At 56.0% G+C, this 62,867-nt stretch overlaps 2 protein-coding genes across 3 annotated transcripts; one reads left to right on the forward strand and one right to left on the reverse strand.

The window, feature by feature from the left end:
- Window positions 1-21,685: 21,685 nt before the first annotated feature.
- Window positions 21,686-35,948, reverse strand: Emc8 (ER membrane protein complex subunit 8). Its single transcript, XM_076837472.2, has 5 exons — window positions 35,571-35,948; window positions 28,505-28,581; window positions 23,078-23,147; window positions 22,478-22,572; window positions 21,686-22,188 (listed from the first exon to the last, which is right to left on the reverse strand). The coding sequence occupies exons 1-5, from the start codon at window positions 35,799-35,801 to the stop codon at window positions 22,029-22,031; spliced, it is 633 nt and encodes a 210-aa protein (XP_076693587.1). The 5' UTR covers window positions 35,802-35,948; the 3' UTR covers window positions 21,686-22,028.
- Window positions 35,949-36,081: 133 nt separating this feature from the next.
- On the forward strand, window positions 36,082-41,226 carry Cox4i1 (cytochrome c oxidase subunit 4I1). 2 transcript variants are annotated; one of them, XM_076837473.2, is made up of 5 exons: window positions 36,082-36,189; window positions 37,448-37,521; window positions 39,620-39,787; window positions 40,273-40,404; window positions 40,985-41,226. In XM_076837473.2, the coding sequence occupies exons 2-5, from the start codon at window positions 37,449-37,451 to the stop codon at window positions 41,119-41,121; spliced, it is 510 nt and encodes a 169-aa protein (XP_076693588.1). In that variant the 5' UTR covers window positions 36,082-36,189; window position 37,448; the 3' UTR covers window positions 41,122-41,226. The 2 variants fall into 2 exon arrangements, with proteins under 2 accessions (XP_076693588.1, XP_076693589.1); XM_076837474.2 differs by lacking the exon at window positions 36,082-36,189 and adding an exon at window positions 36,690-36,713.
- The last annotated feature ends 21,641 nt before the right edge of the window (window positions 41,227-62,867 follow it).

The raw sequence follows: 62,867 nt of genomic DNA on the forward strand, positions 1-62,867 counted from the left end.
GGGAGTGCACCACAGTTTCCTATCAAACAGGCTTTTCCTTGCACGGAGGGATAGTAATCTCCCCCACACCAAATGGCCACAGGACTGTCCAGTGATAGTGGGCAATATACAAACTAACTTCCCCCTGCAGGGGTCCACCCCTGACAGTGGCACTGCCAGGGAAGGGCGCTCTCCCAAGCTGTGGCCACCTTGTCCCAGCAGCCTTGGAGGAAGGAGCCACAGCTACCAGCCCACAGTGGTGGCCGTGCCAGCTTGCCTGCCAGGTTTTCAGCTCAGACAGAAAAGTAAAACAAGGAGTTTACCAAGTCCCTAAGATGTGGCGGTGAGGTGAAGGCACAGAGCCGTCTGCGGGTGGAGTGGCCCTGCTGTTAGAATCCCGGCCTCGCTCAGTACTTTAGTGGGTCCTGCAGGTTCAGCTCCAGTGGCTGAGATAAGCTCTCCTGGAATGAATGGGACACACCCAGGGCTGGAGTGGCTGGGGTGCCAGGGCAAGTGGAGCATGCCCATTTGGGGCACATGCACCCTAAGAATCATGCACTATTGATCTGCACTTAAATTTGGCTGAGTGTCCTGGTTTCCCTTTGCTGAACGTGGCCACCCTAGCAGAGGTGGGTTCTGACGTCTGGGTGGCCCAAAGAAGAAACTGGATGCTCAGGAGGGAAAGTGACAGATGGCAGTCAGACTGGAGCTCCACCTGGCTTGGTCTCTGCAGAGCCACCTCCCAGATGAAATCAGAACAGGCCTACAGAGGTCGTGAGTCACCTAGCCCCACCTCCTTAACAAAGACCTTCTTCAAGGACCAGAGGGTGGGGGAAGAGTCAGGGCTGAGGAATGTGTCAAAGTCTAGGTGGGTGGACTTGGTAGGCAGAGAGGGTTCCATGCCAGCTGGGGAAGGCTGGCCAGGACCCCATCTGTGGACTCCTGTCCTTGCCACAGACACAGAGAAAGGTGCGGACCACACCTCTGCATCTCGGTTTTCTTTGGAAAAGGCACTTCCTCCTTGCAACGGGATTAGAATCTCTGCAATTCCAGGCCAAGGGCTGTGCTAGGGACAGATGCTGGCACCAGATGCCACCTCCAGGTCCACAGAGGGCATACCCGATTCTCAGCAGGAGGACCTGCAGGAGGCCACGGGCCTCGGGGAGGCTGGCAGCTGCCTGGCCACAGCCTGTCTCCAACAGGAGGAGGGGGCAAGGTGCCCACTGAAACCCTACTGGGGCCTGGGTCTCGGCCTCCCACTGCACACACCCCCTCTGGGCCACTGTGATGGCTCCACGCTTGGGCTGCGCACACCTTTCTGCATGTTGCAGGCCAATGAAAACATAGGTCAGCCAAGGAAGCACATGGACGCAAGAAAAAAGTGTCCTTTGTGCTTTCTGTCTGTGGACTGTGGAGCCACAGTGGACAGGGCACGGGGGAGGAGAGCACTTTTGGAAGTCCGGTTACTGCTGATGGGGAAGGCGGCACGGCTGGGAGGAGCATGGGGCCACATGTTCTGCCTCTTGGTCTGGGGGACACATGTGTTGGGTGTGAATTACTGTGTGTTGTCCCCCACTGATCTGTGTGAGGTCAGTGAGGTCAGGACACGGAGCCGTCTGCTGGTGGAGTGACCCTGCTGTTAGAATCCCGGCCTCGCTCAGTACTTTAGTGGGTCCTGCAGGTTCAGCTCCAGTGGCTGAGATAAGCTCTCCTGGAATGAATGGGACACACCCAGGGCTGGAGGTGGCTGGGGTGCTGGGGCAAATGGAGCATGCCCATTCTGGACACATGCACCCTAAGAATCATGCACTGTTGATCTGCACTCTGTGTGTGTGTGTGTGTGGTGCTGGGGAAGGAACCCAGGGCCTTGCACATTCTTAATCTTTCTAGGGTTGGGGCTATAGCTCTGAGGTAGAGCACTTGCCTAGCATGTGCAAGGCCCTGGGCTTGATGCCCATCTGTGAAAAAAATAAAATAAAATTTTTAAAATAGTGCATGTGTGTGTACCTAAAGTCATTCCCCTGGGGCTTACACTCACAGGTCCACAGGCCTGGCTGGGCCTCTACCACAGACAAGGGCCCTTCCCTGCAGGGCTCCAGGAGAGCAAGGCCTCATGGTGTGGGTCAGTCACTATACCTGTGCAGGCCTCTGTTTCCCACCTTTAAAGCAGGGATAGGAACAGCATTTGGTCAGGGGTCTGGTGTGAGGGTGAGAGCAGAAACCAGGGTGGCACAGGAAAGTGCCAGGTAAGCACCAAACAGCCCTGATCCAGCCTTCAGCCGGAAGCTCCCTTTCACACTGAGGAGGGACCTGGCCTCTGCTGGGGGGACCCTCCTCCTGCCTGAGCCCCCCACTGGCCCTCCAGCACCGAGGGCTTCCAGGCAGAGATTAGGCGGGAGCTCTGGCCTCCTTGGGCTGGTGAAGGGATTAGGTCTTTCCATAAATACTCAGCCTCCCTCCCAAGCAGAGGACCAGTACCCAGGGGTGGGGACGCACAACATGAGGTGGGTGGGGCCTGGACAGGTAAGGGGTTGCTTTCTGTGGTTAGTATAGCCCGGGACAGGGCCTCCTGGAAGTGGGGGGACGGGTACTGGAGACACCAGAGCCTGCTACTCAGGGTGCGTCTCTCTGAACCTCAGTTTCCTCATCCATCAAATGGCTGTCCTTCCACCAAGCCTGCACAATCTCAGAAGTGCCTGGGCAGGGCTGCCTTTCCAGCCCTCTTGGCGGTGCCTCCCGGCTGCTCAGCCTGCACGGACTGCTGCCTTGATTTCCATCACTGTCTGACAGCCAGAGTTCCCACCGGCCTTTGGACCCCGCCCACCACAGTCCCTGGGGAGCTGCGGGTACCCTTTTAATGAGCGCCTCCCCCCAGTTCCGCCAGAGCTCAGCCAGCCAGGAGAGGTGCGCCTGCGTTCACACTGGTCGCCCTCTGCGGTTGCAAACCTGCTTTGATGCCCTGGGAGCGCAGGGGGCCCCTAAGTGAGGCGGTTCATAAATAATACATTGTGAAATACTCGATAGAGGGGAAATGGTTCCTCCCGAGGCCGCCGGCCCCCGCCCCGCGCCGGCTCTTTGCCATCTTTCAGGAAAGGCGGTCTGGTCCTTTCCCAAGGAACTCGTGACAGCGCGGGCTGTCAGGTGGAGAGAGGGGCCAGAGGCAGCCACGCGCAGGGACACACCCCCGCCGCTGGTATAAGTGGCAGCGCGGCCAGAGGGGGCCCAACTTTCCCGAAGCCCAGGTCTCCGCAGCGAAGTCTGCGGGAAGTCGGGGGCGTCCCCACCCTGCCCGGGCCGCGCCCCTCCCACCGCGCGCTCTGGCGGGGCGCGGACCCGGGTCCCAGCGAAGGGACGGGGTGCGCGGGGCAGCGTGGCGCGCGACGCGGAGCACTCACCGCTTCCTGGAGGGCTCACGGCCGAGCCGCGCAGGGCCCGGCACGCTGGTGGCGGCCAGGTTCGGGGGGCGGCGGCAACAAGCCTGCAAGAGAGAGCGGCGGGGGTCATGGCCCGGCCCGCGCTCCCCGGCCGCCGCCTCCGTGAGCACGCCTCCCCGCCCCGCGGCACCTGGAGGGCGGCGCTGACTGCAGCCCGCCCCGCCCCGGCCCGCCGCTGCCCTGGGCGCCGTGATTGCAGCGGCCCGTGGGGCGGAGCGGCCGCCACCGCCTCCCTGGGGAGCCGCCAGGACCCGCCTGCCCGGCGGCCCGCTCCCCTGCCCGCTTCTCCCCGGGGAAAGTTTGGGCCACAGCCTGGCGGCTCCCCACCGTGCGCCCTTCCCCGACTCGCGCAAGCTTCCTGCCGCGCAGCTCCCCAGCCTGCCAGGGTTCCTCGCCTGGACTGCGGAAAGGGGAGGGATGCGGAGGGGACCCTAGGGTCCATCATCCCCCAGCCCCTGAGGACAATCTGTGGCTCATGACCCTTGTGATCATCCCAGGTTGGGGCTGACACTCTGCTCTCCACACAGGCCTCTTCACCCGCCTCTGGGAGTGAACCTGGGTCCAGTGGCTGCAGACGAGCGTGGGGTCATCTGCAGGCCCCTGATGACCCACTGGCACTAGCTGCCCGGGTCCCCCCAGTGTGTGCAGAGGCCCTTCATCCGAGGGTTTCTCAGGAGCTACCCCTTCCCTGGAGGCCTCTGTAGACACTGCCTAGCTCAAAAAGAGGGAGAAGAAGGACCCCTAACATGTTTCTCATGTCACTGTCACAGCCTGTTGTGCCATCCCCACCTACAAACCTAAGCTCTCCACATCCTGTGCTCTGTGTGCATATGGAGCTTAGAAGGGGAAACAGAGTCCCAGAGCAGGAAAATGACATTCCTTTGGAGAATGCGGGGAGGGATTGCAGGAAGTGGAGTCAGCATTTCCTAGCCCTGTGTTCTTGCTTTAAGTCACTCCAACAAATAGAAGGGGACAGGGTTAGACAGAATGCTCCTTCCCAGTGTCCCCACCCTCCCGGAAGGGATGGGAACTGCTGGTGCATGCCTGTGATCCAGCGACTTGGGAGGCTGAGGCAGGAGGATTGTGAGTTCAAAGCCCCCCTCAGCAATTTACTGAGGCCCTAAGCAATTTAGCAAGACCCCCGGTTCCAAAATAAATAATAAGAAGGGCTACAGATGTGGCTCAGTGGTTAGGCGGCCCTGGCAATCCCCAGCACCAAAATCAATAAATAAATAAAGGAGGGGATGGGGTCTGCAGTTGGCCTGTGCCATTGGCCCCCATGTGTCCCCAGGGGAGACCTGTGCAGAGGAGCTCAGAGACCTGGGGGTGGGGGGATCCTGATGAGCTGAATGTGAGCATTTCAGGGCAAGCATTATGCCCCTGCTGTGTGCTAAGGGCTTCACTGGGCATGGGCTGCTTGGGCTGAGGCCTGGAAGCACAGTAGCTTAGCTTCCTCCTTTGCTGGCATCTACCCATAGTCAGACTTCTTACCTTCTTACCTCGTGCTGCCATCTGTAGCCTCCCAGCCCTGCTGTCCCCGGGGCTCCTGCATAGGATTCATATGGGTCTCCCCCTGCACTGCTGGTTCTTGACTTTCTCCCGGGGGCTCCTGGTGCCAGAGTCCCCAAGAGTTCCTGGGCCCCTGGAAGTGCACCACCGCTCACAGGTCCTGGGTGGCCAAGGGTCCTGTATCCAATTCTTCCTCAGAAGAACTATGGGCAGGGTTGCTCTGAACTGTGTCCTCTGGTGGTGGCAAGGGAGATATGAGGAAGCCCCTGGGGACCAGGCACAGTCCCTGCGCTGTTCTTGTTCCAGAAGGGCAGGAAAGGATGAGGAGGACATTTCTGCAGCAGAAAAGCCCTGAGCAGGCTGAATGCTCAGAGCGCAGAGCTTTGCCCTCGGGGGGAGGGTGTCCAGTTCCTCAAAGGAGAGGAGGGGTCCACTCATTCCCACCAGCAAGGACGGAGATCCGGCTCTGTGAGGGTCCCCAGGGCGTATTGTTTTCCCAGGTGGCGCGTGGCCTGTTGGGCTCTGCCTGGCTCTAGTCCTGGGCTCTCCTAACAGCCCCCAGTCCTGCTGGAGAAGGGGGTGCACTTCAGAGGAGCAGGAGTGTGTGTTGTCACCTGCATGGTGTTGAGCCAGGAAGGGAAAGATTGAGACTCATCTGCCCCCTCTGCTTCTGGAGGCGTAGGGTTTGTGTCATAGCACCGGGCTCCAGGTGGGCCCTACCACTCTGGGTCCCATCCTTACCTGAGCACTGAGGGACACTGAGCTTCTCTGGCCCCTACCCACCAGGTACTGGTAGCTCCATCCCCCAAAGTTGTAACAATCAAGAACATCTCCAGGCATTGCCAGTATTTTTCAGGGGTTCCCAGTCCTGGCTGGATACCAGAATCCCCTGGGGAGATTAAAACCAATAAATGAAAATGAATCAGATCGCTCAGGTCCTGGTCTTGCTCCAGGGCTGGACTTAATTGTTCCAGGCAGGTCCCAGGCCCAGGTTTGCAACACCTTCCAGGTGAGCCAGGTATGGTAGTACACACCTGTAATCTCAGCACTCAGAAGCCCAAGGCAGGAGGATCACAAGTTCCAGGTCGGCCTGGGCAACTTAGAAAGACCCTGTCTCAAATAGAAAATGAAAGAGAAAGCGCTGGGGTGCTGCTGGGGGGTGCAGCACTAGCCTGGCCTGGGCCCAGCTCTGGATTCCTTCCCCAGCACCTCGAAAGGAAAAAAATGAAATCCCGGGTAATGCTGACAGTCTGCTGTGCCCGAGATCAGAGGGTCCGACCTCACGAGCCGACCTGGACTTCGCTCCCGGCAGCATCCTGCGGCTGTGGCTGGGAATCATGTTGGAGTAAGTGTGGGTGTGTGTGTGTAGCCGTCCATCGGGAAGGCCACAGGAGCGCCCACCGTGGGGAACATGGTCTGCTCTTGAGGTGGGGTGGTGGCGCTGCTGCTTGTAGGGCCCATGAGCTCTGGGAGGAGGATGGCCTCACTTGCCCACCCCTGGAACAGCCACAGGGAGGCCGGGCCTCTGAGCATGCCCTCTGTCCTCAGCCCTGAAGCTCCCCCTCAACTAGCGCAGGGCTAAAGAGGAAGCAGAAGAGGGCCCACTGGGCAGCAGCTGCCCTCCCCTCGGGGATCAGGGGCTCAGGCAGTGACCTCCTACGGTGACCCCTCAAGTTCCAAATTCACTGAGCAGGGACCCTGCACCAGGCAGACCAGGAAAGGACGGAAGTCCTAGGTCAGGACACAGCCCAGGGGCAGAAAGGAACCCTCCCACTCCCTGAAATGACCTTCCTGCTGCTTCCCTTCACCCAGGTGGTCCCTGTCACCTTCGTAGCTGCGGTGTCCTCTGCCAGTTTGGAGCCACATCCTGTAGGTAGCCAGTCCCTTGGGCCAGGGGCCCTGTCTCCTGAGAGCAGGCAACCCTCAAGTCCTTGTGCTCGGCCGCCATTGAGCACTTAGCGTCTGGGACGGAGCCTGCACCAGGTGTGCATCAACAGATGTCACAGACACACAGAGGTGTGCGTGAGAGAAAGCAGGACCGCAAGTCCTCGGGTCCCCGGGGGCCAGGAAAGCAGATGCAGCCCAAGTAGAGAAGCAGATGCCAGGGCCCGTTCCCAGAGGAGACCATCTGCCAAGTGCCAAGCAGCGGCTGCCCGGGAAGCCGCAGGAAGCGGCTCTGTGTGGCCTTTGTGCCCAGGAAGGGCAGGCTGGTCCCATCTGTGTGGTCCCACTCTGTGCCCCCGTAGTTTCCAGGGCCATAAGTAGCAGGGTGGATGCTGAAGCGGGGGCTTCCCATGTGGGGAGGGGGACTGCACAGAAGAGGGACCATGCTGAGGGAAGAGGAGGGACAGGTGTGCAGGTCATGGACACTTCAGGACAGGCCCTGGCCCAGCCTATCCTAGCTCAGAACAGCCTCTATCTCCAGTGTCAGCTATGGGTGGACAGCAGGGGCCCCGAGGGAGTGAGAAGCTCTGGCCCTCCCGGGCCACCCACCCGGGTTCAACCTCCCATGTCCAGGAGTGCCACGGACTCACACCGACTTTGGAGGGATTTGGACACAGAGGGGTCCTCATCATTTCTGGGAGGGTTCACAGAGGATGGAGCTGGGGGAGACCATCTGTCCATTCACAGCCCCAGTAGTTTCCACAGCATGTCCACTGAGTGTGGTGGCAGGTTAAAGAGGGCTGACCGTCCTCCATTCCTCTCCCCATCCAGAGGCCAGGCTGATTCCCTGCTGCGGAATGTGGGCTGGCCCCAGGATGAGTAGCAATGGAACGGCACAGAAATGGCACTTTGTAGTTCCAGAACTGAGCCTTCGGGATCCTGGGGGCTTCTGCATCCTGTTCTTGAATGCTTGCTCTTGTGTGCCCCAAGTTCATGTTGACAGCCCATCCCCCTGTGCAGTGTGTGACGGGGAGCGCTTCAGTGAGGAGCCCTGCCTTTGCGCAGTTAGCGCCTGTGAAGGAGGCTCCAGGGAGCTCCTTCCTCCTTCTGCTGTGGGAAGACCCGGGAAGGTGCCATCTTGGAAGCAGAGTAAACCCTCATCAGACTCTGAATCTGCTGGTCCCTGGATCTTGGACTTCCGGCGTTTTTGTTGTTTATAAAGTACCCAGTGTAATTATTTTGTTACCGCAGCCCGAACAGAGTGAGAGAAGAGGCTCCTTCTTGGGACCCAGCTGCCGTGCTGAGGGGTGCCTAAGCCGCTGGGAACACTCCTCCCGAGCTCCCAGCTGACGACAGTCATCGAGTCTACCATGCGGGTGTGCCAGCTGCCACTCCAGCCCAAGAGGGCATCCCGTGACAGCAGGTCCTGCCAGTGCGAGGAGCTGCCTAAGAACCACTGGCCAAGACTGGGCAGCCGCAGTACTGGGAGGAAATGGCTGTCGTTCCAAGCTACAAAGTCTTGGGACATTTGCTACACAGCAAAAGACAGTTGAGACAGCTCCTTCTGGGTGCCAGGCAAAGATGCGTTCCAAGTTAACAACGTTTCTTTAAACGTTGGTAAATCCAAACAAGTTAGGGTTACGAAGTGGTTTTAACGGCAGCTAGATTCTTCCTGCACTGGGGGTGAGCCCAGGGCCTCACACATGCTGGGCAAGGCTCAGCACTGAGCTATATCTCCAGCCCTTTTTATTTTTATCTTGCGACAGGGTCTCACTGGGTTCCCCAGGCTGGCCTTGAACTTTCAGTTCTCCTGCCTCAGCCTCTCGAGTATCTGGGATGGCACAAGGAAACGCACCCTTCATGTTTATCACCCAACTGGAGTGAACCAAGAATCTGCTCTATGTCCTTGGGGTCTTTCCCTTAGAGATGTGGTGTCCGGGTGGGGCCAGGAGAATCTGAAACAGCGTCTGCTGGACTCATCAGGTCGGCGAAGCCGGCCTCCCTTAGCCACCCCGGGAGCAGCCGTGGGGAGAGAAGCAGCAGGGTCTGGGGTCCACTGACCTGGGCCCAGGATGGCGAGCCCCTCGTGGGAGGTGTGGCCTGGAGAAAGTCACTGTCTCTCAGGGTCGTGGTGTCCACCTGAGATGAGGGAGGTGCACTGGTCCCGAGGATGGGGTGAGGCTGCAGAGTGAGCGAGAGCCCAGACCCCGCAGGGGCACCCGCGTCCAGCTCCTCGAGCCCCAGCCACTGATGGACTCGGAGGCAGCGCTGCTCGACCCTGCAGAGCAGGGCCTCACTCTGCTGTTCTGAGGCACAGGTCGTGGGCCTGGGTTCCTGCCCAGCACCTGGCTGGAACACTCACCCAGATGCCCCTCGGTGTGCGCTGTCCATGAGGGCTGTGCCCTGCAAAATCAGGTGTAAAGCGACACCAGAAAACAGCCCCAGGAGCGCCCAGGCCATTGCACCCCACAGAAAAAAAAACAGCACTCTGCAATAACGGAAGTCACAGGAACTGATGGCCACTCCCTCAAAATAGAGCTAGTCAGACGGCGCCACGAGAAAAGCCCAGCTTGGAGTTACTGGAGTCAGCGCCCACACATCACAGGTCGGAGGAAGGACTTCTGGGGCCCTGAGGCGAGCTGCCGGGAGGGGAGGTGGTGCTGCGCGGTGGGAGGGGAGAGAAAGGCCACAGGCCTGCGTGGCAGTCACCCCCTCCCCACAGAGGGGCAAGGCTGGGGAGGGAGGGCCAGCTGGCCACGTCCCCTGTGAGTCCCGCACATCTGGAGCTCCAGCCACGCTGGACACATCTGCTCCTCCTCAGCACCTGCATCCTGCCCATCTCCTGCCAGTGTGGCAGTCTGGAGGGGACAGGAGCCCTCTGCCATCAGAGTTTGCAGGCCAGCAGAAAGGGGGAGTGGTGGCAAGATCAGCCTGCAGAAGCCAGGCAGGTGATGGAGTGTAGGCAGCACCTGGCAGGCAGGTCAGCAGTGGCGGGGCAGCCAGCAGGCTCAGGCATGTGGACGCTGCAGCCAGGGTGCGGAGGTGGAGCCCGGAGGTACCTGGAAAGCCACTCTGTTCTGGGAGAGTGCGGGTGGGGGTGGGGCAGGGAAATCAGTCTGGGCTGGGGTTGTGGGGGAGAGGACAGCACCTGGGCCAGGCTCTTCAGGAGCCCATCAACCTGCCCCAGAGCTGCCGGGAAAGCAAACCACAAGAACCCCGAGAGGGCCCTGCAGCCAGGAGAGGGAATGAGGAGAGGTCGGTGCGCTCTGGAAGGCAGGCGAACTGCACTCCCCTGTGCACAGAGCATCCCTGGAAGGTTCCAGCTGTGAGAAAGGCGGAGGCCCCAGGGGTCCTGGCCGCACTGCCCTGCCCTTTCCTTCTGAAACAAGGATCACGGGAACTGTCACCTGGGGAAAAGTTAGATAAGCAACGTCAAGGCAGAAGCGAGAACAGTGTGTTTGAAGACTGGGAAACTTGTGCTTCACCAAATTTGGTCCTGGTGACAGTATTTCAGGACGTTTGAAAGCACATGCAAGCTTAGCTGGTGAGTGAGCGTTCCTGAGAGTACACCGTGTCCTGCCTCAGCCGACCGCCATAGATAGCTAAGTCACGGTTCGATGAACACTGCCATTTCAAACCGAAGACCGACGACATTGTTTTTCAAATGTTCAGAACAAAACCATTCAATGATGGGTTTAGGTGGGATTCTTCCAAGCTCACTGGCCCCGGGGTGGGACCACCCAAGCAAAGCATTTGGAGGCCCCAGCCTGGCTGGGGTGAGGCCATGGTGTGGGAGGTTGAAGTGGGGGGTGCGTCTCAGACGGGCATGTGGGACGGGATTGGTGGCCACTGGATGTGGCAGGGGTGGGAGGAATTGAGGATGGCTGCAAGATTTCAGCCCACGGAGGTTTGGTTTGTTGAATTAATTTTCATATCACCCAAATCGGGAAATAGTGGGTCTGGGAACCACGTTGACAAAGATGGGTGGCCCAAGGATGGGTGCCCCGTGAGCTGAGGAGCCAGGGGCTTGTGAGCAACAGGCAGGAGAATGATGTTGCCGTCACACACTGAGGTGTCCTCCAGGGACAGTGATGTCATCTATTCAAGGGCACATCCTCACCTGTCCACACCTTGACAGAAGCCAGGAGGCAGAGCCAGGCAGAGGGGCATAGATGGCCAAAGCCAAGGTCAGAGGCCGCCCACATCCGGGCATGAGCTGACCCCTCCCCTTGGCCTACCTTTCAGGTACCGTGGGTGCAGGCCCAGCATGGCGGTGGAACCGTCTGGTGGGGATGGAGGCAGCTGCGGGTGAGTGGGCTCAGGGGAGGAGCCGAGGCCACAGCCAGAGCTGAGGAGGAGTCCAGCACCACAAGAGGACAGAGAGCTTGGAAAGGAGACTCAGGACCCACAGGTGTGGCTTCTGGGGACAGCAGAGGACGGACTGATGGTCCTGCATGCCCAGTAGCTGGAGGATGTCTCTGTGCACCTGTGCAGGCTGGCACAGGTTGGTCACCGCTTGTCATGAAGAAGGGACTCATGCCACCCTGAGGCATCATGTCCTAAGGCTATGAGGGTGTGCAGAAGACCACGCTCAGCTCTGTCTGGCAAACCAGGGGGCAGACTTGCAGCAGTCCAGTTCTCTGTGAAAGCTCAGCTCAGTGCAGAGGACAGCTTCAAAGCCACCCTTCCTCAGGCACCAAAGTAGGCACTGCAGGGAGCAGGCCCTGCCCGAGCCTGCCCAGGCAATGTGCCCAGGGCCCAAGCACAGCCCTGGCATTCTGTCCTGGGAACTCTGGGGCAGGCAGGCGGATGGCTCAACCTTCTGCAGAGGGGTCCTGGCCCTGGTGGGCTTTGGGTGAGCTTCAGGGTCAGCAACAGAAGGAAGGGGCGTCACATGGAGGGCCAGGGTGCTTGCCTCCAGTCCCTAGGGGTCTGAGCTGTCCCATAGCATGTTACCTCCCTGTGGGACGAGGGGCACTCTGCCAGGCCTGTGCAGGGAGGCTGCCGGGAGTGCTCAGCCCACTTCCTGCAGCAGGGGAAGAGGAAGGAGGGGTGTCAGGAGTGCTCCTCAGGCACCCGCCTCTGCGTCGGGGCCGGGGATGGGCCGAGGGCTCCAGGGCTTCATGGTTCTTCTGTCATGTCTGGTCACTCACACATGCACTCATCTGTCCACCATCCCTGTGTCCAGGAAGCTTTCCTGAGTGCCGATCCTAAGGCACCAGGCCAACTAAGCCCCAGACCAATAGAAAGCTAGTTCGAGTCACAGGTGCCATTTAGGATTTCCTAGTAGCCACATTAAAAAAGGGAAAAAAGTAAAACTTCTCTGTAATAAGATCTTCGTTTAACCCAACTTACCCAAATATAACCATTTCAATGTGTCATCAGTATTGAATTATTAATAGGATAGTTGACATTCTTTTGTCCTAAGACTTCAAAAACTGGCATGTATTTTACATGTTCATCTCCCAGCTATTGAGAGGCTGAGGCAGAGGTTCATGAGTTGGAGGTCAGCCTGGCAACTTAATGAGACCCTGTTTCAAAATAAAAAAAGATCTGGGGATCCCAGTGGTAAGTGTCCCTGGGTACTATGCCCAGAAACACACACACACACACACACACACACATACACACACCGAATACATCTCTGGGTGGGTGGCTGGTGGCTGCCAACCTGCAGAACTAGGGATCCAGGCCATGGTCACAGCCCAACCCTCCCCACAGGCAGGCAGACGGGCAGCCAGCTGGGGATACCAGCCAGGCTTGGTGAGTCCCTGGGGACGCAGAGTAGAGGTGGGTCTGGAGTCTTCCACTCGGGTGGGCCTCAGGCCTCACTTTGTCACTGGTAGGTGCCCAGGCCCCTGGCCAGTAGCTGTGCTTGTAAGCATGATGAACTGACCAGGAGGAGAGGCCACTCTGTGCCTACTGCCTGGCAGAACAGAAGCCATGGTCCTGGGCAGAGAATGGGGGTGGATCTGCTGAAACTCTTGCATTCCACTCATGGAGCAGAAAGGGGCAGCTCTTGGGACCACCTGGCAGCATCTGGGAGCTCACCCCTGGGGCCTGGCAAACCTTTCTAAAGGTCCACATCTCCTGGGACTCCCCTCGTGGGGGCCAAGGGTGGGCCTGGGGGGCTCCCACAGCAGTGTCTGCAGAATGTTGAAATTGGAACCAAATGCTCACCCACGAGCTATGTGGCGGGGACCACACCACAGCCAGGACTGAGGAGCCGGCCCAGGAATGCTGGTGGGAAACCGCCAAGGCAGAGAGCGAGGTCAGCAGGGCGTCCAGCAGCAGATGTGCATAACAGTGCAGGGCTGCCTGAGAGCACGCCAAGGCCTCAGAGGAGGGCCGGGGAGAAGGTGGGATCAGCACGGAGGACCAGGGGGTCTCATCACAATGTTCTCTCTCTTAAAAAAATTAAGAAAATCAGCAAATGGCTGAATTTGCGGAAAGTAAATGGGTGCCTGTTAAAGTATTCTTTGTATTTTTCTATGCTTTAAATATTTTATGATAAAAAATTAAGGCTGGGTGTCGTGGTGCACACCTGTAATCCCAGAGGCTTGGGAGGCTGAGACAGGAGGATCGCAAGTTCAAAGTCAGCTTCAGCAAATAGCGGGGCATTAAGCAACTCGGTGAGACCCTATCTCTAAATACAAAATAGGGCTGGGGATGTGGCTCAGTGATCAAGTGCCCCTGAGTTCAATCCCTGGTTCAAAAATAAACAAATAAATAAATAAATAAATAAAATAAAAATCAAAACCCCTCTGAGTGAAGAAACCAAATCAATGTATGGCCTTGAGAAAGTCACCTGAATTCTGTGCTCAGCGTCCACCTCTGAGAGACAGGGTACAGCAGCACTGCGTTGGTGCGGGCAGAAACGTGGCCGTGTCTGGAAATGGAAGCCCTTGATCGCCAGTGGTCTGAAGATTCACTGAGCGCTTACTGAGTGCCAGAAGCAACACACTCAGCGAGTCACAACGACAGTCAACTCTGTCGCCACCGAGGCACAGAGCCGCCAGTTGCCAGAGTCGCCCCGGTGAAGGGGTGGAAGTGGGACTTGCGCCCAGCGGTCAGTGTGCAGTCTGCATGTCCCCACTCTGTGCACTGCACGGCGGCCAATGCTCACCTCCTCCCTGTTCTAGAGACTGAGAATCATTCTTGAAGCCTGCAGGTGCCAAACCGCCCACCGGCACTTGGCGCCCAGGCAGCTCCTTGAGAGGCAGGTGTGGCCTGTTCTGGCTGCTGGCGACACACAGCTGGCCCTCTCCCCAGCATGTACAGAGGCTGCTGGAAGAAGGGGCCGCCCACTGACTGGGGTGTCCCGAGCACATGGAGCCCAGCCAGCTTATTGAAGGAGCTGAGCACTTTGCAACCAGCGGCCCCATGGTGTGCCTCTGCCATCCAGACCTCTGACAAGGTGGACAAGTTCTGCCCAGGGTTTGTCCTGGCCACATGCACAGCGAGCTCAGCGCTGAGGGCCCTGGCTGAGGAGGACCAGGCTCATGCCTGCTGTGGCTCCCGAGAGCCCCCTGCTCAGAGAGTCTCCAGAGGCAGAAGAGTCACGCCGTAAGGTTCCGGCGAAGCATCAGAGGGAGAGACCACAAGAGACCGGCTCCATGCAATTGGCAGAAGGGGTTTTATTGATTCAGCATGCTGAGGCTCCAGGCTCACTCAGGAAGATAGAGCAGCCCAGAGCCCAGAGCAGAGGTCAGGCAGAGCTTAAGTACAGTTTTTGGAGAGGGCGGGGGCGGGGGCTTTGCATACATCAGAACAAATCATCATGAGGCGCGGGAAAATTGAACAACAACTCTGAGACCTGATTAGTACATTCATTGGCGGGAACAGATTGGACAGGGGTGATTGGTCACTTCTAAGCAGGGTGCACATTCAAACTGATTGGTTTTAGGTCCTGTGATGCCTACGTGCCAGCTTCACAGAACCCCAGGTTATTAGACAACCAGAGGAGTCAGTGAGAATATTTACTGGGCAGTTCGGGTACTGTCCTAACAGCTACCGAGATTACAGGTTCCGGGGGTAGCAGAGGAATTGTAACAATACTTGGTCTTTTACTTTTTAACCCAAGCCTTGCAGTTAGAAACTTCACAATGTCCGGTCTTTTACACTTTAACTCGGGCTCTGCGGCTTAGAAACAGCTTAAAAATTTTACCTTTACAGCCCAAGGAGGGAACACTGGCCCTCCATACCCGCCAGCCAGAGCCAGCGGTTGGCCTTCTCTCCAGGCGACACTCCAGGCCACGGCTGGGCCAGGACCAGCAGAACAGCCTTGGCTTCCTCCAGCACAGACTTCTACAGTAAAGAAACCCAACAGGAGCCCACGTACAGCTGCTAGAGAGCAAAGATGACGCTTCGCATCCACCAGGAAGAGGTACAAAGCGCTGGCTCCTGAGCACCACTGGGGAGGCTGAGCAGAGGCCATGAGGGGCCTCCCCCTGCTCCCATGACGTCCCTTCCAGTCCCCAGTGGCCTCCTCCTACCTCTGAGGACAGGAGATCACTGGCTGTCTTGCACCTCAGGGACCTCGCTCAGGTCCAGCTCAGGTCCAGCTCAGTCGCTCTCTCTTCTGGGGTGGCCATCTGGGCATGGCTCTCCCTGTCCCCTCCTGGCTGGCTCTTTTCTAACTGCCCCTTTGGATTAAATGCCTGGCCTCTGTAGGGAAGGGAAATTTCCCTTCCTAAGCTCAGGTCTGTGATCACCCTGGGGCTCTTGGAACCTTTAGTCCTTCACTTCACATGCCTGGAGTCCCCGAGGTAGGAGGGATTGGCCAACTGCAGTCCATGCAGGTGGCAGCAGCCAGGAGATGGAGGGAGTCAAACCAACCAACTGGGAGGAGGAGGGACAGAGGCTCTTCCTGGGGAGTCTGTCGTGGGAAAGGCGTTGTGGGCATCTTTGGGGTCCTGGGATGACACAGGAGTCGGCTGTGGGAGTTGCAGGAGATGGTCTCTGATACCAGCAGTGAAGTCAGGCTGTCTCAGATTAGTGTGTTCCCCGAGTTTGGGGGTGTCATGCCTGGCTGACCACCAAACTGTATTTCCCAGAGCGGATCTGATAATCACTGGGGCTCTTTGCAACCCGAGAGTCAAATGTGCCGCCCTGGACATGGTTCTCTCTGCCCAACTAGGGTCAGGTGGGCTGAGTCCTGGGGAAGGGAGATGGGCTGGTGGGCACCTGAGGGTGTGCCCAGGGTTGCCTGTGCGGTTCCCTCTTCTGCTCTGGAGACTATCTGTGCAGGGAGAGCCACAGCTGAACTGTCCGGGTGTTGGGAGGTCTTGACCTGGCCATGGCTCTGTGTGGAGAGTGGACCACATGACTAGCTATAATCTCAGCTCCGTACTTGGCCAGTGGGCCTCCCCCTCCCCCTTAGATGGGAAGCAGGGTTCCTCATGATGGGCTGTCCTCCTGTGGGGCTGGTCAAAAATGGACACTCCCAGTCCTGGGGTCTGGAGCGAGTCTGGTGGACTGTGTTGGGTAAATGCCCCAGTGTGGTCAGCTGGGGTGGCCAGTGGTTTCCTGGAGATACCGGACAGGGTGGGAGGTGGGTGAGCCTAGTAGGTGGTGGGAGGGGAGGAGGGGAGAGCTCCTAACTAACCCCCCCCTTTGCTGTCATCCTAGGTCACTGGTCCAGAGATAAGGGAGACCTGCGTGTCCTTGTTCACTGGAACACTTCTGAGGTGCCACTTGTGGAGCATGCACAGCGAGCACCCCACTTCCACCGTGTGGGATCTCGGGGTCCTGCCTGCTCTGGATGCTCAGTCACGGAAGACCTGGGGCCACATGTGTTGAGAGCCACAGCCGGTCAGAATAACACCTGGCATTTGCCAGAGGGAATGTTTGTAAGGTGATGCCAGCGAACCACTGAGATGATGATTTAAGTTAAGCTATATATAATTGCTGTGATGCTGGATTGATTGTATTGTATATTTGACCTTTACTGACGGGCAATGGGGCGGCTCTTGCTGCCTCAGGAGCCCGCGACTTTGGAGTTCTCTCGGGGATTCCTGGAGAGTTCCCATTGGTTGGGGAAGTGCCGGAGGAGGGATCTCCGGTGTGGGTGGTTCCTAGAGGAGTCGCGTGGAGTTAGGGAGTGTTCCCGGGAAGTGTGTGTAGAGTGCTGGTGAGAGTTGAAATAAAGTAGTTGCTGTTTGAACATACAAGGCTTTGTGGCGGCTCGGTTATTCGTGCCCAACCAGACTGCGGCACACGTGGAATGACGAGACATGTCGGCTGTGACCCCGTTCTCCAGGCTGGCCCACCATCAGCGCTTTCCTGTGCCGAGTGGCCAGCAACAGGGGACAGAGGGAGCAAATGGCGGGAGCCAGGAGAGCAGCAGCTGAGGCAGGAGGGCTTTGGTCCCTCCCAGCTCATTTCCTAACTAGCTGACCTCCACCTGGAATTCCACAGGCTGGGCCTCCCTGGCTGCCCCTGCCTGGGACCCTTCTCTCTGCCAGGTATCCTTCCTCCCTGCCTCCTCCAGGGGCTGGTCCTGCAGGGGAACTCCAGCCCCCACCCATCTGCGTGGGGCTCTGAGCTCCTTCCACGTGGCCACACCATCCTGCTGGCGGCTCACTCCTCTTTGGCCAGTGACCCAAGCACAGGTCCAGAGGGCAGGGGCAGGAAGAGGAAGTTTGTCGTCTGTAGAAGAAGGACCAGCTGTGAGCACCCAGGCCCAGGCTCCCGGGAAATCCAGAGTGGAGGGCCCATCAGCTTCCTAAGCTGAGTCCAGCAACAGGCTGGTGTGTGCCCACTCATCACACTCCCTCCTGTAGACCTGCTTCGCACTGGACACCCTGGGTACCACATGCACGATCGTATATCAGGTAAACAAAAAAATTCACGATACTAGATAGCCTACAAACTGTGGATTGGGGCTCAGAATTTGTAGTTCTGTTCTCCTCTGGGTCCGCCGGCATAAACAAAGTTTGTAGTTCTCCCCTCCTAGTGCTGCCTGCTGCTTCTTGGCCAGTCTGTTTCCGCAACAATACATGAGGGTATTCATACTGGACAGGAGTCTTCTATAGGGTAATCGTATCACAAATATCTTATCTCACTGTGTGATTCCCCCTTTCCTTTTAACCTTCCCAATTGTTTAAATATATATTTTTAGTTGTAGATGGATACAATACCTTTATTTTATTTATTTTTATGTGGTGCTGAGGATCAAAACCAGCACCTCACATGTGCCAGGTGAGCACTCTACCACTGAGCTACAACCCCAGCCCAGTAATTTTTTTTTTAAAAAAGCAATATTTCTTAATTTTAATGTTACACGTGTTACCTTAATGTGTCCTGGGTTCACGGATATATCCTCTTGTTCCCTAGAAGCACTCCGCAAGAATCCACGAGATACCGCTATCTCGTGGTATACTAGAATGGCTGACACTGAAGCCAAGCCAGGTCCACTGGCACCTACCTGTAATCCGGGCTACTCCACTGGGGAGGCTGAGGCAGAAGGATCACAAGAGTTCAAGGTTACCCTCAGCAACTTAAAGAGACCCTGTCTCAAAATAAATAAAAAGGGCTGGGGGTGTGGCTCAGTGGTGGAGCACCCTGGTGTCATCCCTGGTACTGAGAGAAAGAAAAGGCAAGGCGAGGTCGAGGCACCAGGTGGCTCCAGCAATGCCCACGTCAGCCAGGAGCTGGTGCTCACGGTGGACAGACCGAGGAACACAGCAGAGGTGGGTGGACATGGCGCCTCAGAACAGGGTGGGCTGCACACACACAGGCTTGGACATGCAGGCTGCCCTCTGTGCTCCCTCAGGGGACTCTGAGCCCCCGGACACTTGGGATTCGTATCCTTTTCCCGGTATCCTTCTATAGGTGTTCTACCAAACAAACCCACAACCTCTGCCAGGCTGGGGCGTGGCCCAGAGGCAGAGCGCTTGCCCTGCCTGCCCGAGGCCCTGGGTTCAATTCCCAGCTGGGAACAACCACCCAAACTCTGCTGACCACAGGAGACAAACAGAGCTGAGGACACTGGGTTCTGGAAATGAAGTGTCTGAAGGACTCAGAAAATGCGGATCACAGTCTCACACGTGAAGGTGCTCCTGCTCTCTTTCAAGGAAGCCCAAGGCTTCAGGTCTCAGAAATGCAGATGGCCCCTGGAAGCTGGCGGTCAGGATTCCCAGGAGATGGGGCTTCAGAGGATTTTGCTTCTTCAGCTTATACCTGTTAAAAACAAGTGAACAAACAAACAAAACTCAATAAAACACGACCTTTGTACAGAGACAAAGCTGTTTTCAAGGAGACAGATGGATGCTGTGTTGCTGGGGCTCGTCCTACACACACAGGATGAGGACAGGGCCCTGAGTCATGGCTGCAAAGTGGCCCATGAAGGGAAAGGACACAGCAGGTGGGAGGAGACTTTTCTGAAGCTTGAAGCGAGCTGCTCCATTCTGGGCATCTGAAATTCTTCACAGTGAAGCCGGACCTCTGGCCAAGGTCAGTTACTTCAAGGGTGGCCTGAACCCACCTGCCTGGACGCGGCTTGCAAGGCCCTGAGTCTGGGAGTCCAGTGCTCTGGGCTGAGCCTGGGAATCTGCCTCACTCAGCGCGAGCCTCTCTCACCCCAGGCCTTCTCTGCAGGGCTAGGTGACCCCACAGTTACTTCTCTTCCTTACCTTGTCTTAGTGAAGAAGGAGGGACGGGAGGAGGGAGGGACAGGAGGGGGAGGGGACGGAGGGAGGGGGCGGAGAAGGGGGGCAGGAGGGAAGAGGGAAGGGAGGAGGGACGACAGGAGGGTGGAAGGACTGAAGGAGGGGTAGTAGGGCAGGGGCGGGAGGCTGGAGGGGCTCTGAGTTTCCATGTTCTCCACTGGTTTGTATCAAGAAGGGAAATGTAGGGAGGCTGAGTGGGGAGGCCAGCCCTCCCTTGGTACTGGTGTTTCATGTTTTAGTTGCTTTTCTTCCACACTTGCCACTGGCTGTCATGAGTAAGCACCTCAGTGTTTATTCTGGTCGATGAAATGTCCCAGAATTATTGTGGAAATAATTAGTAGTGAATATCTTTTTCGTTTTTTCTTTCTTTTTTGGACTGGGGATTCAGCCCAGGGGTGTTCCACCATTGAGCAACCTCCCCAGCCTTTCTTGTTTTGGCCTAGAACTTTCGATCCTCCTGCCTCAACCTCCTGAGTCCCAGGGCTGACAGGCCTGTGCCACCATGCCTGGCTGGAAGGGTATTTTAAAAATCAGTTCACTTCACTAAAATTGCTCAAGCTGTGCACAGGGTGTGGAGACCCAAGCCTCTTGGGTTTCACAATTGGGTTCACAATTGTGTCCGAGTATCTGATGCTTCCTTTTGGAAATTTAAGCCTGACTCAGTCACAAAGGGAACCAGGGAACAGATACGTGATTTAGGCCTAAATCCAACCCAGAGGATGGCATGTGCTCCTCTTGGGAGGTTGGAGGAAAGGAAAATGCTACAAGAAGAGACACTTTGAAGGGCTTCCAGACCCGCCTGTGGGCCTTGATGCCACTGCACCAGTGTCCTGGCCCTGAGCTGGCCACAGCCCAGACCGGCTTTAGTGCAGGGAGACAGCCTCTGACCCAGAGCTGCACGGACCCCTTCTCCTTCCTGGGACACAGAGGCCCACTTGGAACTCCAGTGGGGTGGCTGTAGGAGAGAGGAAGGTGGGGACTCCCGCACCCCACGCCTTCCTTCTAGGACCACTGGAGAACGCCAGCTGAGAGGCTAAGCACAACGGCAGGCACGGCAGGGCACCCTGTCACCCAGTGACACGGAAGACTGAGGCAGGAGGATTCCAAGCTCACCAGCCTCAGCCCCTCAGGGAGACCCTATCTCAAAATTTGAAAAAAAAAAAAGGAGTGGGAGATGCTGGGATGTAGCTCAGTGGTTGAGAACTCCTGGATTTAATACTCAGCATCAAAGAAATTCAAGAGTAGGCTGAGGCTGCAGTTCAGTAGCAGAGCACTTGCCTCGCACACGTGAGGCACTGGGTTCCATACTCAGCACCACATAAATAAAATAGATGATAAAAAAGTAAGAGTAAGAAAGGGAACTTGATGGATGAGACAAAGCAGTTATTCCCAGTGGTGTCTGAATTTTTTCCTGCTTATGAAGAGAGAAAATAGTGAATGCTTTATCACAAGCCCTTAGGTCTATTAGGTCACACCAATCAGCAACTCCTTCACACAAAGACAGCGACATCAGTCGCTGCATAAAGGGATTCATATTAAAAGGAAAAATGTGATGATACCAAAAATCTTCCCTATCAATTTCCTCAGCTGGGGTCAGAAAATGTGACCCTATGTTCCAAACTGAAAAATTACAGATACTGCTCATAACCACCTGGGGTGGGTGGGCCCAAGTTTTGAATTGAGTTCAAAAGAAGTTCCTATTTTTAAAACCTGTTTGGAATCACCTGGCTGACCACGCAGATCAGCTGACGGGATCCATTCCTGCTTCTAAGACAACGTAGTGCAGCCTCTCTTCCCTGTTTTTTATTGGTACCAGGGACTGAACTCAGAGGCACTTGACCACTGAGCCTCATCCCAGCCCTATTTTGTATTTTATTTAGACACAGGGTCTCAATGAGTTGCTTAGTACCTTGCTTTTGGTGAGGCTGGCTTTGAACTCACGACCCTCCTGCCTCAGCCTCTCAAGCTGCTGGGATTATAGGCATGTGCCACTGTACCTGACTCCTCCCCCTTCGTGACTGTGGCTGCAAGGTTCCTGGCTGACTGGCAATGTCAGTTATTCCCACTGTGGGGCTGAGGCTTTGGAGCACCAGAGCACCAAAGCCCGGCTCTCAAACTCAGCTGGGACGGCACTGTGCACTCTGCCTCACCCGCAGGACCTCTGGCAGACACTGGCTCAAGCAGGATAAACACACGCACACACTGGAGTATAACAGGTGAGCTTTTTTTTTTTTTAATAGTTCATAAGCCTTAAAAAGTATCCTCTCCAGATTATAAAAGGTTAGTTAAAACTGTTTAATAGGAACAATCTTGGACAAGCAGAAATAGCTCTGATTTGGAAGATGACAGCAACATATGACTGAGAGAATCCGCAGGGACCGGGCAGTCTGGGCCTCCCTCGGCCTCTCCCCTGCAACGCTGCTGTCTGGTGTGCTGCTCTCCACGGCACAGGCCACCTCAGCTCTCCACCAGGCTTCAACTCTGCTTTAAAAATAGGTTTTCTTCTTCAGTATAGTGGAAATGCCCCTTGAGCAGTCACCACGGCCCCTGCTCAGCACAGGTGCAGAACAGCTTTGTTGATCTCTGGGTTTGTCCAGTCATTCCGAATGTCATCCAGGTGGTTATCGAAATCCACGAGCGTCTCATAGGATCGGCTGTCCAGGAGTGAGGCTGAGATCCTCTGCGCCTCAGGCCAATCCTCACAGTAGTCACTGCAGGTCAGACATGGAGAGGTCAGCCTCTAGCAGGTGCCTCCAACAGCCTCTGGGGAAGGCCAGTCCCCACCCCCTCCCCATGTTGCATAAAGGACAGGAGGGAGTTGGGAAGCTTGGCAGTGTAAACACAGAGTGGACGCAAAGCACCCTGCACATGAAATGCTGGAAAACCAGAGGCAGGAAGACTGCAACACCACCCAGGCTCCCCTCGGCTTGGGGGCCTCAGGGGCCCAGCCTCACTCCTCCCGGAGCTGGGGAATGCGTAATCACAGGGACGGGCACTCACTGGTGTGGGTCTCTGCACCGCCACCGGTTTTCCTGCTGCTCATACACATGGATCGTGGGTGCCACACAGTCCATCGTAAACCTGGTGTTGTCCACCTGAGCACGAGGTGAAGGACACAGCATGAACAGGGCAGGCGTGAGGACAGATACCACTTCTCCCTCCCTCCTGCCCAGAACTCTGCAGGAATCAGGGCCGCAAACAGCTCACCGCTTCCTCCCCAGGGAGGGAAGTGCTGGCTGTCCTAACAGGAGGGTCCTCATCTCTGCATGGGCACCAGTCACCTGGAAGCACCCAGAACATTGCCTGCTGCCTCCACCCCACTCTGTGTTCTGGACTCATGGGTTGGGTGGGGCCTAGAATCTGCACTTCTAATGGGCTTCCAGGTGGTGGTGGCAGGGGGATCTCACTCTAAGGACCTGAACTGAAAAGACCCTCTCTGGATATCCTTGTGCTGTGTGGGCAGCGGTACCCAAACCAGTGCAGGGGGAGTGTGCTACAGGAGGTAACAGTGGCCCTGGAGGAGCGGCTGGGAGAGCCACCCAAGGAATGCACAGAGATGCTCCACGGGTGCAGCCCTGCCAGCAGAGCCAAGCGGCTTACCATGATGAGAGCAGTGTCACTGAAGCCCTCGGCGATCCTGGAGGCCACCTTCTCCGCGACCTGGTTTGGACTACAGACAAGAGCCAGTGAGTTCTACCCCATTCTAGTCCATACCATCTGACACTGTTATGTCCATATAAGCATGTCACCACCACTCAGAGCTAACCAGCAATGACAGAAAGGACGATGTAGATGACAGGCTGTTTGCTGGCCCCAGGGAGGTGACCATGGGCACCTTGTCCGAAGCCGGTCCTACTTCCCCTCTCCTGTAAGCCCTTCTAGGGGGAGCTGGAGGACTGCTTCTGAGCAGGAAGGCTCCTGAGCCTGGTGGAGAGCTTCCTGAGCAGCAGAGGAACCCTGCTGCCGGGCACTCCCAGTGGTGCCAGCCCCTCCCTCTGTCCACCACCAGACCGGGCATCTACTGCAACAAGTCACAGAGATCTCATGGCTGCAGGCAACCCAGTCGTCTTAAAATTTGTTTTTAAAGTCATAAGCCATTCCACATGTTCTCGAAGACCACGAGCCTGCCAAGTGCTGGCCCTGGCCACCCAACCTCCTCGATAAGTGACGCTGTCTACCTCACGTCAACAGAGCTATGGAGTGGCTCCCAGGCATCTTGCTGCCTCCAGTTATGCTTCTGCCCTGTCTCAGGAGGGGCTTCGTGCCCCCAGCCCACCCACTCTGGCCTTCTCTTGGGACTGTGTTCATATCCTCTCTCTGCTCATAGCTCCAGCTCTGCCTTTAATCTTTTTATTTCAACTGGTTCCCTCTCGCCACCACCCAACTGGCCTGCTCCCCTCAACCCCATCTCTTAAAACTTCTCCCATCAATCGGGCTTCTGCTCCCTGTGTGCTCCCAGCTCTGTGCCATCTGCTGATGGGCACCTGAGGCTACCAACTCTGCGAATCCCCTCAAGCTTCCCTGCTGAAGCCACCTCTGAGGATGCCACCTGTTGGGGCTGCTGCCTTCGGGTGCCTATCCCTGTTCCTGATCCTGCCTCCTCCTTCTCCCTGCTGCCCCTTTAGCTCAGGCCATCGCTGTGGCACCAGCTTCAAAACGGCTTTCTGACTGTCCCCCAATTTCTAGGCACTTCTTGTCCAGCACATCCTGAAAACACTTCTTGGGTCAATTTTCCTAAAGGGAACTGGTGCGGTGCCTGTTATGGCCACGCCCCTGCAGACGCTGCTCCCTCACGGCTGCTGTTCTCAGGGGCAGGCTCAGGCTGCCTCTCCTACAGGGAAGACCGACCCTGGTGTGGAGGGTCGGGAGCTGGCCTGAAGGCTGCCCTACTCACACTGTCCCCATCCGGCCTTCCAGGCCCAGACCTGCTTATTAAATTCTGCCCTCTCCACCCCCATAAAGCCTGGCCAGACGGGCCTGGATCAGGTCCCCTCCCTCTGCAGGCTCTGAGGCTCTAAGATGTTCCAACATGGGGGCTTGTAGGCAGTTTCTTTTTTGTATATCTTATTTTCCCTGCACAGTTTCAGCTTGAGTAGGGACTAAGCTATACATGAATCTTAATAACCATAAAAATACACTGTAAGTTCATTTAAAGAAACATGCTATAGGGGCTGAGGGTAGCTCAGGGGTAGAGTGTTTGCCTAGTACATGCAAGGTCATGGGTTCAATCCCCACAGCACCATGAATAAAATAAAATAATAAAAAGGAAATACATGATAGTTATAATCCTTTCCTTGTGACTGGGCTAAAACAAGCAGATTAATATCATTTTATAGAAACAATTTCATCTGATTATTCCACTTTCAATTTGAAGGGATGCAAGTCTACAACTGACAAGAAGAAAAAATGGAGCTATGGGCAGGTTTCCAGAGGGCCCACTGTGATGTGCAGGAACTCAGCACCAGGCCAGTTCCCAGCTCAGTGAGAAGGGGCAGGGAGTGCTGTTCTGTAGCTCGAGGGCAAGTAGCAAGCAGCTCTCCATGCCCCTGCTGGCCTGCAGGACCTGCTAAGCTTGTCCTTAGCACTCAGCACGTCATTCCAGCCCTGACTTTTACTGGGAAAGGAGTGAAGAAATATTTGTGAAAAACAAGAACTGCCATTTCAGATGCCCATGACTCAAATCTAAAATTTACACTTTTGATGGCTGGGGATACGGCTCAGTTGGTAGAGTGTTTGCTTCGCATGCACAAGGCCCTGGCTCAATTCCCAGCACTTCCCTCCCAAATACACACACACACACACACATACACACATACACACACATTAGTGAACTGTCGATGTATTTGAAAGTGTTGTCTATTTTGTTTACTCTTTTGGTGTCATACTCTTTTTATTCTCAAGTACTGGTCTACCATGCCCACTCCTCAATGTAAGACCGCCATACTGTACCACTCACACCAGTCATTTGTTTTCTACTGGTCTGCCTTAGTCAGTTGCCACAGAAAATGCAGGCACCCTGAGGGCAGAGCCCGCCTAGTGGTGCCTTCACCAGGAGGCCCAAAGCCAGTGCCACACACAACTGGCAGCTACACTTTGAAACTGAAAGCATTTTCTTGAGCATTCTCTCCAGGCCAGGGCAGTACCTGCAGGGTACTGAACCATTCCCACATGAAATGTTAATTATGCCAGGTACAGTGCAGTGGTGCATGCCTGAAATCCCAGCAAGTTGGGAGGCTGAGGCAGGCGGATCCCAAGTTCAAGGCCAGCCTGGGCCACTTAATGAGACCCTCTGTTAAAAACCAAAAGGGCTGGGAGTTTGGCTTAGTGAGAGAATGTCCCTGGGTTCAATTCCCAGTATCACCAAACACAATAAAATGATATAAAATGTTAATTCTTAAGCAAAACACAGGCAATCACGAGATGACAGAATAAAACTTGATATATTGATTTTAGTTTAGGAAGCATTAAAACATCAACCAGTCTTTTAAAAAGTAATCGTAGCACAGTGCAGTGGCCACTGTGAACCGGACACAAGGCTCGACGGGTACGTGTTATCTCACCCTGTCCTCAGAGCTCTAACACAGAGCCCAAGGAATGGCCTAGGATTTGAATTCAACTCTGCCTCCAAATCTCATGCCCCGAGACAATGTTAACTGGGTGACATTTCTAGAAAAGAAGCAAGTTTTTCAGGTAAAAGTGAGCAGCGTGGAAGAGTGAAGGGACCATGACCCCAGCTCCTGACTTCCAAGCTGTGTAGCCTCTGTGAAGCTACTGTTCCAAGCCCCTTCACCTGCACACGATGAGGATCCAAAGGGGCAGCCACACAGGCTTCCTCCTCTGAGCCCAGCAATGGCAGGGGTGGGTGTAATACTCAGGTCTGGGAGAGACTTGTGGGGTCACTAACCTCTCCAGCACCCTCAGCTAAGGTTCCAGTGCTCCCCGTGGGCGGGCCTGACCAGTGGAGGTGAGCACATGAGCTTCAAGATCCATGGCTGGGGATGCAAAGCCTCCTAGGTGAGCAGGGAAGGGGCCGGGACTTATGTGAGGCACAGGGAAATCCCAGAGGCCAAATGGCAGAAAACAGTCCTGGCAAGGTGGTTCCAGGCAGAGCTGGAAGTCGGTCAGGACAGCAGCAGGAAGATAAGACAGGCCATGAGCCAGACATCTCCTGCACAAAGGAGAGGACCAGGAAGCCTGGGCGTGTAGACCACGGCCTCCTCGGGTCAGGGAGGCATCCATGCTACCTGACAATCCCTCTTGCCCACTCTCTTTTCCCGTCTGTGGGAGCAGCCAAAGGAGACACCGTGTGGTCCAGGCGAGCCCCTGGCCAAGGACAGCCCCTAACTACTCACAGAATAAAGTTCAAATGCTTTTAGCATGGGGAACCCTCAGGTTCAGCCCACCCACCTGCATAGCCTGGCACATCCCTCCTTGTGGTACAAGCTGTCCTGCCCCACTCCTGCCTTGCTCCCACCTGTCTTCATCCTGCAGTCTCCTGGCCAAAAACGCTCTGGCCCTCTGGTCTCCAAGACTGCCCTGAAGCCCCTCCCTGGGGCTTCCTGGGCGATGCCACTGCGTGTGAGTCCTCCTGGCTCTTGCTGCCACGGTGCTCCTCACCTCCTGGCCCAGGGTCTGCTCCCACACCACAGGACTTTCACACTCAACTAGCCACAGCAGGCAGGACGGGGGTTTCACCTGACCTAGCATGGAGCTGGCCTACGTGGGCTCCACACCTTGTCAATCTTTCCATGAGATAAGGACCAAGATGGACATGGTCCTAAGGGGGTGCTCACTCATGGATGGACAAGCAGACAGTCACCGACACAGAGGGCAGATGAAATCACGAAGGAGGTCTCAGGAGGACTGAGGTCCATGAGGGACGCCCTGAAGCAAGAGGAGAGGCTCTGGGCTCAGGGAAGAGCAGAGGCTGGGGAGAGCTGGCAGTTCCTGTGCCCGGGTGCCTCTGTGTTCTGAGCCACCAGCAGGGGTCTGGTCAGACTCCACATGAGCCCGCGTCTTTCTGATCATCCACCTCCCCCAGTGCTGTGCCAGGACCCAGTCCAAGGAGGGCCACACAGTAAGCCTCTCCAGTGCTACTGTGCCTCACGGGTGGGCAAGCTTGGTCGCTAGCTTTCTGAATTACTTCCAGAGTGCTTCTGAGGGCACCCTATGGCAAACGTGGACCCCGCTCCAGAGGCCTTCACTGCATCCGAGTCTCTGGACTCTGGGTCTGTCAGCTGACAAGGTAGGCAATCCCGTTGCATACTGTGGGGACACTTTCCAGGCGCCCCTGGCTTCAGCCAAAGGAAGCCTATGGAGGCCATCAGAGAAGAGATGTCAGATCTGTGTGTGGCCCAAGCACAAAGCTAGCTGGCTGCTGGCCACATCCCTTAGCCAAATGGCATTACCCAGCTCCTTTCTTACAGGCCTTGGAGGAGAAGGGACAGTGACACCTCTTGTTGCTAGGTTTGTCAACACATGTTCTATTGTGAGCTCTCCTAGGTACAGCCCACCCCTTTAGAGGCAGCTCAGGTAGGAATGTGTGCCCTGTTTTCTCTCAGGACCCAGGCCCATGCAGACGGTCGACTTCTCAGGTGAGTGAGAACCCTGATGGGGAAATCTCTGGTTAAAAGGAGCTAGGAGACAACTGGGGCAGAAAAGACCACATGTCCATCATAGCACCAGACCCAGGAGCCCAAGCCTAGAGCTGCCTGTTCATCCCCCTTCTGGCTTGGACTTGGGAGGCAGCAGGCTGCAGGCAACAGAAAGCAGGGCCCCTGACTGCTTTCACTGAGTGAATACCTCCAAGCAAAACAAAGACGACAGGACACAGAATCCCAGAGTTAATCTAAATGTTTATGACTTCTGTTGTCTGGAAGCATCTGCATGGCAGCAACTGACCTTCACATACCATCAACACACACGAAGGGTGGGGGGCACAGCTCTGACTGCACACTGGAGCCTGCGCCTCCACAGCAGGCTCCTGCCAGCACTGCCTGGCCAGCCTGCCGGGTTTGTACCACATACCTGGCGTCCTTCACTCGTTCATTAGCTTGATAATAACCAGCAATCACGTAGCTATTATCTTTGCACCATGAATCAATCTGAAAGAGGAGCACAAATTGGGAAGATGAATGACTTTCACTTAAATATAGAATCTCAATAACCACAGGAGACCCTCCCTCAAGTGCTGGGATAAGACATGACATAATCCTGGCACCCTTCTCCCCAGGAGAAAGGCCACGACGGTGAGATGGAAAAATCAAGTCTCAAGCTGGCCTGGTGGTGCTGCGAGCTCTTAGGAGGCTGAGCAGAACGCTCACATGCTTGAGGTCAGCCAGGACAACTTAGCAAGACCATGTCTCAAACACAAACAAAAACCAAATCACAGAGGCCAGGGGGACAGAAGGAAGAGGGCCTCCGACAGTGCACTGTGCTGGCTAGAGGGCCACTGGGCTTGCTGGAGGGAGACCCCTTGTTGACAGGCCCTGAGTGACTGCAGCACCGTGGGGACTACTCACCTTCTCTTATGATACACAATAGTGGGCATTCTGGGGCAAGCACAGGCCTTGCCATCACCTAAACAGCCCTTCATAGCGGAGGGAACTAAAGCTCAGAGGCCCAGGACACAGACCCCAGCACTCAGCCACACGGAGAGATGCCTTGCACTGGGCATGGGGCACATGGGCAGGCAGGGGGCACAAGCACACACACCGAGTCCTGGCAATGTGCTCACAAACGGAAGCCTGGCAGACTTTGAAGTTTCTGTTTTTTTTTTTTCTGTTGTTGTTGTTATTATTTTTGGTACCAGGGATTGAACCCAGGGGCGCTTAACCACTGAGCCACATCCCCAGCCCTATTTTATATTTTATTTAGAGACAGGGTCTTGCTGAGTTGCTTAGGGCCTCGCCAAGTTGAAGCTGGCTTTGAATTCTTGATCCCCCTGCCTCAGCCTCCCAGCCGCTGAGAGGACAGGTGTGAGCCACTGTGCCCCGTCTCTGTTCTGTTTTTTTTTTTTTTTCCTCTTGGGTATTAGTGATTGAACTCAGGGGGCACTAGACTACTGAGCCACACCCCCAGCCCTATTTTGTACTTTATTTAGAGACCAGGTCTCACTGAGTTGTTTAGCACCTCGCTTTTGCTGAGGCTGGCTTTGAACTCATGCTCCTCCTGCCTCAGCTTCTTGAGCCACTGGGATGAGAGGCGTGTGCCCCATACCCTGCTTCTGCTCTGTTCTAATACATGGCTCTTTTCTTGTCAGATTCAGCCTCAGGTCTAATGCCATTATTAAAAACTACAAAAGGTCATCTGGCTTTGCCATAATGGCACTTTAAATATACTGCAATAAATGCTATTTTTGTTCTGCAGAGGGGAAATAAGATGGATACCTCTCTCTCTCTCTCTTTTTTTTTTTTTGTAGTGAATTAACTGGTTAAAAATATGTGTCTGTATAAACGTGACCCTAATGCCATTTCCTCAATTCTGGGTCCCTAGCCAGTCTGCCTCATGACCAAAAGCAGACACTACATGACAGATCTGGTCTACGGGTCCCTGGCTCGAACAAGGATGAGTACACTTCTGGTCTCCTATGAGCTCACAGATTACCATATTGGGTCAAAACCAGGGCTCCCTGAACTGACTGGACATTCTGGTCATCCACCCAGAAGATCAGGGTAATGTGCCCAGAATATTTAGAATGGCTCCACCACCGAGACTGTGCTGCAAATCACTCCAAACTAAGCACATTTGTCTCTGCTGCCTCTTAAGGGAATAGGTTCTAGAAACTCTCTTGCTGCTTAGAACAATTTCTTCTATTTTTTCCCTCAAACTTATCTCAATGTAGCATCAAGGGCCTCACTCTAAATTTGGGATTTGGCCGTGTTCCCTGAACTCAAACCTGCACAATGAGCTGGCCCTTTGGCGGAGTGCACCCAGGCTGTTTTCAATCAAAGCTGGCCTCTGGAGTATGTCCTCACTGGAGGTGACCCTTGCCTCTGCCCACCTCTCCAGGGCAGGCTGTCCTTATTTCCAGGTCAGTTGGTTACCCTTTATTTCCCTACTGCCCTGGAGCAAAGTACCCAAACCTAGTGGCTTAGAACAGCACAAATTTTTTATCTTACAGGTCAGAAGTCTGGAACAGGTGAGCAGGCCTGGTTCCTTTGGAGACCTGGGGACCCTGTTTTTGGCAGGTGCCCACACTCCTGGGCTCATGGCCACACCATTGCCTTCTGCCTCCACCTTCATTTGACCTCCTGCTCTCCCCTTGTAAGGGCCCTTGTGGGCTTCCATGGAGAATCCAGGATAATCTCTCTACCCGGTGGCCCTTTCCTTAATCCTGCCTGTGAAGTCCTGTTAGCCATGTGAGGCCTGGAGATTAGAATGTGGACATCTTTTGGTGGGGGGTCTTATTCCGCTGACCACAGCTGAGCTACATTCACTCTAAGGGTGTGAAAAATGCCTTTGCTGATGACAACATCCTGAAGACCCCCGGCAGCAGTCTTTAATGCACAGTCCCTTTCCTCGGATGAGGCCAAAGGCTCCAGACTTGCCCCCTTACCCCACCCCTCACAAACATACATTATCACCCTGTATGGCCCCAGAACAGAGACAGGGCTGACACAGACAAGGGCTCCTGCAACAAATACAGCACACACCCCAACCTACATTCTGCCTGCAGAACGCAAATTCCTATGTGAAAAACCCCAACAAGAGTCCATCCAAATTCCAGCAGAAAAACAATGTCATGACCTGGAACATCTAGAGCTCTTGAAGTCAGGTCACAATGGCTCTGGCTTGGCTTCGAGAACTTTTCAATGACCCAAACAACAACCTAGTCATCTTAGATGCTGATGACTGAGATAGAAAATGGGCTAAGCCATCAGAGGTCACAGAAGCAGGGTAAGTTTTAAGGACAGGGGAAGGGTTAGCTGGGTGTGGTGGCCCAAGCCTGAAATCCCAGCAACTCAGGCAGCCAAGGCAGGAGGATTGCAAGTTTGAAGTTAGTTTCAGTAACTTAGAGTGAGACAGTCGCAAAATACAAATTCAAAGGGCTGGGGTTGTGGCTCAGCGGTGAAGTGCTTGCCTGGCATGTGTGAGGCACAAGGTTTGATCCTTAGTACCACATAAAATAAAGAAAACAAAGGTATTGTGTCCATCTACAACTAAAAATAAGGGGTGGTGGGTGCGCTGGGGATACAGCTGAGTGGTTAAGCACCCCGGGCTCAATCCCCAGCACCAAAAAAGGGAAGCGTTTTCTCTGGTAGCCTAGAATGTGGACTAGACATCAGGTGAGTGGCTTGCAATGAGGGAGCTGGTGTGAGGAGCGAGCTGGACAGGTGGAGGTGGAGGTGGGGCAGGCCAGCCTGGGGTGACTTTGGAACTCCGAACGGTTCATCCAGGAAGAGCTGGGGTGGGTGTAAGTGGCAGCCTACATGAGGGAACTTGTTCCCTCCCACATTGTGCAAGACAAGGTATAACTGTTCCATCTCTGCTCCCAATGACTGTGCTTCTCCCTTCCTGGCCTTGATGTAGGACACCTCATGCCTCTGCCACGCATCTTATGAAAACTTAAAATGAAAATACAAGTTCAGAGCAAATTTAAAGTTCTGTGAAACTTGTCAGTTTAGTAAAACTGATCCTCAGCACTTCACTTCTCAAAGGGAAAGGACACTTGCACCTTGGCATGCGCCTGCTCTAGACCAACCCCTTCATTAGACCCTGCACAGAGAAAGTGTTCTCTCTGCAAGCTTGCTCATGCTTTGCACGTGAGTCACTCTAATCTTCTGAGCACTGTCACCTGTGCCAGGTAACTATACAGTAGCTATCGAATAGAAAAGCCAGGTCCTGGCAAGACAGCCACTCTGGGGGCACCATATCCACCAAGTGGAGGTCACTGTGAGGCCCTCCTGTGTGTAGGACAGCAGGCCCTGGCGCTCAGGAGTAGGGGGGCTGTGGGTCTTCCTTAAATTCTAGAGCACCTCAAGGCCACCCATCTATTTTGGGGATGAAAAGGACCTCCATCTAAAAGAAAAGAGCTGAGGATTGAACCCAGGGCCTCACACGTGCCAGGAGGTAAATGGGACGGGGAGAGAGGGCGAAGTACTGAAAGGGGGACTTGGAGCAGCCAGCACACAAATCCTGGCGCTGCACAGGGGGTGGAGAGCTGGACAACAGCAGCCGAGCACAGCAGCACAGAGCAGGAGCACGGGGAGGCAGCAGAAGAGTTCTGGCCTCAGCCCTTGGCAACAGTGAGAACCACAGAGAGCTGCCCCAGAGGCAGAAATGAAAGTGAGGGGAAGGGATAGGAGCTTAGAGAAACAGCAGGTTGATGTGAGTTTTCCTACTCACATTTTATCGGTTTTTGCCATTAGAAATAATTCTCTCACTACCTACGTCAGAGAGCCATAAGGATAAATAACAGGCATAAGTACTTAAAAAAATAAAAAGCAATGATTTTTTAAAAATGGAAAATTATAATGAAAAGCCTTTCAAAGGAATCTAATGTTGCCCTCTGATGGACTGCATTTCGTCAGTCTTACCCACTTATCAAAAATAATTCCATATGGATCAGAAAAGAGCTGCATGGATGAAAAGTTCAAGGCCGGTCTGGGCAGCTTAGTAAGATTCCACCTCAAGGGGAAAAAGGGGGCTGGGGATGTCACTCAATGGTAGGGCACTTTCCAGGCATGCACAAGGCCCTGGGTTCCATTCCCAGTACTGGAAGAAAAGCAGGAAAGGAAAAAACAAAACAAAGAGAAGAAAGAGCCATGAGATTATGGCTGTGTTCATAAAACAGTTGCGCCGATTTAGCTGCTTTATCCAAAATTTGTCTCCTATAGCAAATATGCTGATAAACCATAGCTCCAAAACCTGACACTCTTCATGGCTTTTAGGCTATATGGTCACTTGGTCAAAAAGTAAATAATATAAATTTAAATGGCTTAATTTTAACATAAAAATTCTGAATGGGGTGAAACTGTGGATTTTCCTCCATGACTCCCGAGAAGCACCTCATCTGTACTGGATGGGCATCTTTTTCACATCTGTCAACTGCTGAAGCTATGCCCCAAAGTTTTGGAGAACATAAGAAAAATCAGCACAAACAACCACTGTTCAGAGGACAAAACCTGCGGTCTCTGACTGAGAGGAGGTCACTGCAGGAAGTCTAACTTGAACATCATGCTGCCAGAGAGGAAACTCTCACAATGAAAGGAGCACCTGGGTTGGCAGTCTGCAGCCAGAGTTCGACAGGCTGGGAAGTAGGATCAAAGGGGCCCTGCAGGCGATATCAGGCCCTCTTTGAGCATCTTCTTCCCCAGCTAAGTGGCTTGGGAGGCAGCCCTGCTCCTTGGGGAAGCTTTTAGTGAAGGTGACTCAAATGGTTGTTTACGTTACTATGCTCAGTTCTCTCAGGTACTGAATCCGCACACCAGAACAGGAATGTAACCTTTTTTAAAAAAATATTTATTTGTTTTTTAGTTGTAGCTGAACATATTTTATTTATTTATATGTGGTGCTGAGGATTGAACCCAGGGCCTCGCATGTGCTAGGTGAGGGTGCTGAGCCACAAGCCCAGCCCCATGCTGAAGAATTCCTAATTGTCACTGGACATCCCCAGTGAAGTTCCAGTTCTTAAGACAGGACTTTCCTCTGACCTTCTGGCTCCTCCTCTGACCACCCCACAAAAGTGAGGCCAGGCTTCTCACAGCATAAGACCTCACGGCCTCAGGCACTGTGAGACTCCTGGCTCACAAAGACCATCTGCTGCCCAGAGCTCCAGGCACATTTTACCTGACAGCACAAGGGTAATTTGACATGTGAGCATGTCAAATTCAACTCGTGCCACCTGTCATCCAACAGACTGATCACATTGGTCCTTCTGCCCCAAATCCACTCTCTTCCCTGCCTGGGTCTGCCAGGCCTGGTCCACTATTGCTTGTCCCTGTCTCAGGGCTGCCTGACTGTCCTGACTCCGCTGACTTCTCTCTCGAATTTCTCCCTTTATTTAGTTCTACCTGTGGCATTTCTTCTTTGGTGTAGTACTTGTCAGTTTGTACTAAGCGAATACTGTCCCAACCGGCAGCCATACGCCTCCCCAGCACAGGCCTGGTACAAAGCAGAGCCTCAAAACACATTTGTGTTGGACTGTATAACCCTACACATGACCGCTACTGCTGAAGCTAGAACCCTGCAAGTCGAAGCATCTCAAGATCCAATCAGCCTGCAATTCCCTCAATAACAGAACAATTAAGACAGCTGGTTAGAAAGATCTGGATTAACACATGCACTTGTGTTCCCCAGAGATGTTTTAAGTACCCATAACACATTTCTTCAGGAACTAAAATGGCTGAGTTTATAAATATCCTCAACTTTTCCATCTCCTGCTCAGAAATGATAGGAAGAAATGATGACTCAGTTTCACAGCCTCAAAGCTGTGCCCAGTAACCTTAGGATGATGGTGTGGAAGGCACCCCATGCTTGCCAGGAATTTGCTTTGGTGTCATAATTAGGTAAACTAAGAAAGGGACCCATTTCACTTGCTGGGAGGCATAGGCAAGGACTCCTACCTACACCTTCTCAAACTTTTCCTCTTGCGTCAATTAACTGGCATGTGTTGGCATCACAGTTCACAGTAAGGAAAAGCAGCACCTCGGCCCCGGTGGGCGGGTTGAGGCTAGAGTTCACTTCCCCTTTCCCTCCGAGTGCCCACAAGTTCATGGGACGTGTAGACGTTCTCCCCTTGGTTCATCCTGGTACCCGAAAGCTGCAACCTGAGGCCAGCCAGGGCGAGCTTCCGGCACCGCGGCCCTGGTGCCCACCCGACCAGGCTCCGCACGCAGAGACCCAGAGCCCGGCGCCGGGGGTGCCGGTGCCCCTGCTTAACGCCACAAAAACCCTGTAGCTTTAAACCCTGGGGGGCATTCTAGGTAAGTCGCCGCCACCACGGGCACTCGTCCTCCTGGCCCAGGGCGCAGGCACCTTCCGAGGCGGCAAGGCCCGAGGTGCCAGCGCCGCCCTCTGCTCGCGGCCCCGGGGCGCCCACCTGCCAGGGCGCCGGCGACACCCGACGGGCCCGCGGCCTCCCCGCGCTTACCAGGGTGAGGGCCACCTCCAGCATGGGCGCCAGGGCCAGCGTGCCGTGGAAGAGGGGGATGCAGTCCACGAAGAGGGTGTGGGGGGCGCCCGGGCCGCCCAGCGGCAGGTGCTCCTTGCGCGGCTTCTGCTTCTCGGCCACCAGCAGCCCGTTGACGGCGCAGTGCGGGTACTTGGCGCCGTGCAGCAGCATCTTGCAGTAGGCCTGGGTGGTCAGCTTCACCCCGGGCATGCTGAGCCCGGCGGCCCCGCACCGCGGCCGGCCGCGCGGCGCCTCCGCCGACAGGCAGGACGAGGCGGCGGCGACCCCTGGCGCGGACGAGGGCTGGCGGCCCCACAGGCCGGCCGCTTCCGCCCCTCACCGGCCGCCGCCCCGACGCGGCTCACCCTCCTCGCCGGCCCGCCGGAAAGCGGCCTCGCCAGCGCCTGCCGGAAAGCAGCGCGGCCCGGCGTTTCGCGACGTTCGCGGCGCTGCTGCTTTCGCGCGGCCGGGCGCGGGCGGGGCTTCTTGGTTCCCGTGGTGCCCCGCGGCGTGGCTCGCTCTTCCGGCCAGGGCCTCGGTCTTCCGGTCACGGGCAGTCGGGGCGCAGAGGGCGGTCGCGGCGGTCGCGGCGGCGCAAGTGAGTGTGGGGCGGCCGGCCCTGGGCCGCGAGCCGGGTGGCTCGTGGGGTCGTGGGTCGGAGGGCCTGCGCGCCTCGGCCCGCAGCCGGCGCCCACGTGGGACGGCGGGCAGACTGGGGCGCGGTGACATTGAGGCCTGTCCGCGGGGCTGTGGACTTGGGGTCCCTCCGGCGGCGGCCTCGGTGCGGGCCCGGAGCGCCCGGCCGGGCCGCACCCTCCTCTCCGCCGCCTGGCGCGCGGGCCTCGGGCTCTGACCTTGGGGCGCCCGTTGCGAGGCGCGGGCCGCGGGGAGGAGGACCCGCTTCCCTGAGGCCTCGGCCGCTTCCTTCTCCACGTCCGCGCGACCCCGGGTGACGCGGTGGCCTCCGGCGCTGCCCTCCCTGCCCGGCTCCCGCGAGCGGCGGGCTGGGTCCTGACGTCACGCCGGTTTCTTTGCCCTCGGGGGACATTTTCAAGGGCTTCGCAAGCCTTCTGGTCGCCCTGCAGGACGAGCGCAGGTGCAGTGTGGATGCGACGGAGCCGTGTAGGTGGGCCCGAGTCCAGGGCCCCGGGAGCGGGTCATCGAGGTCGTCCGTTGTCCGCAGGGCTGGAAGCGGGCCAGGGCCACGTTTGGCGTCTCTGCCCGCTGCGATCCGTGCACCGGGAGGTTTTTCAGTACTGCGGGCCGTGCACCCGGAGGTTTTTCAGTACTGCGATCCGTGCACCGGGAGGTTTTTCAGTACTGCGATCCGTGCACCGGGAGGTTTTTCAGTACTGCGATCCGTGCACCGGGAGGTTTTTCAGTACTGCGATCCGTGCACCGGGAGGTTTTTCAGTACTGCGGGCCGTGCACCGGGAGGTTTTTCAGTACTGCTCGATTGTGGGCCTGTGCCACTCCCTGTGAGCGCGAGCGCTACCTTTCCCACAGAGACCGAGCTTGTTTTGGTAGCACAGCACTTTACTGTCTTATAGAATTTCCAGTTATTTTTAATTTTTTTCTTCTCATTTTTTAAGAAGGCTGATTTTCTGTTAATTGCCCAGAACAAGTCACTTGGGTTTATCATGGAGCTCTGTAAAAATGTACTACCAAAAATACCTCATGTTACTTTGTGAATTAGGATCATTTTACAGAGAATGGATCATTATGTTGGATAGAAGCAAAAAAATGATGAATTGGATTCATTTCCAAAGTGCCCTGGGGCAAAAAGATGGCTTATCCCTAATGTGTGTTTGCCCTCATTTATAGAGAAGGTATATGGTTTTTTTTTTTCCTTCCAGAATGTTGGCTACCAGGGTCTTTAGCCTAATCGGCAAGCGAGCCATTTCCACCTCCGTGTGTGCACGAGCACATGGTAAGTCTGACTTTTCTTTTAAATGGGCTGAGCTATTTTATTTTGCTCCTGCTGTGTACCGGGCCCTGTGTTGGGGTTTCAGGGATGCCTACGATCTTGGTCTTGGAGTTGCAGGACTGCAGAGGGATATGGATATTTCAGCAGGGATTATATTGAGGTCTATTTATGAATCATGTTAAATATTAGTGGGGGGTCCTTGCTTATGTTGTTATTTCCCCCTTTTCCTTTCTGGTTTTTCAGGTTCCAGTTCCACCCCTTTCAAGAGGTCTCACTACATCTGACTTTAGTGACCCCCCCCACCCTGACTTCTGTTTACACAGTAGAGGCACCGGAAGCAAAAGAGCTTGGATGTCCACCTGAGCTGGGTTGGAATCCTATTTCTATCGTGACTAGCTACTTAAGTTTAAGTTTAAGAATCTCACCTGAAATATATAGAGAGGTTAGTTCTGTGCCTGGCATATAACCAGTTGTCACCCACAGCTGGAGTGGAGGGAGCTCAGCTCCACCAGATCTCCTGCAGAGACCCATCCTGGTTGAGGACAGGAACACAGAAATTCTTTAGAATGTGGAATCCTTTTGCTTTTCTATCCCTTTTTTAGAAAAAGAATGTTTGGTATTTGAGCCTTTGCTTTCCTCTTTCATTTACTGGGGAATCAGGCCCAAGGCTCTGAAGAGCCCAGGAGATTGTGAATTGGCTGTTCTTGTTTTAAAATATGCTGTTTTATGACTAGTGTGCTCCAAGGCTCTGAGAATTTATGTCTTTATAACAGCTTTATGAGATGTAGTTCACTGACATATTCATCCAATTAAACTGGTCTTTAGACTGTTCACTGATAGGTGCCATTGTTTCTGCTGTTGAATCTAGAACATTCTCATCGGTCCAGTTTGTATCTACTTCAATAACTCTTAACAGCTAGAGACTTTGGGTGGGGGCGTGCTGAACTTGGTAAGCTTTCTAGTCTGCTTGTTTTTATTGGGAATTAGTTCTGGCCATTTTCACTCCAGATCCTTTTGGGGTGGGGGGCAAGTACATTTATGTAAGTGTGCCGGTGGTCTGCTGTTGAGATCAGCACCTGGAGGAGCTGCACTGTTGCTCAAGGCTCAGTGTCTTATTGCACGACTGTGTGACTTGGGAGCCTTTAACCATGTGGCTGAGCTGGTGGAGGGGGAGCAGGGCTTTGTCTCTCCAGACCAGTTTGGGACATAAATTGATCTTGCAGCAGAACAGAACTGGAGAAGCGCTGTCAGTGGGGATCCTGAAGTGAAAACAGCTTCCTCTTCTGTCCTGTGCTGTGCCTGCAACACACAGTACAGGTGCATTTTAAGCAGAGTGAGGGGTCTGCAGGCAGATCTCTCCTCCTCCTACTCGAGATAGCTAGGTTTTACCCATCCAGAAGTTTTTGCCTATTTAGTTGCACACATGTGATTCACGTGTGTACATGATTTACGTTTTTCAAAAGGAAAACAAAAACAGCACCAGCCTTTCTGTGACCCACTGAGTGTTTGATTCCTGAGCCTGTGGTTCTAGGACCGCTTCATTCACTTAGTGCCATGGCCTGTCTCCTGCACAGGAGCATTCCTGTCATGTAGTTTACACAGTTTGTATCTTGTTTGTCCCCACTTCTAGAATGGGGTCTTTGATTGGCTCACCGACAATCCCATACATCTGGAGCCACACTTAGCAGGCAGTAGGTGCTTGGTAAGTTGGTGAAGCATGAGCAGGAGACTCTGATGCCCTTTCTACAGGGTTGGCACAACTTCTGAGCCAGTCCTCAGTTGGGCACAGTGATCCCCATAATGCTGCTGCCATGGCCCCTTTTCCTGTGCCAGGTTTCTGAACTTGGAACGCTTGTTCTTCTGCCTTTCATGTTGCCTTTGTTCTTATCAGTTTGAGTCCCTTGCAGTAGGGCCCTCCTGGGTCCATTCTCCCATCCAGGCAGGGAGCCCTGTCCAGCTCTTGTGATAACTGCTACAGGAAGTGGTGCCAGGGTCCATTAGTGGTTGAATGAAGTGGTGCCAGGGTTCATGCTGTGTATCATGCTTCCACTTCAGCACCGGCCACCGTTCTCATCCAGATGTCCACCCCATGTGCTTCCAGGGAGCGTGGTGAAGAGTGATGACTTTGCTCTGCCCAGTTATGTCGACCGGCGTGACTACCCCTTGCCTGACGTGGCCCATGTCAGGCAGCTGTCCGCCAGCCAGAAGGCCCTGAAGGAGAAGGAGAAGGCCTCCTGGAGCAACCTGACCAGGGACGAGAAAGTTGAGTGTGGGTATCAAAGGGCAGGCTGGCACACCCAGCAGCACCGGGCAGCGCGTGGCGTGGATTGCTTATTGAGCACTGCTGGGTTCTCGCTGACTATCCTGGGGCCCCAGCTCCCTGGGGAGGGGTGGAGGGTGTAGCTGCAGCCCCAGAGTAGACATGGTGGGTAGGACTTAGCTTAACTGTAAATTGAGGCAAGAAGACCCCTACAAGCCTCTGTTCCTTATGAAAGGGGCCTGGAAAGAATGTGACAGAGCAGGCCCTCACATGGGTCCAAAGGAAACGTCATCCCTTCATCCCTCCTCCCCTCAGGTGCTGTTGTGAGGGCATGTGTGCACACGCAGGGGTGTTAGGGCCAAGGCTGCGCTGTCACCCTCAGCTCCTTGTTTTCTCCCTTGGCTGTGCCATGGGAAGGGGCTGAGCCCTGTGGAGGAGGGATGTGGCCACTTCAGGCTCTTTATGCCTGCAAATGGCTCTTTCTTCTGTCCCAGTGTATCGTATTCAGTTCAACGAGAGCTTTGCTGAGATGAACAGGGGCACCAACGAGTGGAAGACTGTGGTGGGCGCAGCCATGTTCTTCATCGGCTTTACCGCCCTCATTCTGATCTGGGAGAAGCGCTACGGTGAGTACAGTGTTGCGCCCAGGGCAGCCCCCACCCGCAGTGCCCAGCAGCATGCCACCACCTCTCAGTGGCAGCTCAGTGGCTCACCAGCCGGGTATCCGGAGATGCCTGGCATCCGGAGATGCCTGGCAGACGCTGGTCCTGGTGGCTGCCTGGGTCGCGGTGCTGCACCTCAGCTGTAGCCCGAGCCTCAGGCCCCCCTCCCGCAGGCTCCGACTTTTGAGAGTGCATTCCTGTGCTTCAGGTTTGAGTGGGGATGTGGTTAATGGCACGCCAGCCTTGTCTGGTCTCCCCGGTGCCATCGGCCCCGAGTGCCTTGTGCTAGCCTGGGGTCCTTGCTGCCCATGCCTGTGGAGATGTGCTCCAGTTCAATGATCTTACTACTGACCTTTTGTAAACAGGAATGACTTTAAAAACATCAGGCCTTGTCAGTGCCCAGAAGCACAGCCTTTGGGTGAGAGTGGAGTTGAGTGGAGAGTGGCTTTGTGCTAGTGGCCTGAAAGGAGACCTAACCCCTGTGAGGCACTGGGTGGGCAGCCTGTGAGGACAGTCGTCCTCATACAGTGGTTTTGAACCGCAGTGTACGGCCCCATCCCGCACACCTTTGATGAAGAGTGGGTGGCCATGCAGACCAAGAGGATGCTGGACATGAAGGTCAGCCCCATCCAGGGCTTCTCTGCCAAGTGGGACTATGACAAGAATGAGTGGAAGAAGTGAGAGTCCGCTGCTCACATGCTGGTCACTTCAAGTTCCTCTGCATCTTTACTGGAAACCCATTACGTCAAACAGAACCAGTGCTAATAAATGATGAGTTACGTGGAATCCGTGTGGTTTCTTGGATGGTAACTGAATGAAAGTGTATTTAAAACTCTAGGTTCTCTCAGGCATCCGGAGTAATGTATTGTGGGTGTAAAGTAAATGGCAGAAAGCTTGTGTCTTAAATTGTACAAGGGGATGTTACATAAAAACTAAGAGTAGAGTCTATGATGTGGGGCTTTTTAAAACTTTCTTGTTTTTGAGACAGTCTTGTTAAGTTGCCCAGGCTGGTCTTGAACTTGTGATCAGCCTCCTGATTTGCTGGGATTATAGTTGTACACCAATGTGCCCTGTAATGTTGAGGGTTTTTTTTGGTGGGGGGAGGGTACTGGGATTGAACTCGGGGCACTTGACCACTGAGCCACATCCCCAGCCCTATTTTGTGTTTTATTTAGAGACAGGGTCTCACTGAGTTGCTTAGTGCCTCACTTTTGCTAAGGCTGACTTTGAACTCAAGATCCTCCTGTCTCAGCCTCCTGAGCCACTGGGATTACAGGCGTGTGCCACTCCTCGTTTTGAGTTTTGACAGATTTTCAGTAAAATCTCATTTGTTAGCCAGACCAACAGAAATTCCCGTGAGCCACTTTTTTTTTTTTTCTTTAAATATTGTTTTAGTTGTAGGTAGACACAATACCTTTATTTTCTATGTGATGCTGAGGATTGAACCCAGGGCATCACATGTACTAGGTGAGCACTTTGTCACGGAGTTACAATCCCAGCTCCCATGAGACACTTTTCTGGGACTGTCTCTTGAAATTGTCCCCATTGGCTGGACTGTGAGGTGACTGCCCTTATGCGTAGGGCAGGCCAGATCATGAACTCCCTGACTGAGGTCTAGGTAGTGGATTTGGTGGCCTTGGCTGACTTATGGCTGCTCATTTTCAACTTCTCTACTTTCACCTTAAAAGGCAGCAGTAGGGATGGGGTTGCTCCCTGGTGAGTGCTGGCCCAGCGTACTGGAGGCCCTGGGTTCCAGCGGTGTAATGAGCATCATCCCTGCCTCCGGCCAGACCCCTTAAGACAACCCTGTTGCCCTTCCCAGGGCCGGCTCCCTCCCTGTCTGGAGATGTGCTAGGAGAAGCAGGAGGAGTGCTTGAACAGAGATGGTAAGCTGATGGTAGCAGGGGTGGCTGGTGCAAAGGGTCTCCTGCCTGCATTGGATAGGAGGGAGACTGGCAGGACAGGGTGACCCTAGGGAAGCCTGGCTATAGGGACAAGCCGGGTTGGGCTCTTTGCTTGACCATTGGGACTGCCTGGAAAAGGGCCTGGGGCCTCTCAGGAGGTTTCCAGAGCAGGCTGTTAGCCCTGTTCGCTGGTCTTCCTGCTGCCCTGAAAGGCCCTGATCCCTCTTCTCAAAGGGCCTGCAGACTTGCAAGTGGAGGAAGTGCTAGGGTCTCGCTGTGGGGACCAGGTGGTGCCAGCTGCAAAGCCTGAGCCTCCCTCTGGGCAATGTCATTTCAGCTCCCAAGGGTGGGGTGGGACTCTGTGGCACTGTGCAGCCTCATGAGCAATGGCAGGTAGGTCCCTCTGGGCCAGGCATTTCAAGGATGGGCTCACTCATGACTCCCAAGAGGAAGGGGCTCTGCCCCAGCTGTCAACCTGGATTGTTGCGTTCCTCATGCCTAAAACACTCAAGGTCACTCCAGGTGAACACAAGAGACAGAGATATCTTTTTCTTTGGGGTCTCATGAGGGCTCCTCTGACCTTAAGGGTCTGCAGAAAGCTCAAGAGAGCCAGTGTGTGATGAGCAGCCATTCAGTGAGGCCAGGGGTCAGGTTTCGGGGGCTGAGTCTAGCTTGTGATGTCTGCTGTCAGCAGGTTGACTGACATCTAGGAAGGCCACACCCAAGGGCAGAGCAAGAGAAGGGGACACACAAAGGGTGTTTTCATGGAACATTCTATCCCAAACAGCACAAAGGGGCAATATCACAAAGGAACAGGTGAGCTCAATCCATGGGGTGTCTACGCCTGAAGACTCCTTAAACTCCTGGGACCAGGGCAATGTCCGGGTCACTATGAGGTGTAGTGACGTCAGAGCCTCTCCGACTTAGGGAATCCTTCAGACTGGCTCCCCACACTGGATGGCTCCCAGTGGAGCCTCCTTGCACCCTGGGCTATGTGGCCTCGCCTCCCCACCAGTCAAAAGACAAGATTACAACAATTCAGAGATCTTGGTTGGCTTTTTTTTTTTTTTTTTGGTATAGAGGACTGAACTCGGGCATTCGACTCCTGAGCCATACCCCAGCCCTATTTGTATTTTATTTAGAGACAGGGACTCACTGAGTGGCTTAGTGCCTCACCATTGCTGAGGCTGGCTTTGAACTCAGATCCTCCTGCCTCAGCCTCCAGAGCTCCTGGGATTACAGGTGTGCGCCACTACACCCGGCTTGATTGGTTTTATTTTCAGTTCTAGAACTGAATTACAGTTCATTTCCTAAAATGAGCAAGTGCTCTAATGGCCTAAGCCAAGGAGGCTGGCTTCATGGGCGGGCTTGAAGGAGGCAGAGATGGACTGCAGGACAGATGGGTCATTTCCAGGTGGCTTCCCTTAAAAGGTGGTGGTGATTGCTCAGCCTAGGTTACTTCAGGTCACCTTGTGTGCAGCCATTCAAACAGAACTTTGTTACCTTGCCAGAGGAGACAGAGCTATTTGAGAAATCTGGCTGTTCTCTCTCTAGTTCTGACTGGAGGATGAGAGGGACAGCGTGGTTTCAGCTTGGTGACTGGGAATGTCAGCAATGTTTATGAGTAGCCTGGTCTGCAGGAGCTTGGTCTCCAACAGTAACTTGTGATTTTAACACCACTTAGGAACCCTCTCTCTCTGCCCAGACTTGAGATCCTCCCGCCTCAGCCTCCCGAGGAGTAGCTGGGATCACAGGTGTGCACCGCTGTACCTGGTGGAAACCTGCTCTTGAACTTGCCAAGGGAATTGCCATTTGTACGTTGGCTTCAGATTCTAAAATGTGGACTCTTCTGTTGTCCTTGTGCCTTAAAATAAAATCTGTTTACTGCCACTTCAGTGGGTTTCGAGGAGGGATTCAGTGGCTGGATTCATCCTGTGGCCAGCCAGTTGATCTCCCTGCCCAACCATAGTGCTGTGGGGCTCAGTGCTGACCGGTCCCCTCGCCCTTGGGGCTCACAGGAGACAAGTAGAAAAAGGGTGCTCTGAGGGGCGGGGCGGGTGCCTGGGTGGGCTGGGGCGCTGACTGAGGAGGCAGCTCTGGGCTGAGGCCTGAAGCTGAGAAGGAGCCAGCTGGGCTAGAGGGGTGGGTGGGGGTGGCAGGGGGAGATGGCTCCAGGCAGGACCACCCAGGAAGGCCCTGATGGCCCACCTGGCCGGGTGTGTTGTAGGGACAGAAAGAAGACCATGGGCCCAAGGACTGCCAGGGGGCTCTGATGCCAGAGTGCAGGGCCCTGGATGTCTTCACAAGTGGTGACCCCAGACCCCTCTCCGCAGAGGGGCGGAGCTCTGTCCTGGGAGTGTGCCCTGTGTGGAGCGGTCAGCCCTCGCTGCCCGGTGCTTCTGGCCACAGCACCCCACGGCTGCTTCCCTGCACTCTGCCCCCATCCAGGGCCTGGCAGTGCCTAGGGACCCGCCTGCCCTGCCACGCCCCCGCAAGAGCAGCTGGCCACCAGGCTCTGGGAGACGGGTCACCTGGGTGGCAGCACTCTGAAGGGGAGTGACGTCTCCCAGGGGGCAGACTACGCTTCTTAAACATACTTGGGTTGCAGAATCTACTAACATAAAAGTTGCCATCTTAAAGTCAGGCCTGGTGGCCACGCCTGTCATCCCAGCAGCCAGGAGGCCGAGGCAGGAGGATCGCAAGTTCAAAGCCAGCCTCAGCAAAAGCCAGGCCCTAAGCAACTCAGGGAGACCCTGTTTCTAAATAAAGTACAAAATGGGGTTGGGGATGGGGCTCAGTGGTCGGGGGCCCTGAGTTCAACCCCCGGTACCCATCCCCCCAAAGTTGCCATTTTAGCCATTGTAAGTGTACAGTGGGTGACATTAAGTGCTTTCACATCCTGCCGCCATCGCCACCAGCCGTCCTCAACCTTCATGTTCCCAAACAGAAACCGCTGTGTCGAGCACTTGTGTCCCCCGCCCCCAGCCCTGGTGCCCCTGCGCATCCTGAGGACTCACGGCGTTGGCCTTTCTGTGACTGGCTGTTCACCTGGCTCAGTGTTCCCAGGCCCTCCTTGTCGTCATGTGTGATGTCGCCTGCCCTTTAAGCTGAAAGGCCCTCCAGCAGATACACCGCTCTTGTCCTCACATCACGGTGAGAGTCGTGGGCACCTCTCGGCCACCGTGAGCAATGCCGCCAGGAACCCAGCCCTCTGAGGCCCACGGGGGGTTCTTTGGTGTGTTCCCAAGTGGAAAAAGAGCCAGGACAGGGCAGGGCCTGAGCTGGGGACAAGGAGGCCGCGGGCAGCCTGGGGACAGGCTGGGGACCGCAGGGTAGAGCGGCCAGCTCCTCCCACTGTGCCCGCAGCTGGCAGGGTTTCTGTGCCCCCTTCAGCCCCCTCTGTGGCTCGGAGGCTCTGTTTCCTGAGGGAGTCATGGATTCTGCCAGGACACAGCAGTGGCAGTGTCTGGGGAGGGAGGCCGTGACTGTGCTGTCTGTGAGTGGCCCTGAGACCCAGGGAAGGGGGTCTGTGCTGCGCAGTGGGGACAGGGAAGACCGTATCTGGAAACCAAGGGGTGCTCCTGGGCACCTCGTGGGACTTCACAGCTCTACAGTGAAAGTGGGTGGAGGTACCTTGGCACAGTGAGTCCACAGGCAGCCAGGCCCGGTGAGGCGAGGAGCCCTCCCAGCGGAGGCCTGGGCAGAGGCCGGGGGGGGGGGGGGGGGGGGGGGGGGGGGGGGAGGCCGAGGAAGCGGTGCAGAGGAGGGCGGCCAGGCTCAGTGAGGAGCAGAGCGGCACGTCCTTTCCCGCCTGTGTGCGTGTGCACTGGCGTGGGCTCACCTCTTCGCCGCCTTCCTTCCTAATTCTGCGAGTTGTTGGGGTTAATTTCGCAGCTCAGCTATAGGTGAGGGAACATCGGGTGGAGCATGACTGGGTTCCGGGTGGGTCACGCCGTGCCCACAGGCGCGCCTGCTGCACCTGGCCCTCTGACCCTGGGACGAGGCTGAGAGCCCTTTACTCCCGGGGAGGACAGTGTGGGTATGGCATGGGGAGGGCGTCCCTGGTGTGTGCGGAGGGATGTGCAGGAGTCACAGAAAGAGGGACTGTCCTGGCCAGTCTTCATCCTCTGCTCCACTCCCGCCTCCCCCTCCTGGGAGGCTGCACTCTGCTCCTCTCTTGGCAGCAGTCTGGCCTCTACTGGAGGGAGGGAGGCACTTGGCGCTTCTTGCCTGCTTCCTGTTTCCTGTCTGTTGGTTTCTTCCTACTTCCTGTGTCACCCGTGTGCTGCTTCACCTGAGAGGCTGTGCCTTTCTCAGCAGCAGCTAAGACTAGTTTTCGGTTGTTCCCACAACTGGAGATCAGCCCTCTGTGCCCCTCAAAGACACCAGCATCCACCACCCACCGAGAGGCGGCCTGTGTTCTGGGTCTCACCCACGGGTGCTCGTGTTTAACGCTGTCCACCTCTTTCCTCTGCTGTGTGGCCTGGGCCTGGTGGTCTCGCCTTGAGCTATTGCCTCTATGATACCGAGTTCTCTTTTTGCTCTTCTAGTTACCTAGTTAGCAACCTTAACCTGGTTAAACATTTCTGCAGATTAAATTTTCTGTTCAAACAACCGTGTGGTTTCTGTCTCCTGACTGGACCTGGCCTGGGTAGCTTTTCGGCAACACAGAACCAGGAAACCAAAAGCTCATCTCCCTGGATGCAAATCAGGTGAGTCAGTCTGTTTTTGGACACACACACACACACACACACACACACACACACATTTTGGTGGGGTACTGGGGATTAAACTTAGGGACACTTGACCACTGAGCCACATCCCCAGCCCTATTTTGTAATTTATTTAGAGACAGGGCCTCACTGAGTTGCTCAGTGCTTTGCTATTACTGAGGCTGGCTTTGAACTCGTGATCCTCCTGCCTCAGCCTCCTGAGCCACTGGGATGACAGGCATGTGCTACCATGCCTGGCTACTGGTATATTTTTGTTTTATATATTTGAGGCTGTCATCAGGGTTTTACAAGTTAAAACTCGTTATGATTTCCTGAAAATTGAACTTTTCTCATGAAGTGATTCTCTTTCTCTCTCTCTCTCTCTTTTTTTTTTAGAGAGAAGAGAGAGAGAGAGAATTTTTTAATATTTATTTTTTAGTTCTCGACAGACACAACATCTTTGTATGTGGTGCTGAGGATTGAACCCGGGCCGCATGCATGCCAGGCGAGCGCGCTACCGCTTGAGCCACATCCCCAGCCCGATTCTCTTTATCTCTAAATATGCTTTTTCTCATAAAATCTATTTGGTCTATTATATATTTTTGATTATTTGAATAGTGTATCTTTTTGAATCTTTAAAGATCCAACAACTCTTCAGAGTTTGCTTCTGCCCTGCGGTCGGTCCTCTCGCCCTGGGTCTTTTCTCTGTACCCTTTGCGTCTTGCATTCTTGTAGTTTCTATGATTTTATCTCCCAGTGCTTAATTCTGCAGTTTCTTTTACACATCTTCCACCTCAACAATTCTATTTCATCTCTAAGTGGACGATCATCCCGTCTGATGTTTTAAAACAGCTTTATTGAGCTAGAATTCACCCTGTAAAGTGCATGGTCTAGTGGTCTAGGTGCCTTGTGGATAGGTGCCCACCCCTACACCTAGCTCCAGAGTACTTCTGTCACCCAGACGTGAAGCCCCCATGTGTTGTGGGCTGTATGTGGGCCACTTCGGCATCGCAGGCAGAGAGGGCATAGGTCTGGCATGGGAATTTCCCGTGGCATCCCCACAGGGATAAACCGCCTGTGCAGGGGACCGTCCCCCTCTGCTCTGCCAAAGGTTCCACACTGCACTGGGATGGGGTGACCTGCTGTAGCCTCACAACCCCTCTGAGACAGGTGTGACCTGCCAAGATGCCGTCCACCTGCTGACTGTAAGATAGCACGGAGCAAGACTCCACCCTGAAACCTTAGCCCTGCCTTAGTTGTGCCCCTGAAATAAATCACAGGATCCATTTTCTAGTTGTCCAGCTCCAGCTCCTGTGTGGACTGGATCTATCAGGGGCTCCATCTTTTGAAACTATCTTTCAGACTTTGTCTTTTGTTCTTCACTAATTATTCTAGACTTTAAGTCTTACATCCTCCTGACCAGGTGCTGGATGCCTCCCCATACCCGTGCTTCCGCAGGCGCTCCCCATTGCCGGCTCCCTGCAGCGGGAAGAGTGTCTGCTGTGGACTCCCGCAGAGACCCACGCAGGGCTATGCGCTCCTTTTTGTCTGGTTTCTCTGGCATCAGGTTTTCGAGGTCACCGGCTGCAGGGGCCAAGGCTCCATTTTCATTGCTGATGCCCCCAGCATGTGCATATTTGTGCGTCACACTCCATGTGTCCACTCACCAGATGATGGACACCTGGACTATTTCATCTCTACATGTGACATTGCTGCAGGAGCATTTGTGGGTGTCTTTGTGTGACATGTGTTCACTTCCCTTGGGTGGGCACCTGGGAGTGGCGTTGCTGGTCACACGGAAGCTGTGTCTGCCTAGCCATTGGACCCCTCCACGGCCTCCTAGGAGGGGTGCTGTCTGAGAGGCTCACACAGGTGCCAGGCAGTATGGCGAAGGCTGAGGGTGTCGACCTGTGCAGCTCAGAGGCAGCTTAGGAGGAGCCTAGATACCACAAAGCGTCCCACGGTGCTCTCCAGAGGGACTATCCCCCTGGGAGGCGAATCTGCTGCCCTTTACTACCCTGAGCCGGAGTTCCTGCTCCAGAGCAGAGCTCAGGTGCCTGCAGGGACATCCCCCAGGGGCCGGTTAGAGCCTGCATCCTGGACAATCAGACTTGGCCTTCCGGAGGCCTGCCTTCTCAGGCCTGGACAGCAGAGGGCGCTCCGAGACCGAGGCCTTGGGTTTGCACAGCTGACTGAACCCGGGTCTTTCTCCAGCCAGCGGGAGGCACACACGCCCTTTCCTTGGTGCCTCTCTTCCTGTAATGCACTTCACCCACAAGTAGGGGGCGTGCTTGCGATTCTGGCCTAATACTTCCCTTACGGGGCAGTGCTGTGATTCCTCTCTGCAGAGCCCTTTGCCTGCAGGGACGTCTCACTGCAGACACCCGATTTCACCACCGTCTCTGAGGATCCTGACTCGGCACACCCCAGAAGCCACCCGTGCTGCTACAGGGTGAGAGCAGGTCTGCGCCAGAAGGAAGTGCAGGACCCTCAACCCACGTGCACAAGGCTGTCCCTCTGGAGAGGCCTGGCCAGGGCTGAGCACATGGTGCCCACTCGGGCAGGCCTGGCTCCGAGCTCAGCCGGTGCCCTGCGAGTGCTCGTTCCTGCTGCAGCGCAGGAGCTCGGATCCCCATTGTACAGATCAAGGAGACACAGAGGGCTAAGCAACTTAGACAAGGTCCAATCAGGTCAGGCCACACCAGAGTCCACTGCGGGCTGTGTCATCACGTGGCCTGGGCTCCTCACGCAGTGGGGCTCAGTGGGGCTCACTGGGTGCGCGGACACTTCCGGGCCCTGGGAACAGGCCAGCAGTCTCTTGAAACTACCTCCTCATCTTTAGTCCTTTTGTTGCCACCCCAAACCAAACGAAGGTCAACGAAACCAGCTGAACCCTGAAGCCCTCTGGTGTCCACCTGCTGGTTACCTCCTGAGCCACCCAGGGCTGTGCTGTGGGCCACACGGTGTTTTAGGGTGGATGCGAGAGTCCCCTTCCCTCCAGACGGCGCAGCCCCACAGAGCACACGGTCCATGTGAGTTGTGGACAGTGTGACGCCGTCCTCATCCCTGGGAACTACCCCTCGAGGAATCGATGGACACCATGGCTGCTGCTCTCATTAGTGGACACATCTGCACCTGAATCATGCAAGTCTGGGGCAGGTCAGAGGACAGGGCCACCTCGTCACTGTTCTCCCAGACTCTCCCAGCTGTAGCCTGAAAGGCAGGCTCATCAAGGACCGCGGCAGAAGCGGCTCTCGGTGCCACGTTCCCTGATTGACACGCAGGGCGACCTGACAAGGTCCATACAGGAGCAGACAGACTCGGGAAACCCTCAGGCACTGCGGTCTGCAGCCAACTGAGGCCTGGTCACCTGACCAAGGAGCCTTGTTAAAAAGTGGGTGGAGCTCCTGGGGGGCATCCGCAGGTGGGCATCCTGCGGTGCGCAGGCCAACACTAGGACCACTTAGGCAGCTGCTGCCACTGCTGGTGGCAGACGCAGCTCCTGAAAGGCACCTACCTGGACACCTCATGGGGGTTCAGGTCTCTCCAGGTGATTCTGTGCAGGTTCAACTTCCCTGGGAATTGATCTATCATGGTTCTCGCAACCCCAACCTGAGCTGCCGAATGGACCCTCCAGGGGTGAAACTGAGGTTAACAGGTGCTCCTGGAGGCAGCAGCTCCTTGGCCAAAGTGGGGACCTGGTTTCCCTGCAGGCTGGTGGGGAGGAGCGTGAGCTGGTCAGTGTGAGGCTGACCCAGCCACCGGCCAGCCTTTAATCCATCCAAGCTCACTGGTGTGGGAGGTGCCATATCCCAGGTGAACACAAGGTGGCGCCAAGGCCCCATGCTAGCCCTGGAGACCCCGGGCGCTGCACTTGACTTTCAAACTGTTCTACTGAGAAGCTGAGGCAGGTTGTGTGGCCAGGACGGAGGGCAGGACCCGGGAGTGTGCACAGGGAGCTCCTTTAGTAGCTCACTGCTGACCTTGAACGTCCACGGGGGTCTGTGCTTTGCTCCCTGCTGCTGCTGCATCTGTGTTGATGCGGAAGTGACTGCTCCCCAGGGCACCCTGGGCCTCTGGACGGCCAGCAGTTCTCTTGGCTGTGCACACCTTCCCAGGTAAACGCCCCTCTGGGCTTGGGATGCTCAGGTGCCGATGACTGACTGTGGCCACCTCCTGACCTCCTCCAGGCTGAGCTGCTGCTGGGGGTGGACGTGCTGCCCAGGACACTGGGTTTCCAGGAGCCACTGTTGGACTGCCTGAGTGACTCCGCTCCGCTCTGCTCAAAGGCCGCGTGACAGGGCTGGTGCCCGACAGCTCCCGGCCAATCTGGCTGTGGAAGTGGGAAGTGGAAACTCTGGGAGGCTGCACCGGGGGCTGGCAGGGTAGTGTGGGGTGAGTCACCTGGGCCAGGCTCTGGTCTGTCCCTGTCCTGGGCAGGGGCCTGCCGTTTCCCTGTCCGTGCTCACTGCCCGCCAGGGATAATGTCCGAAGTTCTCCCTGGGGGGCTGGAGGGCCTGGGAGCAGGTCCTGCAGCTCTGGCCACACACAGCAGCTGCCCACTAAACTCCCACTGTCGCCTCCTCACTGCCTGCCGGGTGGAGGCCGGAGGGAAAGGTGCAGCCCCAGCGTGGACGACACCAGATTCTAAAAGGAAACCTTCCTAGAGACTTCAGAGCACCTCATCTTGACGTCCTTTGGCTCTGAGCACAAAGGGGAGGGGCGCAGCCTAGCTTCCAGCTGCTTGGAGGGTGGAGGGCGCCCAGCAGACTGAGAAGACCCCCGCCTTCCGGTCTTAGCCTTCGTCCTCTCGCTCCCCCACCCAGCACCGCCAGAGCGGGAAGTGTGTCTCCACAGCAGTGTAGTGGCCTGGGTTGATGACCCCCCTAGCCCTCTGGGGACCTCTGGACACATGTGGCAGTGGCTTGAGAAACTTGGGGAGGGGTGTCAGTGTGTAGGGTGGTCTGTGTCTCAGAAGCCACAAATATAAACAGGGCATACTTTCTTGGGGCATCATTTTCACTCAAAGTTTGGAAAAAAAGTTTTTGTTGTTTATAAGTAAGACAAACACGGGTATACCATGGAGTGAAATAGAAACTCAAGTCAATTTTAAAGATAAAACACATGACTTCAAAGAAATTTGCCTTGGGGGCGGCCTGAGCTTCTCCTAGGAGGGTCTCCTTCACTTAAAGCAACTTGGAGAACAAGTCTGTAAACCACATGTTTCTTGAGCACCTCTTACGTGCAGGTACCGTGCTAAGTGGTGAGAGGGACACAGAATGAGAGGGGCAACTCCTGCTCAGGAGGACTCTGGTCTGATAGTTATCACTACCATCGCCATCACCACCATTATCACTACCCACATCACCATCACCATCACCATCATCACCATTACCACCATCACCATTACTACCACCATCACCATCACCATCACCATCATCACCATCACCATCATCACTATTATCACCATAACCATCACCATCATCAACATTATCATGATCACCATTACCACCATCACCATTACCACCACCATCACCATCATCATCACCATCATCACCATCATCACCATTATCATCACCATCACCATCATCACCATCATCACTATTATCACCATAACCATCACCATCATCACCATTACCACCATCACCATCATCACCATCACCATCATCAACACCATCACCTTAATCACCATTATCATCATCATCATCACCACCACCACCATCATCATCACCATCAACACCATCATCACCATCATCACCATCATCACCATCACCATCATCAACAACATCACTATGTCCACCAGCATCATCACTAAACCATGACCATCATCATCTTGTCTATCATCAACCCTATCATCACCATCTTCACCACCATCATTACTGCCATTATCACCATCATTACCATTATCACCACAACCACCATCATCCTCATCATCACCAGCACCATTATCGTCATCCTCATCACCACCACCAGCAAGCCATCACCATAATCACCACCATCATCCCCAACATTACCATATTACCAACAACACCATCAGCACCATCATTGCTGTCATCACCACTATCATCGTCATCATCACCATCATTGCCACCATCATCACCATCACCATCACCACCATCATCATCAACACCAACACCATCATGACCACAATGACCATCATCATCATTTCATAAGTTACAAAGCAGCGGTGCCTGCTCTGTTGTCCACTGCAGCCCTGGCTCCCGCACGCTGATGGGTGGGTATCTGCTGAAGGCATGCTGTATCGTCTTGGGATCGCGATGACATCTATGTGGTGAATTATCTCACTTGCTTCCAGCTTCAGTCATAGGAAGTAGGGAGTCTGGCTTTCTGTCCAGATGGGTGCACTGAGAGAGGCTGAGCAGCTTCCAAAGGCTGGAGGCAAGGTGGACAGAAGAGTCAGGTCACCCCCCGCCTGCCACCTCTCAAGCCTGGTGTGTTTGCCCTTGACCACAGCCTAAGGGATGGGCAGACATGGTGCAGGACTCGAGCTCAGGGGTGAGCCCCGGGGCTGGCTCGCCTGGGTGGCTGTGACTGGGCTTCTCTTCTGGACCCTGAGATGAACCAGGTCCAGATACCGGACAGTGTGGACGGGAGTTGGCCACACGCGGTCAGAGGGCGTGGCCAGCAGGAGCTTGGGTGGCCAATGCTGCCGGCACTCCCACATAGCTCTGGCCATGCGGGGAGGAGGGGCTCGTGTGGCTTCCCTTCAGTGAGGAGCCCCCGGGCAGTCCAGGGGAGGACACCGAAGGGTCACATGGGGAGGCCGTCGTGAGGCTGCCGGAGGACTTTCCAAGCCTGGAGGGCCACTAGTTCCCCAGACCTCCCTGTGGCCTTTCTGGAAAACCCCAGTTGGGATCCTCTTGAGTGTGGAAGAGCAGAATTCCCAGCCGTGAGGGGAGGAGCTGGAGAGGCCTCCACCCGCGTCTGGTCAGAGCTGCTGCAAGGCAGCGTGCATGGTTCCTGGGGCTGCCGGACAAGTCCCCCCACCCTGGGCGCGGCCTAGAATCAGAGAAACTCCTTGTCACGTTCTGGAGGCCAGAGTCTGACCCCGAGGGGGGGGCGGGCCAGGCCTCCTGAGGGCTCCGGAGGCTCCTGCCTGGGCCTGCGCCTGGCGTCTGGCGGTGGTGGCACACTCGCCTCTGCTCCTGTCCCCACGTAGGGCCTTCCTGGTGTCTATGAAACCTCCTTCCAAAGCACAGAGTGAGGGACCTGGCGCGACTCTGATCCAGCGTGACCTCAGCTTAGACGGACCGCACCTGCAAGGGCACATCCACAGGAGGGAATTAGACTTGTCTTTCTGGGGGTGCAGTGGGACTCCGCCCATGAGACGGCACCACCTCCCTCTGCCCCTCTGCAGCCCGGGCGCAGCGGGCCCTGCCTGGGTGGTCGCCGTAAGCCTTGGGAGCCGACCGCGCTGGTCTCTGGGGTGTTTCTGAACACGTGGGCATTATTGGCCCGCCTGCCCCGGCCCCTTTCTCATGGGGCCACTTTCCATGGTCAGTCACAGGGTGCAGGAGGTGGCTCGTCATCCCTCTGGGGTGATGGCCTGAGCCGACGGGCACATCCTGGTCCTCTGCAGAGAGATTTGTTCGTGGAGGGCCACACGACCCACATGGGTCCTCTGGCTTCTGATTTCTGCAAGAGTCAGAAAGCATTTCTCTGTGCTGCCCACGGAGCAGGAGGGCAGGAGTCTCGATCCACTGGGAGGCTTCAGGAGGAAGGACCCTGCTGGACGATGGAGCCACTAGACATGGAGAGAGACACCCTGGATTTCTGGTGTCATTGAGGCTCCTGGATCCCACCTTACCTGAGGCCAGCTACTCCAGGACCTTTTGTTTACATGAGCCCATAATTTCTCCCCGCTTGACTCAGTCAAGTCAGTTTAAATTGCTTCTTTTTCTCTCATTCACAACACAAAGCACCCTGACCTGACACGCAGGGTCCAAGACTTCTGGGGTCATCACAGGTCTGAGGGGCTCAGACTGAAATTCATTTGGAAAGAGAGAGTTCTTAGATCCCTGTGCAGGAGGCTGCCTGCCGTCTCTCCAGGCTCTGGGGGTGGATGAGACAGCTGCCCATGGCCCATCCCCTCCTGCCCCGGAGCATGCAGACGCCGGGATGGCTGCACTCGACTCAGGCTGGACTCTCTGCAGACCTGCCGCTGACAGACCTCCGCTCGTGGAGGTGTGTGTTGGTGCTGGCCGTGAAGCCCCCACAGGTCTTTTGAAACAATAATGCAAGTTAGGGCTGGAACCAGGGAGGCTGAGCTGTTTGTCCTTCCAGGAAACAGGTCTCCAGATATGTGGTCACTGCTCAAGTGACCTCAGGAGCCACAGCCTCAGGTATCTGAGCTCCCTCATCTCTTTCCTTGGGCTTAAGACAGTGCTGCTGGGTTACCGTGGCTTGTCGTCTCCTCGGGGAGTCCAGAGGAGCAGGAGGCGGCCATCATGGAGAGGCCTGCACAGGCCTGTCCACCAGGAGCTGGAGCAGATGGGCCTGGAGGCTGCAGAGGGCAATGGGGAGGCCACACAGGCCTGGGTGGCATGTGGCCTGTAGGAGACCCTGCTCTGTTGCCGTGTGTCTGTTGGGTCCCTAGACCCCCGCTATGTCTTGGACTCAATAGTGGGCACGGCATCTTCGACATAAATACCCAGCCACCTGGCTCCTGTCCCTCACGGCGTCTACCCAGAGCCGGGGGAGAGCAGGTTTCTCCTTAAGAACAGCGTGTCGCGCTCCAGACCTGCAGCCTGTCCAGAGGCTATGAGGTGAGCCCCAAGGGCCCACCAGCTGGCCTAGAAAGAACAGGTCCCTGGGCCCTCCCTTTCGTCCCCCTTCCCTGCCCTAGAGAGACCCCTCTGCTCTGCTCTCTCTACCCCGACATCCCCCTCTCAGAGGGGCGAGCTCCGTGGCTCTTCACTTCACCAAAGGCGGGTTCCTGGGCTGGCACACTCTGGTGTGGCCTTGGAGGTGCTTGGGCGCTGGGTGTGACGTGACCATGCAGGATGGGGGTCCCAGCCTGTCTGAGCCCAGCAGTTGCTGTATCTGCACACCCAGGTGCAGTGCCACCCACTCAGGAGGGCTGCCCAGAGGACGGTGGGCCTAGTCCACAGGCAGTCTGTAAACAGCAGCAGCCCAGAGCACGGTGGGCCTAGTCCACAGGCAGTCTGTAAACAGCAGCCCAGAGCACGGTGGGCCTAGTCCACAGGCAGTCTGTAAACAGCAGCCCAGAGCACGGTGGGCCTAGTCCACAGGCAGTCTGTAAACAGCAGCCCAGAGCACGGTGGGCCTAGTCCACAGGCAGTCTGTAAACAGCAGCCCAGAGCACGGTGGGCCTAGTCCACAGGCAGTCTGTAAACAGCAGCCCAGAGGACGGTGGGCCTAGTCCACAGGCAGTCTGTAAACAGCAACCCAGAGGACGGAGGGCCTAGTCCACAGGCAGTCTGTAAACAGCAGCCCAGAGGACGGAGGGCCTAGTCCACAGGCAGTCTGTAAACAGCAGCCCAGAGGACGGTGGGCCTAGTCCACAGGCAGTCTGTAAACAGCAGCAGCGAGGTGGGCCTAGTCCACAGGCAGTCTGTAAACAGCAGCCCAGAGGACGGAGGGCCTAGTCCACAGGCAGTCTGTAAACAGCAGCCCAGAGCACGGTGGGCCTAGTCCACAGGCAGTCTGTAAACAGCAGCCTAGAGGACGGTGGGCCTAGTCCACAGGCAGTCTGTAAACAGCAGCCCAGAGGACGGTGGGCCTAGTCCACAAGCAGTCTGTAAACAGCAGCAGCCCAGAGGACGGTGGGCCTAGTCCACAGGCAGTCTGTAAACAGCAGCCTAGAGGACGGTGGGCCTAGTCCACAGGCAGTCTGTAAACAGCAGCCCAGAGGACGGTGGGCCTAGTCCACAGGCAGTCTGTAAACAGCAGCCCAGAGGACGGTGGGCCTAGTCCACAGGCAGTCTGTAAACAGCAGCCCAGAGGACGGTGGGCCTAGTCCACAGGCAGTCTGTAAACAGCAGCAGCTCAGAGCACGGTGGGCCTAGTCCACAGGCAGTCTGTAAACAGCAGCAGCCCAGAGGACGGTGGGCCTAGTCCACAAGCAGTCTGTAAACAGCAGCAGCCCAGAGGACGGTGGGCCTAGTCCACAGGCAGTCTGTAAACAGCAGCCTAGAGGACGGTGGGCCTAGTCCACAGGCAGTCTGTAAACAGCAGCCCAGAGGACGGTGGGCCTAGTCCACAGGCAGTCTGTAAACAGCAGCCCAGAGGACGGTGGGCCTAGTCCACAGGCAGTCTGTAAACAGCAGCCCAGAGGACGGTGGGCCTAGTCCACAGGCAGTCTGTAAACAGCAGCAGCCCAGAGGACGGTGGGCCTAGTCCACAGGCAGTCTGTAAACAGCAGCAGCCCAGAGCACGGTGGGCCTAGTCCACAGGCAGTCTGTAACAGCAGCCCAGAGGACGGTGGGCCTAGTCCACAGGCAGTCTGTAAACAGCAGCAGCCCAGAGCACGGTGGGCCTAGTCCACAGGCAGTCTGTAACAGCAGCCCAGAGGACGGTGGGCCTAGTCCACAGGCAGTCTGTAAACAGCAGCAGCCCAGAGCACGGTGGGCCTAGTCCACAGGCAGTCTGTAACAGCAGCCCAGAGGACGGTGGGCCTAGTCCACAGGCAGTCTGTAAACAGCAGCAGCCCAGAGCACGGTGGGCCTAGTCCACAGGCAGTCTGTAAACAGCAGCCCAGAGGACGGTGGGCCTAGTCCACAGGCAGTCTGTAAACAGCAGCAGCCCAGAGCACGGTGGGCCTAGTCCACAGGCAGTCTGTAAACAGCAGCAGCCCAGAGCACGGTGGACCTAGTCCACAGGCAGTCTGTAAACAGCAGCAGCCCAGAGCACGGTGGGCCTAGTCCACAGGCAGTCTGTAAACAGCAGCAGCCCAGAGCACGGTGGGCCTAGTCCACAGGCAATCTGTAAACAGCAGCCCAGAGGACGGTGGGCCTAGTCCACAGGCAGTCTGTAAACAGCAGCAGCCCAGAGCACGGTGGGCCTAGTCCACAGGCAGTCTGTAACAGCAGCCCAGAGGACGGTGGGCCTAGTCCACAGGCAGTCTGTAAACAGCAGCCCAGAGGACGGTGGGCCTAGTCCACAGGCAGTCTGTAAACAGCAGCAGCGAGGTGGGCCTAGTCCACAGGCAGTCTGTAAACAGCAGCCCAGAGGACGGTGGGCCTAGTCCACAGGCAGTCTGTAAACAGCAGCCCAGAGCACGGTGGGCCTAGTCCACAGGCAGTCTGTAAACAGCAGCAGCCCAGAGGACGGTGGGCCTAGTCCACAGGCAGTCTGTAAACAGCAGCAGCGAGGTGGGCCTAGTCCACAGGCAGTCTGTAAACAGCAGCCCAGAGGACGGTGGGCCTAGTCCACAGGCAGTCTGTAAACAGCAGCAGCCCAGAGCACGGTGGGCCTAGTCCACAGGCAGTCTGTAAACAGCAGCAGCCCAGAGCACGGTGGGCCTAGTCCACAGGCAGTCTGTAAACAGCAGCAGCCCAGAGGACGGTGGGCCTAGTCCACAGGCAGTCTGTAAACAGCAGCAGCCCAGAGCACGGTGGGCCTAGTCCACAGGCAGTCTGTAAACAGCAGCCCAGGGCACGGTGGGCCTAGTCCACAGGCAGTCTGTAAACAGCAGCCCAGAGGACGGTGGGCCTAGTCCACAGGCAGTCTGTAAACAGCAGCAGCGAGGTGGGCCTAGTCCACAGGCAGTCTGTAAACAGCAGCCCAGAGGACGGTGGGCCTAGTCCACAGGCAGTCTGTAAACAGCAGCCCAGAGGACGGTGGGCCTAGTCCACAGGCAGTCTGTAAACAGCAGCCCAGAGCACGGTGGGCCTAGTCCACAGGCAGTCTGTAAATAGCAGCCCAGAGCACGGTGGGCCTAGTCCACAGGCAGTCTGTAAACAGCAGCCCAGAGGACGGAGGGCCTAGTCCACAGGCAGTCTGTAAACAGCAGCAGCCCAGAGGACGGTGGGCTTGTCCACAGGCAGTCTGTAAACAGCAGCAGCCCAGAGGACGGTGGGCCTAGTCCACAGGCAGTCTGTAAACAGCAGCCCAGAGCATGGTGGGCCTAGTCCACAGGCAGTCTGTAAACAGCAGCCCAGAGCACGGTGGGCCTAGTCCACAGGCAGTCTGTAAACAGCAACCCAGAGGACGGTGGGCCTAGTCCACAGGCAGTCTGTAAACAGCAGCAGCTCAGAGCACGGTGGGCCTAGTCCACAGGCAGTCTGTAAACAGCAGCAGCTCAGAGCACGGTGGGCCTAGTCCACAGGAAGTCTGTAAACAGCAACCCAGAGGACGGAGGGCCTAGTCCACAGGCAGTCTGTAAACAGCAGCAGCTCAGAGCACGGTGGGCCTAGTCCACAGGCAGTCTGTAAACAGCAGCAGCCCAGAGCACGGTGGGCCTAGTCCACAGGCAGTCTGTAAACAGCAGCAGCGAGGTGGGGTCTGCCTACGCGTCCAGGCTGGGCTCAGGCCGTCCTCCGGCCTCAGCCTCAGGAGCAGCTGGGAGCCACTGTGCAGGTGGCCAAGACTCCTGGGGTGGCCTGCAGCCACGCTGGGGTGCCCACGCTGGGGTGGGTGGGCTGCTGCAGCCTGCTCTGGGTGCTGAGGGCCCATGCCTAGGAGCACTGCGCCCTTCCCAGATGGTGGGGCTCCTTCCCTGGATTTAAATGGTGAGAGATCCCGGGGGCGGGGGAAGCAATCAGAGACCTGGAAACGGTGGGTCCGGTGCAGGGCTGAGCTTCCCTGCGGTGAGCCCGCAGCCGGGCGCACAGCGGAGCTGGCCAGCTTGGGAAAGCAGAACAGGAAAGCATGGCCGGTTGAGCAACCCGGCCCAGATTGGGGCCCAGGCGACCACAGGCTGGGACGCTGCACCAGCCAGCCGCCCGGCATTTGCACAGGGCTGGCCTTGAGGGGCTGTGGGGGCAGTGGTCAGGAAGTGCCCTCCGGCCAGGCCCTGCAGCCTGCCAGGATGGAGTTGTGCCCACTGCACTCCTCTGTAGCCCAAAGTGACCAGCTACCACCACCCATGCCAGTGGGAGCTGAAGGTTGGGTCCCTGGAAGACAGGGCGCCAGGAGAGGCCACAGGCCGGAGCTGGCCGAGGCCCTGCTGTAGGGCCTGAGGCAGGAGAGGTTCGGGTGGAGCCCCCTGCGCTGGCCTTGGATCCCTGGGGTCCACCCTCTACTGGGGTCAGCAGTGGGGCAGGGTGCTCACCCGTCTCTTGCGCTGGCTCGAGGCTCTCCTGAGTCCTCAGCCCACCTCCCAGGGACTGGAGGGACATGGCTCTCATGCCCTCATCTGCCTGCCGTGCTTCCCAACACCCTGGCTCCCTTACTGCCTGGGGGGTGTGAGGGTCAGTTCTGAAGACCACGCGAGCAGCCCTCCTAGAGAGAGTTAGAAACAGGAAGACAGGAGACGAGACCCTGCAGCCTGCGGCGCACGAGCCTCGGTCTGGGGCTCCCTGTCAGACATGGCCGCCACGGGGTTGTCACCATCCTCTCCGGCACCTTCCTCTTGACCACTGTTTTGTGCCTGTTTTAAACAAACCATTTTCTGGTGGAAAACTTCAAACACCCAAGGTCCCTGGAAGAGCACCCATGGCCCGTGTCCTGCCTCTTAACCTCGTTTGTTCTGGTGGTTCAGGGACGGAACCAGGGCCTCAGGGGGGCCACTGCTGGACCACAGAGCCACACCCCAGCTCCACCACCACCCCAGGGGCCTGCGGTGTCCTGCTGCGGCCACGCACTTCCCTGAGGTCGGCCGGGTCCCTGCGCGTCACAGCGCCCCCTCCAGGCCGAGTGTGTGAACGGCCTCGGTACGTGTCCTTTGCCGGAGGGTGGACATGTGGGTGGTGTCTCCCAGCCAGTGACAGACCCCAGGCCCTTGTGTCCCTGAGCGTGTCCATGTTCTCTTACAGACGAGGACTTCCACGGAGACCACGTGGCAGTGATCCCTTCACATCACCGTCCCCAGGCGTCATTTCCCAAGAGCAGTCCCCTAAAATCCGTTGGCTCAATTTGGGACCCAAACAAGGTTGAATGTCTTGGTTCTTTTCCCGGCCATTCCCTGGGCAGTGGGTCACCAGCCCGGGAGCCTTCGCAGGACGCCTGGGGCGGCCAGGCCCCTCCTGCGCCTGCAGCAGCCGCTCCTCTGCTGTGCCCTGTTTTGGTTCTTTGTCCTTTATATTTCTGGTGACTTTATTCTGAAACCTTTCAAACTTACAGAAAGTTGTGAGACTATTCCGAGAACTCCCGTGTCCCCTCCCGAGGCCCAGCTGGGCTTCCCAACAGATGGGGCCTGTGGTCACCTCACGTCCCCTCCAGGGTGTGGCCCGCTCAGGCTCCTGCCTCGCCCGGGGTCCTGCTGCGGTTCTCTGCCTGTCCCAGTGCTCGGTGTCCGCGCGTCACAGACCGGCCATCCCCTCAGAGGTCTGTGGCTGTCTGAGGCTTGCTCACAGGGGAGCCCGGCCTGTGCACGGTGTGTGTGGCCAGGGTGGGAGCTGGCCCACCTGGTGACGGAGCTCGGGTTGCTTGGTGAGATGGGTTCACGGGGCTGTCCGTGGACGCTGCCCACCCCCTTGGTCTAACAGCTTCTGGGGGAGACACTCAAGGTGAGGTGCTCCCTGTTCCTTGCTCTTTGGGTCACAGGAGACTGGCAGAGGCCGAGCTGCCTGCCCAGGGCCAAGGCAGAAGTGGGGTGGTGCTGCACACAGGGCTTCTCCATGGGGGTCTCAGCCTGCGTGGAAGCCGACCACACAGCTCTGTGCTGGCGGCCGTCTCCACCCCAGCCCCTCTGCACCCGGCCAGGCCACAGCAGGTGCCCAGAGTCGGGAGCACCAGAGAGGCCTGTGTTCCAGACCTGCCCGGAGGTCTCCACGTGGCAGCCCTGGGCCACCCGGAGAAAGCCCTCCTCTGCGGGGAGCAGGCCCTGCTCACTCTCCCCGGCCCGTGGCTTTACCAGTGAAGCAGAGGCCATGTCGGGCTGAGCATCAGGACGCAGTGTGACAGGAGTGACTGGCGACTCGGTGTGAGGGAGGAAAGAAGGGAGTGAAAGGAGGAGGGCGGAAGGAGGGAGGAGAGGAGAGGAAGAGAGAGAAACTATTCTTTCACTATGTGGATCATTTATCAAAAAGAGAACCTCACAGGTAGAAGCTCGCGGGCTGGTGTGACTACCGCATGGTCATCTGCACCTTAGGCTTCTCCTATTTTGCTGCTTTGTCATTGTAGCAAAATACCTCACGGTCTAAGACAGTTGCACAGGCTCCAGATATCACGTCTGCATTCTAGCAGGCAAGAAGGAGAAGAGCCACCTCTTTTGCTTTGAGAATGCCTGAGAGTAACACCCCCTTCAGCTCTCACTGCATCTCATTTGCTTCAGCTGGGGGTCGTTTCAGGGCAGTGGGGTGGGAGGTGCTCTTGATTCTGCCTGATGCTGGATGTTACTTGCTTCCAGGGGATGGTCATGAGGGTGCAGCTGGAGCCCTGTCCCCGGTCAGCCTGGATCAGAGTGTGAAAGTCTGTCTGGCAGGTGCATCAGAGCAGAGACCCACACTCGAGAGCTGGAAGTGGACTTTACCCAGCCCGCCTGACAGGACTCCCTGGGGCATTGGCCCAGCCCAAGGCCAGGCTCCAGGGTGCAGGGAGGGACCCTAGGGCTATGGACAGGAGAGTCCACAGGCACGGTCAGCGGTTATGGGCACTGTGTGTGGCCTGCCCCTCTGCGCACTAGAAGCACAGTCTGCTGCAGGATGGACGCCCAGGCACCCAGCTC

The sequence above is a fragment of the Callospermophilus lateralis genome, chromosome 18 (genome assembly GCF_048772815.1).
Source record: "Callospermophilus lateralis isolate mCalLat2 chromosome 18, mCalLat2.hap1, whole genome shotgun sequence".
Classification (NCBI taxonomy): domain Eukaryota; kingdom Metazoa; phylum Chordata; class Mammalia; order Rodentia; family Sciuridae; genus Callospermophilus; species Callospermophilus lateralis.

Bases quoted from the DNA above. Each gene is read 5' to 3' on its own strand.
- Emc8 (XM_076837472.2), bottom strand. From the start codon at position 35,801: ATGCCCGGGGTGAAGCTGACCACCCAGGCCTACTGCAAGATGCTGCTG. The intron at 23,148-28,504 runs GTATGTGGTACA...TCTTGTCTGTAG, and splicing joins GAACGAGTGAAGGACGCCAG to TCCAAACCAGGTCGCGGAGA. The intron at 22,573-23,077 runs GTAAGCCGCTTG...CCTCGTGCTCAG, and splicing joins GTGACACTGCTCTCATCATG to GTGGACAACACCAGGTTTAC.
- Cox4i1 (XM_076837473.2), top strand. From the start codon at position 37,449: ATGTTGGCTACCAGGGTCTTTAGCCTAATCGGCAAGCGAGCCATTTCC. The intron at 37,522-39,619 runs GTAAGTCTGACT...ATGTGCTTCCAG, and splicing joins CGTGTGTGCACGAGCACATG to GGAGCGTGGTGAAGAGTGAT. The intron at 39,788-40,272 runs GTGGGTATCAAA...CTTCTGTCCCAG, and splicing joins CAGGGACGAGAAAGTTGAGT to TGTATCGTATTCAGTTCAAC.